Raw genomic sequence first — 72,089 nt, 5'->3', positions numbered from 1 at the left:
TCAGTAAGATGATTGAAGACATGGATAATGCCCTCCTGAACATTGCCCTGACAGGGGAGTCAGGTGCAGGAAAGTCCACTTTCATCAATGCCTTCCGGGGGGTTGGGCATGAAGATGAGGATGCTGCTAGCACTGGGGTCGTGGAGACAACCACAAATATTACTTTTTATGAACACCCAGAGCTACCTAATGTAAAGCTATGGGACCTGCCAGGCATTGGGACCCTTCATTTCAAACCAGAGAGTTATCTAGAACAAGTGAACTTTAGTCGCTATGATTTCTTCGTCATCATTTCCTCATCAAGATTTCGAGTCAATGATGCGAAGCTTGCCCAGAAGATTAGAGAGATGGGGAAGAAGTTTTACTTTGTGAGAACCAAAGTGGACATTGATTTGAATAATGAAAGGAGATCCAAGCCCAGGACCTTCAAGGAGGAGAATGTTCTGCAGATGATACGAAACAACTGCCTACAACATCTGCAGAAAATAGGGATTGAGGACCCAAAAGTCTTTTTGATTTCCAGCTTTGAATTAGAATCCTATGATTTCCCTAAATTGCAGGATGAATTGGCAAAAGAGCTTCCAGAGCACAAACGCCATGTCTTTTTTCTGTCCCTTCCCAATATTACTGAGGACATAATTGACCAAAAGAAAGCTAGTATTCAGAAAAGGATCTGGCTGGAGGCCTTGAAGACTGGCACAAAGGCCTCTCTCCCTTTTGTGGGTATCATTAAAGATGATGATATTGCTCAATTAAAGAAGCATTTGATCAACTATCAAAGAAAATTTGGAGTAGATGATGCATCTCTTCTTAAGATCTCCCAGGCATCCAATAAGCCTATGGAAGAGGTGAAGGCCCTTATCAAGTCTCCACATCTGTTGACAGTTACGAGGGATGAAAGCATCAGTGAGAGACTTTTAAAGTATGCGGAGGTATACTTCTCAGTGAATGGAGGTCTAGTTGCCTCTGGCTTCTACTTCAGAAAGAGTTACTATACACACTTGCACTTCCTTGAGACAGTGGCCAATGATGCTAAAATTCTCCTCAGCAAACTATGGGAAACCTCTGTTTGAAGAATACTGGACAAACATGGGCTTTCCAGCAACATAGAGGAGCTGGTGGGCCTGGAACAATGACCTTTGTTAGGGCTGGCCAGGCCCATTCCCCTCCATACCTATTAATGCTAGTTTGATTAGAATTTTAATGGGGGAAAATCATAAAAACTCTGACTATGAGTTAAGTTGTTAACTACCCTCTTCATGTTTCACTTCCCTTATATAAGTTTGTTGATTCTTCATACATAGTAAGCACTTAATAAATGGTTGTTATAAGAAATGATGAGGGACCCAATTGACAAATGGTCAAAGGATATGAACAGGCAGTTTTCAGATGAAGAAATTAGAGCTATCTATAGTCATATGAAAAAATGTTCTAAAGCACTGTTGATTAGAGAATTGCAAATCAAAACGACTCTGAGGTACCACACCACGCTTATCAGATTGGCTAACATGACAAAACAGGAAAATGATCAATGTTGGAGAAGATGTGGGAAATTTGGGACAATCATGCACTGTGTACTGTCGGTGGAGTTGTGAACTGATCCTGCTATTCTGAAGAGCATTTTGGAAGTATGCCCAACGGGCCATAAAACTGTGCATACCCTTTGACTCAGAAGAATTGGAAATTGAGGGGATGCCCATCATTTGGGGAATGACTGAACAAGTTGTGGTTTCTGAATGTAATTGAATACTATTGTTCCATAATAAATGGTGAGCAGGCAGATTTCAGAAAAACCTGGAAACACTTGCATAAAATACAGTAGCTTTATTTTTCTTGCATGAACACTTGCATGAACTGATGCTGAGTGAAGTGAGCAGAACCAAGAGAACATTGTATACAGTACAGCAACATTATGCAATGACCAACTTTGTTAGACTTAACTCTTCTCAGCAATGCAAGGATCTAAGACAATTCCAAAAGGCTCATGATGGAAAATGCTAGTCAAATCCAGAGAAAGAACTGCGGAGTCTGAATGCAGATATGCAGATTGAAGCATGCTAGTTGTTCTCTTTTTTTTTTTTTCATTTTTTTCCTTTTTTGTGGTTTTTCCCTTTTGTTCTGATCCTTCCTTCACATTACTAACGTGTAAACATGTTCGATATAATTATATATGTATAGCCTATATCAGATTGCATGCCATCTTGGGGAGGGAGTAGCGGAGGGAGAGGGGAAAATTTAGAACTTGAAATCTTATAAAAGTGGATGTTGAAAACTAAAAATAAATAAAAGAATGAATAAATAAATAAAACTTTAAAAACAGAAATAATGAGGGAGGTAGTTTCAGAAAAGCCTGGGAAAGATTATATAAACTGATACAGAGTGAAGTGAGCAGAACCGGGAGAACACTATGCACAGTAACAGCAACATTGTAATGATGGCCAACTGTGAAAGATAGTTACTTTGACCAAGACAATGATCCAAGACAATTCTAGAAATGATGAAAACTTCTATCCACCTCTAGAGAGAACAGGTGAACTCTGAGTGGAAATTGAAGTAGAATTTTTACAGTAGCTTTATTTTTATTGCTTTTTTGTCAACAGGGCTAATGTGGAAATACATTGTGCATGATTTGACATGCATAGTTGATCTCATATTGTTTGCCTTCTTAATGGGTGAAGGAAGGGCTAGAGGGAGGGAGGGAATTTGCAACTCAAAGAGAATTTTAAATGCTAAAAATAAATAAAAATGCTTGTTGCTTTGCCTTGTTGTCTTGATATCGTCCTTACTTATATACCTCCAAAGGTATATAATTTCTTTTAATAGTAACTTTTATTGATAACTATTGTTTTGATATGATCCACATTTCACAATGTAGCCCTTCCCACTTCTCCTCCCAGAGAGCCATACTTTGTAATGGAGAATCAAAGAGAGGGAAGGGAAACAAAGTTCAGTAAAACTAAGTTGTATACTTTTTAAATGTGTGGTGTCATGTGTAGTGTTCTGTACCCATAAACCTCTGCATATATAAAGGAAGGAGAGGACAATAGCATATGACCACTTGACTAATTTCAACAATATAAAATTGATAGAGAGTGGTCAGGTGGGAAAGTGTATCAGAGCCACAGATGTGGAGATATTACTTCTACTACTACTACTACTACTACTACTACTACTACTACCACTACTACTACTACTACTACTACTACTACTACTACTACTACTACTACTACCACTACTACCACCACTACTACTACTACTACTACTACTACTACTACTACTACTACTACCACTACTACTACTACTACCACTACTACTACTGCTACCACCACCACCACCACCACTACTATAATCCCTACCACCACCACCACCACTATAATCCCTACCACCACCACCACCACTACTACTATTACTACTTGCATAGAATTTTAAAGTTTGTAACACCCCTGGGATAGAGTGTTTGACTTGAAGTCAGGAAGACCTGAGTTCAAATCCTGCTTCAGGCACTAACTAGCTATGTCATCCAAGCCAAGTCATATAATTGCTTTGAGCCTCATTTTTGTTTGTAAATGAGACTAACAACTGCACTTGTCTTAAAGGATTGTTGTAAGGACCAAATGCGATAACATATGAAGCATTTTACAAACTTTAAAATTTAAGTATGGGCAGCCCAAGGAGTGATGAGTTCCCCATTCCTTCGGATCTGGAAATAGACTGGATACGAATATGCTGGGTATGGTGGAGAGGGAACGTGACCTCTGAAGTTCTTTTCAGCACTGCAATTCTATGATCCAATGATTCAGAAATGCAAAGGCACATATAATATGGAGAAGACCACTTTTCCTCTTCTCTTTACATCCATCTCTTCCTCTCCTTTCTCTCCTTTGGCTTCCCACCTTCTTGTTTTTCCCCTTCCTCTTCTTTTTCCTCTTCTCTTCCCCTTCTTTTCCTTTTCCTGTTCCCACTTCCCCTTCCTTAACCCTTCTTTTTCTCTTCCCCATCTCTTGCGTTTGAACTCCATTTCAAATCCAGTGATCAAGTTTCTCAGAACCAATTCATGGGAGGAGGAAAGAAAACGATAGGAGCTGGTACAATATGACACACATGTCTTTGTGCCACTGGTCAGCTTTTAAAATTGTTTCCTATCTCTGTATCTCTTTACTTTTCGTCCCCTCCCCCTTCTATGTCCCTAGCTATGTGGTGGACTGGATAGAGCAGGGGAGGGAAGCTGAAATGTGGCAACCTTCGGTGTAGACAGTTTTCCAAATGTGACCTGAGCAGGGTAGGATTATCACCTGTCTCACTGGGGACACTATGTTATCATGAATTTATCATAAGATTGCATTGGCTAATATCAAAAAGTTCACAAGACATTTTATATTGCAACACTTCAATGGCCTTATCACTTATGATTCTATTTTAGAGTTATCTGCTCTATATTTTATACTGCTCCTATACTGTGAACACCATGAGGTTAGAGACTCAGTTTTACCTAGCCTTTTTCTCCCTCCCATTGCCTACTACAATGCTATGCACCGATAGGAATTGGCTAAATGGTTTCCATTCATGGCTGATTTATATTGTGCTTGAAGATGGTTGAAACACCTAAGAGCCTTCTTCTTCCCCTTATATAGCCTGTTGTCTTGCTATGTGCCATCTCTGGTTTTTATATAGATGATTTTCGGAAATCGTGTGTGACTTTACGTCTGTCTCTATTAAATTTCAGTTTATTTGAATTGATCTATTATTGTAGCTTGCTGTGAACTTTCTTGATCTCAGTTTAATCAGCCAATGTTTTAGTTATGCCTTTTTTGTTTCCTGTCAGATACGAATGTAAAAAAATATGGCATCTACGCCTTCATACAAATGTGGCCTGAGAGTGGTCTCAGACTCACAGCCGGCCAGTGGCACTCTCTGTCATTTTCTGTCCCTGTCTCTGTCTCTGTCTCTCTCAAGTGGGGCTGATTTACTCACTCCAGCCTATCCTCATATTCCCAGAGTGGGAGGACTGGCCGGGGCTATGAAAATATGACTACAACTCAACCTCTCTTTCTCTCAGAATCTCAGGGATAACCTTGGTGCATCATACGAGAGGGTTAATATGGTGGAGGATAAAGGAAGATTCACTCCTATTCTTGACACTCTAGCTTATGAGACCCCACCAGTGTACTTCCCATTGACATGAAATTCACTTCCATCAAGACAAAAGCAGGAATCATTATAACATTTATTCAATAGAAGCCAAAAATAAGAATGATCAAAATATGACAATCCAGCCATAAATCTGAGTCACATTCTCCCACCAAAGCACACAAGGTTCATGGTGGAGAATGGGGATAATAATATTTTTATTAACATCTGTAGAGTATCCATTATGTGCCAGGCATCATTCTAAGCACTTTGTAATTATCTCACTTGATCGTCACAACAACCCTGGGAGTTAGGTGCTATTATTATCCATATTTTACATGTGAGGAATCTGAGGCAACCAGTGACTTGCCCAGGGTCACATATGTCTTGCCCACTTATAATCCCCACAGGAAGGGAGGCTGCGGCTGGAGAATCTCTTGAGCTCAGGAATCCTGAATTGCAGTGGGCTAAGTTGATCATGTGTCCTTACTAAGCTCAGCATTAATATGCTGAAGGAAAGGGAAAAGAAGTTTGGGTAAACACTTGTTGGGTCTGTTGTCAATAATGGTTAGGGTTAGGGTTAGGGTTAGAGTGTGCGTTTAGGGTTAGGGTTATTCAGGTATGTTATAGGATTCATGTCCATGAGGAAAAACGAGTCATTGATGCCTTGATGTTATCTTGGGACCCAAGGTCAATAGAAGTCAGATGAGAAGGTCATTGAGGCCCCTTCCAAGTGTGAAATTCTATAAATACAATGGAGATGTGTAACTAATTTCAGTAACTGAAGGGTTAAGTTTTGGTTCTCTGGTGGTGAAGACTCTTTAGTCCTGGAACCAGAGTGAAGACAGAATTATGTCCAGTGTTATTTGCAACATTGTTTTGAACTATATGTGACCTTAAAGAGTGTCTAATATGACCATGTAATTTACAGATGAGGCAACTGAGGCTCAAAGAGGCCAAGACCCTTCCCAAAGACCCAGAATCATTAATAAAACTCAGATGTGCTGACTGCTAGTCATTCAGTCAACAAACATTTATTAAGTGATTACTATGCGTCAGGCACTGGCTAAGCACTGGGTATACAAATATGAAAAAGACAGTCCCTGCCTTCAAGGAGCTTACAATTTAATGAAAGATAACAACAACAACAACAACAACAACACACGTGTGTGGGCACGCACACACACACACACACACACACACACACATAAAGCTGAAAAAGTTTGAGAGCGGGGTGGCTGGGGAAGAAAGGATTCAGCAGAAGAGCAGGATGGAGTCTGGTTCAAGGAGCGCGTAGTGTTGGGAAATGAAGAGATGGTTGTCCTGGGAGCTCTCTTTAAATGGAGGCCTTCAGTCTTCCAATCAGAAGGACAAGAGGTCCTAAGGTGCTGATGAAGTATAGGTATCAAAGCTGATGCAATCTCGTTGTTTCCTAATGAGGAGTTTTCCTATGCACACACACACACAGCTTGAGCACCTTAAAATTTGGAAAGTGTTTTATATCCATTATGTCACTTAAGCCTTGCCCTTGTATTCTTATGTGCTCTCTCACTATTTCTCTCTCCACACAGTGCATTTATATAAACACTATATATAATATATCATATAAGTATATTCAGATCCCATCTATGACACAATACAATTCAGAAAAGGATAGGAATACTGAAGAGGACATAATAAATGAAAACCTCTTGGAACAAAGCACCACCAAGAATACTATTTAAGCTAAAATGTTGGCTGTGGGGCTGAAGTGGGAAGGTAAGATTTCAAGTAGCATGTTCATCTGATTGAGTATCAGGCAAGGTAAAAGATCTGGGGAAATATACACAAAGAAAGAGAAATCAACAATTTAAGTTAATTCAAGGAACTTTGAGGAGGTAGTAATCAGAAGTGAGAGGGAAAGCTTATGAAAACAGATGAGTATCAAATTGCTATAAGCAAAATTAATCTCAAGGATAAAATAAATATTAACTTGAAAGGATATAAAAATCAAGTCAAAAGAAATAAATGGGAGAAGATGAAAATTCAACAAATATAACCACAAATGTACCTGGATTTTAAAATCCAATAAAAAGAAAGAGAACAGGAGAATGGATAAGAAAATAAGGGCCAGCAATTTGTTGTATATAAATCTGAAAAATAAAGCTACACACAGAATGAAAATGGGAGACTGGAACAAAATTTAATTTGCACCAGATGAAACTACTGTCGCCATTGAGTATATTTGCACAAAATGGTATTTAGCATCTAAATTCATAATGGTGAACAGAATAGAAAAAAAAAAGTAATCTAACAATTGCAGGAGACTAATATGTCTCACACAGCAAGAGAAATCTAACAGAAAGAGAAATTAAAAGGAAACCGTAAAACTGACATAACCATAGGGCAAATTAGATTTGAAAGACTAATGCTGATTATAGCAAACTTATGTTTGTTACATGTAAAGATTTAAGCTTTTGAGATAAGAATTTACAATTTGGTAAAATTTGTTTGAAAAAAGCAGTCTGGAAGAAACAAGGTATAGACCAGTATCTTACAACATTAGCCAAAATAAGGTTAAAATGGACATGTGGCTTTGACATAAAGAGATATGTAATAAGTAAATTAGAAGAATATGGAACATATTTCTTCTTGTTCAGTCATTTTAGTAGTGTCTGACTCTTCATGAACATATTTTGGGGTTTTCTTGCAAAGATACTGGAGTGGTTTTCCATTTCCTTCTCCAGCTCATTTTTGTAGATGAGAAAACTGAAGCAAGCAAGGTTAAATGACTTGCCCAGAGTCACACAGCTAGTGAATGTCTGAAAATGGATTTGAACTCATAAAGGTGAGTCTTCCTGATTCCAAGCCCAGTGCACTATCATGGAACATATCACCTATCTGATTTATGGATAGGAGAATTTATTAATAACAAGAGATAGAGAGCTTTGTGATTATTATAAAATGAATATTTTGATCCCATTAAATTACAAAGGTAACCAAAATTAGAAGGAAAGCAGAAAATTGGAAAAAAAATTTCATTGATAGTTTCTCAGATAAAGGCCTTATATCTCCAGTAGGGGGAGAAATTTGTCAAATTTATAAGAATATGAGTCATTCCCCAATTGGTCAATGGTCAAAGGATACAAACAGGCAGTTTTGGAAGAAGAAATCAAAACTATATGTAGTCATTTGAAAAATATGCTCTAAATCATTATTGATTAAAGAAATGCAAATTAAAACAACTCTGAGATACCGTCTCAAACCTATCAGATTGGCTAAAATGAATGAAGGGAAAAATGACAAGTGCTGGAGGGGATCTGGAAAAATTGCAATACTAATACACTGTTGGTGTATTGCTCTCCACTTTGGAGAGCAATCTGGCATTATGCCCAAAGAGTTATAAAACGGTGCCTACCTTTGACCCAACAATACCACTATTAGGTCTGTTTCCCAAGGTGACTGGGGGGAAAATGAAAAGGACCTATATGTTCTAAAATATTTATTTCAGCTTTCTTTGTGGTGGCAAAGAGCTGGAAGTTGAGGAGAGACCCATCAGTCTGGAAATGGCTGAATAAGCTGTGGTATATAATCATAATGAAATACTACTGTGCTGTAAGAAATGATAAACAGATTGATTTTGGAAAAATGTGGAATGACTTGCATGAAACAATGAAGAATGAAAGAAGCAGAACCAAGAGAATGGTAACAGCAATACTGTTTCCAGAGTAACTGTGAATGACTCAACTATTTTGAGTCAACTAAATATTAAAATCAACTACAATAGACCTATGAAGGAAGATGCTATCCACTCCCAGAGAAAAAAAGTGGTATATATTGTATAGTTTCACATATATATCTATGTCAAATATTGGCCTTGTGTAGTACAGGGTCGAAAGAGAAACAGTGGAAGACAGCGCAGAACTCAACATGTAACAAAAAATAAATTAAATTTTTAAAAAGAAGAAAGATGAATGCCATTTTTTGAATGGAAGACTAAAGTAAATAGATATTCTAAGCATTTCATAGCACCTTTACAAAAGTAGACAATGGACACAGAAAAATTATAAACACATGTAAAAAAGCAGAAATATAAAGTACATCCTTTTGGACCATAATGCAATGAAAATCGATACTTAATGCAGGGGACAAAAGTCAAACACTGAGACTAATAATGATATCCTGGATAAATGGATCAAAGCACAAATCACAGAAACAACAATTTTGTTAGAGAGAACAATAATAATGATACAACATACCATAAGTTTTCGGATGCACATAAAGCAGTGGCTAAAACACATCAACAACTTTATAAAGAGAGAATTAATAAACAGAGCATGTAATTATACTTAAAAAAATAAAGCATTAAGAAACCCAAACTAAACACAAAAGAAGTCATAAAGAAAAAAGGGATAAATGGGAAAAAAATACCATGAAAATGATAAAACAAAGCTGAGGGCTGATTCGTTCAGAAAACCAATAAAATCAATAAACCTTTAGCCAAGCTGATTTTTTTAAAAATCAAATGATCAAAATTAAAGGTAACATTGAATTTCCAAAAGGAAATGAAGTTATTAGAATCAACTATTTACTCTTCTCTTTCTTCTCTCTACATTTATATACTAACAAAAGACTTTTTTTTTTTAAATGGCATAGAGACTTTATAGAGTTTCTCAACTGTAGCTCAGTTGAGAGTTTGGGTTTTTTTTTTTTTATCTTCATTTACTGGTTGGCGGAGGGATCTTGCAAAGCTCCACAGCCCAGTGGACAACTAGACAGTTCCGACTCCCACAGCGCTCCGTGGCTTCTCTGGGAGGCGCCCCTGCCCCCACCAGCCCGCCCTCCCCAAAAGGCTTTTCTCAACTTGGGCTCCTCCTGACCCCGGGCCCTTCTCCTCTCCGGGCTCCTTCCTGCTGCTGCGGGAGGGCCTCTGCCCAGTGGCCCGGCTCCTCGGCCCTCTCTGGCCTCGGCCTGGCAGGGCCAGGTGACCTGGGCAGGAGGGCATCATCCCAGGCCCTGGACCCCGTGGCCCGGCCTGTGCACGTGTGCTTCTCGTGGTTGGGGCCTGGCTCCTCCTTCCAGATTTCAGGTCTGAGCCCCAGGAAGGGGGAGGGGGAGGAGGAAGAAGGAAGGAAGGAGGTGGAGATGAAGGCATGGGGCAGCAGACATTGAAAAGGCCTGGAGATGAGTGGAGGATCTTACGGGAGAAACAGCATGGAGGTCAACGTGACAGGCTCCTAGAGCATGTGGAGGGCATTGAGGAGTGAGAAGACTGGAAAGTCAGGAGGGGCTGAAGGGCTTTAAACGGAAACAGGATTCTAATGTGGGGGGAAATACCCTAAGATGGTACAGCATTTGTTATAATGGGGTTATAGTTCCCAGGGTGTGTGTATAAAAAGACAAATTGGGTGACACATCCACAACAAAGAGGATATCATTGCTTTTTTTATTTTTTGTAATTTTGTAATTTTTAAAAATTTTAAACTTAAATACAAAATGAGAAAAGAAAAATGTTGTCATGTACACAGCAGAACATAGGATTTAATGTAAAACAATAAATTTCCATTTCAAGAAAACCTATGTAATAAATACTACACATTGAGGAGAGGGTTCTGGGAAGATGGCAGATTCGGTCAGAAAATTCCAAGCTCCCCAGATCTCCCCAACAAACAAAATAAAATAGCGCCTCAGGGCAAACGTAGAACTGTAAAAATAAACAAGAGTTAAATTTTAAAAAGAAAAGAAAAGAAAATAAACGAGTTGGGGCAAAACAATGGTCCTCCTGGGACAATCCTAGAAGAACAGAAGAAAAATCCCAGGAATTGAGGTTAGGTCCTGGGGAAGAGTAAATACCTCCAGGCTAGTTCCACTGAAACAACAAGTGGCAGGTCCTGGGGCTAGCCGGATTGGGAGGTAGCCTTGGCTCCAGCCATAGGAACTTTCACTTCCTGAAGGATGGTGGGAGTTGGGAGTTGGAGCCAGAGAAAATTGAGGGAAGCCCTGCTGATAAGGAAAGCTAGACTCAGCTGTGCCGCTGAGGCAACGCCCTGGGCAGGAAAGAACCAGCACTGACCTGTTGAGTTGCAGAAGCAGGGGACGCCACTGGTTGTGGACACTTACAGGAGGGCAGAGTTCTTGATTTTGCTTCCAAGCTAGATGGGAGAACTGAAGGAGGACCTGAGCACCATCCCCCCTAATCCAGGACTAGAGGGGATTACAAAAAATAATAATAATAATAAGTGGCTACAAATTAAAAAAAAAAAAAAAAAAAGAGCAGCCAAAGGAGAAAGAATCCAACCATATAAAGTTACTATGGGAAAAGAAAAGACCAGGGTTCATCTTCATTGGAGGATACTGAAGTGAGAAAAAAAAAGCTCTCCTACCCCAAAGAGTAATGTCAAATGGTCACCTGCCCAAAAAGAATTAATAGAAAAACTTAAAAAAGACTTGAAAAATCAAATGAGAGCAATTGAGGGGGAAAAAAATTTTAAATAAGAACAATCCAAAAAAATAAAAAAACAAGAAAATTATGAAAAGAAAGTCAACCAATTAGAAAAGGAGATCCAGAATCTTAAGGAAGAAAATGACTCCTTGAAAGTTAGAATTGGGCAAGGGGAAGCCAACAAAGTTATAAGAGACCAAGAAATAACAAAACAAAATATAAAGAATGAAAACATAGAAGAAAATTGAAAGATCTCATATGAAAAATAACTGATCTGGAGAACAGATTAGGAAGAGAAAACATAAGAATAATCAGACAACCTGAAAGCTACGATCAAAAAAAGAATCTTGATACAACAATACAAGAAATAATTAAAGAAAATTGTCCTGAAGCATTAGATCGAGAGGGTAAAGTAGAAATAGAAAAAATTCATTGATCACCACCTGAAAGAGATTCCATGACAAAAACCCATAGGAACAGCACAGTCAAATTCCAAAACCCTCAGCTCAAGGACAAAATATTATGAATAACAAGGAAAAAAAACAATTTAAATAGGGCAGTGCCACAATTAGAATCACACAAGACCTAGAAGCTGCAACACTAAAAGACCACAGGTCTTAGAACACTACATATTGAAGAGTAAAAGAACTGGGGTTGCAGCCAAAAATATCATACCCAGCAAAGTTAAACATAATCCTGAATGAAAAAAAATGGACATTTAATGAATTGTCGGAATTTCAGGATATTGTTTAAAAAAAAAACACCCTGAACTTAGAAGATTTGACATATAAGATCCAAGAGAAATATAAGGTACATATCAAAGACAAGACTCAATAAAGATAGACTGTTTTATATGAGGAAATGCAAAATGTATGTCTAAGATTATAAATATATAGTAGTAAGTATATAGTAGTAAGATTATATATATAGTAGTATTTTAGTATTAGTAGTATTAGTGTTGGTAGTATTATTTTAGTATTATTAGTATTAATATTAGTATTACTATATTAATATTATTAGTACTCAATTATTAGTAATTGGGTAGTTTGTAAGAAAGATTGGGGTAGACCTGAGTATGATATGTATTTTAAAAGTAAGACCATTTAGGAACAGGTAAAAAGAGTAATTATTTTATATAAATGAGGTACAGGAGGAAGAACTGACACAGCAGAATTATATGAGGGCTGGTAGTTCTGGAATCCCACTTTCATGGGGAATGGGTTTAAGAAGGAATAATACATATACATACACACATACACACATACATACACATACACATACACACGTATATGTATGTATAAAAGTCTTCTGAATTCTGAAAGAAATAGAAGGCTAAGGAGATAAGGAGGGGAAAGAGGATAAGGGAGGGATTTTTAGAGTGGAGAGTGAGGGAAGAGGATGGGGGGGAGGTAATAGAAATATGTTTAGAATAATGGGAATGGAAGGATAAGGGAAGGATCCTTGGAGGCGGGGTAGGTTAAGTAATAGGAAGGCAAGATAGTGGGTAGAAGTAAAGTAGAGAGTCAGGAGGGAAAGGAAATAAGAGATACACACAAACATGAAATAAAAATCAGTAGAATTTATTAGGGAAAAAAACAGCAAGGGTAGTAATCACCATCTCAGAAAAAGGTAAAGCTAAAATAGATTTAATCATGAGAGAAAAATAGGGAAACTACACTATATGTCATCTATATTAACAAATATTGTTTTAGGCCATTTAAAATAACTAGACAGTATAAGGATGGAATATCATAGTGGTATAGGAAATGATGAGTTGGTGGACTTAGAAAAATATGGAAAGACTTGGACCTATGAAGGAAGAGGTTATTCACCCTCAGAGACACAGAGGACAAATAAGTATAGTATGATCTCACATAGATGCATATGAATGTATATGTCTATATCTGAGTATGATTATAGATATCTAAGAATATATGTGTAAGTATATGTATGTTTATATGCATGTATATATCTTTGTATATGCATATGTATGTATGTTTGTATGTGTGTATGTATGTAGAGGTGTGTGTATGTGCATTTGTGTGTGTATTTGCACTTAATTGTACCTCATTGGGGTAAAGGGGAAGGAACTGGGGAAAAAAAACAAAGTAAAAAGTGCACAGCACAGAACAAAAGAAAACTTAGAAGGAAGCAAAGAAAACATGGATAACTCAACACAATGAGTAGTATTTATTATATATGTTTTTGTGAAATGGAAATTTATTACTATATATTTTGAATCCTCTTACATTCTGCTGTACATATGGCAATGCTTTCTTTTTCTTTTCTTATTTTCTATTTAAATTTTAATATTTAAGTTTACAATTTTTTCTTTTCTTATTGTGTATTGAAGTTTTTTATTTAAGGTTAAAATAAATTAATTTTAAAAAGGAAAATATAAATTATACCCATTGTTTTCCAAGCTGCCCAACTTTTCTTTGCTTCCTGGTTGGTTTTTGTTTGTTCTCTGCTGTGCACTTTTTATTTTACTTTTTCCCCCTCCCTTTCCCCTCACCCTAAAGAAGGCGACAATTAAGTGTGGAGATATATATATGTGTGTGTGTGTGTGTGTGTGTATACACATATACACATACATACACACATATATATACATAGATATCTATAGACATACACATATATACACATATACACTCATACATATATGTAAAACCATACTATGCTTATTTCCTCCTATCATCCATTTCTCTGAAGGTGGATAGCATCTTCCTTCATAAATCCAAGTCCTTCCATGTTTTTTAAATCAACAAGCTCATCATTTCCTACACCACAGCAATATTCCAACCCAATTACATCCTATTTGAGATTGTCTGTGAAAGCATTTTTCCCAGTTTTCTGCATTCCTTCTATTCTTGGCTACATACATAGGTTTTATTTATACAAGAAAATTTTAATTTAAAATAATCAAAATTGTGGGAAAATTGGAACACTAATGCATTGCTGGTGGAGTTGTGAAACGATCCAACCATTTTGGAGAGCAATTTGAAACTATGCCCAAAGGGCTATAAAAATGTGCATACCCTTTGGCCCAGCAATAGCACTTCTAGTGCTGTATCCCAAAGAGATCATACAAATGGGAAAAGAACTCACATGCACACAAATATTTATAGCAGTTCTTTTTGTGGTGGCGAAGAATTGGAAATTGAGGGGATGCCTATCAATTGGGGAACGGTTGAACAAGTTGTGGTATATGAATGTGATGGAATACTGTTGTGCTATAAGAAATGACGAGCAGGCAGACTTCAGAAAAACCTGGAAAGACTTGTATGGACTGATGCTAAGCGAAGTGAGCAGACCCAAGAAAACGTTGTACACAGTAACAGCCACACTGTGCAATAACTAATGTTGATAGACTTAGCCCTTCTCAGCAATGCAAGGATCTAAGACATCTCCAAAGGTCTCATGATGGAAAATGCTATCCACATCCAAAGAAAGAACTATGGAGTTTGAATGCAGATCGAAACATACTGTTTGTTAATTTTTTTTCCCTCTGTTTTGTTTTGTTTCCTCTTTCTGATGGTTCCTCCTATTGATTCTAATTCTTTCTTACAACATCACTAATGTGAAAATATGTTTAATAGGAATGTATATATATAGCCTATATCATATTGCGAGCCATCTTGGGGAGGGAAGGGGGGAGGGAGAGGGAGAAAAATTTAAAACTCAAAAGCTTATGGAAGTGATTGTTGATAAATCAAAAGAAAATAATTAAAAATAATTAAAAATAAAACAATCAAAATTATCCATTTTACATTTCAACAATGCCCTCACTTTATAATATATTTAAGGTCTGATACTCCTGAATGTACTTCCTTTACATCTTTTTCCCCTGGTTTTTTTGAAATTCCTAACTTTTTGTTCTTCCAAATGAACTTTTGATTATTTTTCCTAACCCAGTAAAATAATTTTTTTAGTAATTTCATTGGGATGCCATTGAATAAATAGATTAGTTAGGTAAAATTGTCATTTTAAAAGTTATATTGGCTTTACCTGCCCATGAACAATAAATATTACTTCAATTATTTAGATCTGAATTTATTTGTATAAAAAGTGTTTTATGTTTATGTTCATATAAACATATTATGTTCTTGTGTCTGTTTTGGCAGGTATACACTCAGATATTTTATACTGGCTAGGTATTTTAAATGGTCTAAAACAACATTGAATAATATTGCTGACACATAGTGTAGCGTCTTTCTTTTTCACTTTTGATTAAATCTATTTTAACTTTAATTTTGTCTGAGATTATGATTACTATCCCTGCTTTTTCACATACTAAATTCTACTCCTGCCCTTTATTTTATCTTTGTGTGTATCTCTCATTTTTAGAATGTTTCCTGAAAGCAACATATTGTTGAATTCAAATTTTTAATCTACTATCCATTTCCATTTTAGGGGTTAATTCATCCCATTCACAATCTAAGCTACAATTACTTGTGTATTTTCCTCCTTCCTATTTTTCCTCATTACCTTCTCATCCTATCTATCCTATCCCTCATCACTCCTCTGCTTTATTTCTACCTGCTACCTTGCCCTCCTATTCCTGAACCTACCCACCCCTCTAAAAGTCCCTCCCTTATCCTCTCCCCCTACCCTATACCCTTGCCCTCTTATTTCTTTCTGAATTTAGAAGACTTTTATACTACATACATACATGTGTGTGTGTGTGTGTGTGTGTGTGTGTGTGTGTGTGTGTGTGTATATTGCTTCCTCTTTAACTCATTCCTGTTGACAATAAGGTTCTAGCACTAGTGGCCCTCCTCCCTACTAGCTTCTGCGTCAGTTCTTCCTTTTATGCCTCGTTTGTATGAGATAATTACTCCTCTCTATCTCTCTGCACACAGTTTTACTTTTTTTTAGAATCGCCCTATCATGCTCAGCTCAGCCCAAGCCCTTCTTTCCAACTACCCAAATAATGATGACAATCCTGAAAGGACTGCTAATATTTTCACATATATGCAGTAACCAATTTGACCTTATTGAGTTCCTTATAATTGGTCTTTAATGTTTACCTTATTTTTCTTCTGGATCTTACATGTTGAATTTCCCCTCAAGTTCTGGGTTTTTTGTCACAAAAACCTGAAAGTCTTTCAGTTTGTTAAATGTCCATTTTTTTCTTTCACAATTATACTCAACTTTTCCTGGGTAAGTTATCCTTGGTCATAATCTCAGCTCTTTTGCTCTACAGAATGCAGTATTCCACGACTCACAGTCTTTTGCCATAGTAGCTGTTAGGTCTTGTGTAATCCTTATTGTAGCTCCATGATATTTAAATTGTTTTTTTCTTGATGTTTCCAATATTTTCTCCTTAACTTGGAAGCTTTGAAACTTGGCTATGATATTTCTGCAGGTTTTCTTCCTGGGATCTCTTTCAGGTGGTGATTGGTGGATTTTTTTTTTCTATTTCTGCTTTGTCTTTTTGTTCTAGACCTTCAGGGCAATTTTCCTTGATAATTTCTTCTAATTCTGGATCAAGATTCTTTTTTTTTTAATCATAATTTTCAGGTAGTCCAACTATTCTTATTTTTCTGATGAGATGTTTTACTTTCTTTTTTATTTTTTCATTCTTTTGATTTTGTTTTGATTCCTTTGTGTCTTAGAACTTCATTAGCTTCCCCTGCCCAATTCTAGTTTTCATGGAATTATTTTCTTCCTTAAGTTTTTGATTCTCTATTTCAAGTTGGTTGACTTTTCATAATTTTCTTGATTTTCTTGGATTGCTCTTATTTTTTTCCTAATTTTTCCTTGATCCCTCTTATTTGATTTTTAAATTCCTCTTTAAGTTCTTCCCAGAACTCTTTTTGTGCTTGGGATCATTTAATATTTCTCATTGTAAAAGGAGTGGCTTTTGCAGCTCCATTATCTTCCTCTGAATATGAACCCAGATCTTCTCTTTCCTCATAGTAACTACCTATGGTTGGGGTCCTTATCCTTTGCTTACACACTTTTATTTATTTTTGTTTTATTTTGTTTTTAGCAGCTATTAATGTAATCAAATCGTAGTCCTGAAGTATGGGAAATGATGTCCCAAGTCTCAGTTTCTTTTTAATGTTATTTTTTGAATTCTGTCTGAGGGCCCAACCTTGGGCTCTCTTCTCTACTCCTAAGCAATGGCTAGGGCCCCCAGCCACACTGTCCTGCTAATGATCTTGTTCCCTTTGGACCCTCTAGTGACTGCAAACTACACCTGTCCTCTCTGTCCTGGCACTGAAACCAGGGATTCAGATCTCCTGCATGTGCCCACAGCCAACAGGGTCCCTGCCCCTCACTACTGCACCCGCCGGGTGTGTGTTCACTCCTTCTCCCAACAGCCACAGCCTGGGATGCGTCTGGTCAGCACAGCTGTGCTTGGAATCCCTTGACTGTGGAAGGTGCTTCAGTCTTCTACTCAGCCATCAGACCCTTCCCACCGTCTACAAAATGAAAGTTTCTAAGGCTGAGGCTGCCTCACAACCTAACTGCTCCCAGGGCTTGTTGTTGGTTGATTCTGCGGTGTTGGCCTGGAGGTGTTTGCACTTCACTCGGACCCAACCTCTGCCCAGGGAGGTTGGGTCTTTCCTAGGGTCTTCTCAAATTGTCTTAGGAGGACAACTGCTTTACCCCAAGTTTATTTCTGCTCCTCTGAGGTGATGGATGTTCAGTCATTTTTTGTGGAGGAAATTTGGAGAGCTGAAATTTGTAGTTTTATGACCTACTCTGCCAACTTCCCAGAATCTTCTCCCAGGTTATCATGGCTTGATAATTTCCAAGAAGGGATGAAAACTACTTTTGCCCCATATGGTGCTGCAAAGACCATACAAATAACTCCCCCCATAAAGCTTTTGAAAAATCCATCAACGAAGGGGCATCTAGGTGGTGCAGTATATAGAGCAACAGCCCTGAAGTCAGGAGGACCTGAGTTCAAATCTGGCCTCAGACCAAACACTTGACACCTACTAGCTGTGTGACCTTAGGCAAGTCACTTAACCCCAATTGCCTTACCAAAAAAAAAAATCCATCAATGAGCCCATCACAGAATTCCATAACATCTCCTTGGCAGTCCTGGCTCCATGACAAATTGTCCTTGAAAACCTCATGGCCTTAGATACTCTGCTGGCCTCTGTGGGGGTGATATATAACCCACTCTGCTCTGAATGTTTCATCTATATCTTCACAAAGTGAAGAAATTGAGGAACATGCTCATTCTACACAGAAAGACCTAGAGGAGTTGGAGAAGTCCAAATTCCAACCTATGGATTGAATTCACTCTTTTGAGACTTCCTCCTGGTCCCCAAATCTCAGTAGCTGGGCAAATCTTTGTCAGAGTTTAGTAACTCCTTTCTTTTGTAGGTTTGTGTGCTATTCTATTCTATTCTATTCTATTCTATTCTATACTATTCTCTCTTAGAACATACTTGACCAAGATGCCTTAAAACTAGAGTATTGGTTCAAAGAATAAGAGATGAAAAAATAAACAAATATGAACACACAAACCACAGAGATGAAACAATTGCAACTTATACAGGTACTGAGAAGTGAGAAGGAAAGAAAACAAATTCTCAAAAAGGGAATGACAGAGTTAATAGCTGCTGTCCTGCTCTTGACTTCACAAATGAAATTAAAGGGGACACCCAGAGCACATCTTAAATTTATTAAGCCTCTGAAGATCTACAAGAACTTCTCAGTCAAGAAGCTCTTATCTAGCTGGCTTTACTGATGTGTAGCTATTTTTAACCTGTATTTTTCATTATGCACATCTATAACTTTTTCTATTAAAAGAAAACTCTTATTCTCCTAATCAAAGAGAAATTTAGTCTGCTGGCTCTCTCTGTGTATGAAATAGACTTGTTCCTAATACATAGCTCCTGGTGTCTCCCAACTGTTGTTTTTCAGTGCAGTTACAAGAAATTTCTCTGACAAAATGGAATAAAGCTTTCTCCTCCATTGGATTCTTTTCCTTCCATTGATAGGTAGATGGTTCAGTGGATAAAGCACTGGACCTGCAGTGAGGAAGCCCCGAGTTCAAATCCAGATTCAGACACTTCCTAGTTTTCTCCCTGCAGAGAAGAGGTAGTGCAGCCCCCTCAGTAAGGCATAAGACCAGAGAAGTCTTTTAATATTTATCTGCTGCAGTGTTCTCATCTGTAAACTGGGGATAGTATTAACACCAACCTCTCAGGTTTATTGTGAGCACAAAATGAGTTAATATTTGTAAAACACTTTGCAAACCTTAAAAGTGCTAGATAAATGTTAGTTATTATCGTGTCCTAACTATTTCTTGCCACTCAAAATTTGCTAACATTGTCCTCCATGGCTGGATTGTCTTTTGCTCCATCTCTCTGCCTATTTCAATTCTTATCCAACCTTTAAACTCAATCCAAATACCACCTCCTCTGGGAAGCCTTCCCCCATCTCCCTAGTAACTGATGACCCTTTCTCTTCAGACCTCAAATAGCATTTTGTTTTACACTTCTCTGATATGCTTAACATTTGCTGTTCTGTATACACTATTCTGTGCATAGAGAGAGAGGCAATTTGACTACTCAGGGTGCCTGTGGGGTGATGGGGAGGGGAGACCTAAGGCAACCGAGCTCCACCCAGGCCCTTTACAGTCTTACCCTCATGTGATATGCATGGAGAATAATTGCCATCATTAAAATGGAAAGGAGTTGAAAGGAGCTTTCTCATTCCAAGTCAGAAAGTAGACTGAACACACAGAGAGGCTGCCTGAGGCAGAAACAATGAAGTTAAAAGACCAGCAATCTAAGCCTGAGGGTGTCTGCTGGCTCCTAGGTTGCAGTGGTCTGAATAATAGCCTATGGGGCTAGGGTTCTAAGAAATAACTCTCCAAACAGGAACAGATAGCACAGCCCCTCCAACAGGGCAGCAGAGGGCCTGAAGAGGCCTCCTAAAACTAAGCAACTCAGTCCCCCAGCTCAGTGAATAAAGCAGCCTTCCCAGAGATGCCACCAGAGGATATCAGGGGCATTTCACAGAAGCAGCACATGTCCTTGCCATGTCTGCTCCATCCATGAATGCTCCCCTTGTGTCTTCTCTGCCCATGCATATGCCTTATAATTATATGCTCCTCCATTCATGCTTCTGTATATGCCCTCTTTCCCACAGGTCATCTGGTTACCTATGGACCAGTGTCCCCTGGTTTGTCTGGGGAGACTCTTTGGTCATTTATTTTGCTGTGCTGTTGAATTACATGTCCTTTGCTTTGAACTAGTATTTCCTCTCATTGGCTGATAAAAGAAACACATCAATAAAGGATCATGAACTTTGATTTTCAGTGAATGCTGACCCACACTCATGATATGCCTCCAATCTGGGGGTAACAGTCATGGAAATTCCCAAGTGAAGGAGAGTCCCAGGTGCTGTATGTATATGTAGACTAGATTGTAAGGTCCAGGAAGGCAGACGCCTCTGTCAGCGCCTAGTGCTGTGTGGTATATAGACAAGGGACACTTAATAAATCTTTAGTGAATTTAAGTTCAACATTCCAGAATTATACCGTAAGGAAAGATCAAAAATGCTGACAAGGAAGTAAGTGTGGAAAGGCTTCAAAGAGGTGATTTTCAGGGTTCCCTTAGAGCTCAAACATTCTATGAGCCTCTGACCCTTGGGAAAGGAAAGCCTCATTGCTTGAGGTACTAAAGAGGAACTAGTCCAGAGACTCAAGAAACTAACCTTGGAGACTAAAGCCTGCTCTGGCCTCTAGGGATTGACCAGGTTAATAGGAAATAACCTGGTTTATAATTTGAACTCTTCAAGCTGATGTCCCTCATCTCACACAGGAGTAACCGTGGAGCAGAGGCAAGAAGGTAGAGCAGCCAGCAGAGGAGGACCTGAAAAGCCCAAGTCTTCTTCTCATTGCAGGCACCTGGGCAGCAGCTCACTGCCAGAGGTGATTCCACCTCTGTTCTCAAGGCTAAAGTGGGAGCTTTTTGGCTTTTGCTCATGAAATTCATTTTCTTCCCATCAAGAAACCACAACCTCTCCTTTGTGCTTTACATCCAGTTTCATTCATCTGTTGTTGTTTTTTTTTTTAAAGAAAAAAATACCAAAGGAAGAGGTAAGTCATATTTCTTTGATTGACATGGAACATCTCAATTTTTTCCTCTGCCCACCATGAAGACTGCTTCGGAGGGAGCAGAGAAAAGAAGGAGAAGACCTGCTTTGGGGCTGCTACAGTAGTGCAGGCAGGCACTTGGTAATGAGGGCCCATGGGAGCCATGGGAACAGCAGGGAGAATGGAAAGGACAGATTTGGGAGATGTTTCAGAGGGGAATGGACAGGATTTGTTTCCCAACAAGGCTGGGAGAGAATAGAAGATTACACAAATAAAGCTACTGGCTGCTATTCCCATTGATCTACTCCTTGAGCCAATAATTCCATTAAACTTGAAGCTTCAGCTTCGTGTTTGTAGGTGAACATGCTCTTTTGTGTGTAGGCCTACTCTGATCTACTTCTCTACCCAAGCCTGCAGGCCAGCCCCAACTGCCCAGACCTCAGCAGGAGCCTGGAGGTAATTTACTCTTTCTAGATGACAATTAGAGGTACAGGAATATTTCTGAAAAGAGAACATACCCTTTAACAAGGGCACCCCAAAGAACCAAAGAAATATTCTAATTGGAAAGAACCTTAGATATATTCTGGTCCAAATACACTTTATTTTACATATGAATAAACTCAGACCCAAAGCTTAAAGATGATTTGTGCCAGGCCACCTAATCTCTAAGTGGAAGACTAGAATCCAAGTCTTCTGTCTCAAGGTCAAGTGCTCCTCCCACTCCACCTTCTGCCTGAATTCACCCCAAAACATCTCATCTATAGCACATTCTTTTTTTTTTTTTGGTTAGGCAGTGGGGTTAAGTGACTTGCCCAGGGTCACACAGCTAGTAAGTGTTATATGTCTGAGGGCAGATTTGAACTCAGGTCCTCCTGAATCCAGGGCCGGTGCTCTAGCCATTGCGCCACCTAGCTGCCCCCTACAGCACATTCTTCTGACTAGGATTCAAATGACCTGAGTTTGAGTCTGAGCCTGGCCCATTCCTACTTGTGAGATCTTGGGCAAAGCACTTGATCTCAGCCCGTTTCCTCATTTGGAAAAGGAAGGGGTTGAGTGAGATGACTTCCAGGGTCCCTTCTGATTCTAAGTCAGATCCTATAACCTAAGATGAATCTGTCCATTCCTTTATGGGCAGAGGGATAATCTTTAGGTACAGGCCTGAAAAGCCCATCTTCAAAGTATCACCTCCTCCTCAAGCGTTTAGAAGGTACTTTAGAAAAAGCCGGGTGGTGTAGTGGTGTAGTGCAGCACCTGGCCTGAGTCAGGAAGACCTGACTTCAATCTGGCCTCAGACATTTACCAGCTGTGTGGCCCTGATCTCTCGATGTTGTTGGGAGAATCGAATGAAATAATAATTTAAAGTACTTCCCCAGCGGCTGACCTATATAGCATGTGCTCTATAGATGTTAGCTATTATTATTAATAAGAGAATAGTGGTGCCACAAACAAATGTAAAAAAAATGGGGGGAGGAGACAGAGAGAGAGAGAGAGAAACAGAAAGAGAGAGAAAGGGAGGGAGGGAGGGAAAGAGAGAGAGGGAGAGAGAGAGGGATCTCGCTAGCATGGTTTGGAACATGTATTTGAAGTGTGGCTATGACATCCAGGTAGGGGTGCCTTGGAAAAATCTAGAAGTGGAGGCATGGACATAAGCAACTTTTCCAAGAAATGTAGCAGTGAAGGAAGGAAGAGAAATGAGATGGTAGCTACATGGGCTAGAATCATCAAGGGAAGCTTTTTTTTAGAATTACGTCTGGAGCTTAGATGGGAGGTCAAGGCTGCACATAAAGGTTTCAGAGTCACTTACACAAACATAATTGAACCCATAGGATTGAATGATATTTTCAAGAGAGAGAGGGAGTAGAGAGAGAAGAGAAATGGGCCAAGAAGATACTCTTCAGGAATACCCTTCTTCAAAGGTCTATAAAGGACAGAGGACTAAGAAGAACTAAGAGAACGTGACAGCCATAATGATAATAATAACAATAGCTAACATTTAAACAAAACCTTCTATGTGCAAGGCATTGTGCTAAGCACTTTATGTTTATTATCTCATTTCTTCCTCACACCCACCCTGCAAGAAAAGTACTATTATTATAACTGTAAAATACAGTTGAAGAAACAGAGGTAAACAAAGGATAAGTAACATGCCCAGGGTCTCAGAGCTAGTAAGTGTCTGAGACTGGATTTCAACTGAGATCTTCCTAACTCCAGGCCTGGCACACTCACTGTCCACTGTAACACTTGGCTGCCTTAGCTATAAAGCCAAAGAAACACATCCAATAGTACCCAATAGGAAAGAGGAAGTTAAAAGAAGGAGAGAATTCAAAGAGGATAAAGACTTAAAAAAAAAAAGAGGCCAAATCATCTGAAAAGAAGAGTCATTGATGATCCTTAAGGTGATGGTCTGAACAGAGAGATGGGGATGGAAGCCCAATACTAGGGACTGAGGAGAGGATGGAAATGGGAAAAAGCAAAGGCATTTTGGGGAGACTTTTACAAGAAGTTCAGCGATGAGAAAAGTTAAAGCATAACAGCTTGATAAGATTAAGCAAACTAGTTTTTTGTTTGTTAGGTTTTAAGTTTTAGAATTGAGAAGACCTGAGCGTATCTACACACAGAGGGGAAGGAAAGATTGATGGTGCATGAAAAAGAGAATTGTCGCTGTAGTAAGGTCCTGAAGGAGGGGGTAAATAATGGTGCAAAGACCCAGGGAGAAGACTTAGACTTTGTTAGGAAAAGGGATGTCTTTCACTTTGAGAGAAGAAGGAAGTAGAAGAAAATGGGTAGGGATGCTGAGAAGTGTTGAGAGGGAGAGTACAGTCGACTGAAGGGTGAGTTGATGTCTAATGTCCTCAATCTTCATAGTGAAGAAGGAGACAGAATTGCAAGATTGAGAGAAGGGACCTCACTGGCCATCTTGTACTGTCCACACACAAAAAGAAGCCCCACTATCACACAACCTACAAGTGGCAAAATCACCATTTGTGGGAATGAGGGTCAGAGGGAAAGAAGAAGTTGGAGTTGATGCTGTGGGGAATAACTCGTGAAGTGAATGAGGGAGAATAGAAGTACTATCAAGACTCAAGGCTGGTAACCCAAGCTTTCAATGGCTGAAATCATCAGGGTGGCATGGTTTTCTCTATTGACCCTCAGAAATCCTGGGTTTTGCTTCTCTTTTCCAGATTGTCTTTCCCTCCAGTACATTTGCATTCCTAATCTATTGTTTCCTCTTTCACTTCTTTGGAGAGACTTACCACTGTAGATTCAGGACTCCAGATATAGGATTCAGAGATACTTGCAAAGACATAGTTGAAGTCAGAGGTTTGAATGAGATTTTCAAGGGAGAGAGAGTAGAGAGAGAAGAGAAGTGGGTCAAAGCCAGGCCTTTGAGGGACACCTTCCTTCAGAGGTCTGGAAAGGACACAGAAGGAGTGGTTAGAAAGGGAGGAGAACTAAGAGCATGGGATATCTCTGAAGACAAGGCTTGGAGAAGCAGCATGGAGAATTGGAAAAGGCTCTGATCTTGGGGTCAGAGGATCTGTGCTCAGATCTGCTGCTTGCTAGCTGTGTAACCTTGGGCAAATTACTTAACCTCTCTGAGTACCAAATTCCTTTTCCACAAAACAAAGGAATTAGACTACTAGATCTCTAGCTGTCTTCAGGTTCTAAATGTAGGGTTCTAGGAGCCACTCTAAAATGAAATGTCCTGAACCATTCTCCATATATGGTGTGATCAGGACTATTACTTCCCTTTCTCTGAGAAGCAGATGAAGCTGGCCCATACCTCATTACCAACTCTTAAATTGAAATCAGAGTGGACAAAATGCTCTCCCATGGTACTTCCCTTTAGGGGATCTGTTGTCAACAGGATTTGGGCTGAATGGGTCATTAGTTGGACCCAGTGTGGCCATTCCTATGTTCTTATTTTCTCTTGAAGTACAGAGAGGTCACAGGCTTAAACAGCTTGAGAACCACCTTTATAATCAAAGCACAGCTTCTGTCTGCCTCATGAGCTAACCTGCCCTCCCAAGCATCTTGTCTTGCTTTTTGCCTCTCATTTCAGATCCAGGTGGGATGAAAACAAATTTCTTTCCAGAAATGGATGATCCCTGGACAGTGGACAAAGGTCAGACCTCTCTAATAGTTCTCATAGATCTATCTAAAGTTTGGGTTCATCTCAAATGATGTGGATGAGATGATGAAGTGAGCTGGGCTGTATTATCTTAGCATTTGCATTTTATTTGCCATGAGACAGTTTCCTTCCTACAGGATGTCACCTAATTGCATCCTTTAAAGAAACATTAGTATAATACTCATGACATTCCATTATTCACTCCAACAAAGGGAGATCATGGGCACAGGATGTCACAGCCACCTGGATCAGTGCAAGGACACAGGATTATGTGTTTATATCCCCAGTCAAGGAGTTCTGAGGGATACTTGACCTTGTGGTTCTAAAGGATACATGGCATCATTTTCCTTCAGGGTCAATTTATGAGCCACACAAGAAAATCAGTTTCATTCTCTTATAACCCAACTTAATCACCTACAGGTTATGAAGGATCTTTGGTCATTCTCCCAAACTAAATCCACCCTCAAAGAATGAAGATTTGTCACCATCAAAGATGTTTCAAAGCAATCCTGGAGGCTCAGGAGGCAATTCCCAAAGAGGAGTTCCCTAGAAGTTTTAAATAAGGGTAGCATCATTGGAAAAAGGAAGAAAACATGATTTTATTAAGTGCCTATTGTGTGCCAGCCACTGGGCTAAGTAAGGGCTTTACAAATTTTATCTCATTGGATTCTCACAACAAACATACCAGGTAAGTGCAATTATTATTCCACTTCATAGTGAACAACCTGAGTTAGAGGTTAAATGACTTGCCCAGGGTCACATAGCTAGAAAGTTTCTTAATCAAAATTTGAATTCAGGTATTCTTGATGTCAGGTCCAACACTCTATCCATTGCACCAACTAGGTGTCTCAAAATATAAAGAATATATAAAGTATAAGCCTAAAGATTCTCAAGGTGACTACGTTGAAAGGATGAACTTCATCTGGCATGCTTGTTAAAAAACCCAGCCTCATTGCCGTTTGACCTAACATGTAGACAGTGCCAAATCTGGGCAAAAGTTGCCAAGGAGGCAAAGTTTGTAATTCACTTCCTTGATTTTCTCTTTGTTTCCGTCTGCTGATTTCTGCTCTGATGACTCTACCACCTTACATCATCTTTCCTTGGTCTTGTGCCTCCCCTTCCCCATCCCCTGGAGTGTTTGCCACAATGCCCCCTGTGAAAATGAGTTTTGAAGAGAATGGAGATCTTTAGCTTGAGAAGAGATTTATGGGGGACATGATAATGTCATGGCAAATGTGTGTGGGCTCTTGTTCCACACGCTGCCACGATGCCAACCAGATATTCATGTCCCCTTGGGGGCTATCCAGGGGGCCGGCCCGACAGGATGTCACCTGGCTAAGGCAGCTAGGTAGCTAAGTGGGTATTGTTGGCCTGGACCTCAAATTTGACCCCAGACACTTACTAGTGCTGTGACCTTGGGGTCAATAAAAGGAGTCAAGAAAGAAAGCAGTATGAGTGGACAGTCTTTCTTTTTTTCTTTTTTTGTATTTGTAATCCCAGTGCTTATCACAATATATAACACATAGTAGGCACTTAATAAATGTTTATTAAATTACTGAAAGAATGTCACACCAGCAGAGCTTTTGTATAAAACAGCAGTCAGTCCATCATTGAGCTCAGTGCAAAGGGGTCAGTGAATATCAGAGAAGCAATCGAGCCAGAGAAAACTCCAGATTCATGAGTTGAGAATTCCAGTCAAGCCAACGTTCCTCCCTTGGGTGGCTGTCCTTTGGTATTCATATGAGCATGTGCTTGTCCATCTTTGCCCTTCCTTTGCTCTCTTTGTTCCAGGTTAAGTACTTCCCGTTGATTCCTGTAGCCTATAGTGTAATAAGGGGGGGGTGAGATAGAGGAAGGGGTTAACTCTCTCCTCCCCCAAACAATATCATTTTCTATTTTCATTCCAGCTATGAAGGACATTAAAGAGAGGGGAAACCAAACAGTTGTCACTGAATTCATCTTCCTGGGGTTTTCCAACCACCCAGAACTGCAGGGATTGTTCTTCCTGATATTTTTGGTTGTATATCTGGTAACCCTTCTGGGGAACCTTCTCATATTAACAGCCATCAGAATCAACCCTGTTCTTCATACTCCTATGTATTATTTCCTCAGCAACTTGTCCTTCCTGGACATCTGCTACACCTCCACCACTGTCCCCATCATTCTGGTCAGTTTCTTCCAGGAGAAGAAGACCATTACCTATGAAGGCTGCCTGTCTCAACTCTTCTTCCTTGTTACTTTTGCAGGCTCTGAGTGTGTCCTGTTGGCTGCTATGGCTTATGACAGATTTATAGCCGTTTGCCATCCATTACGCTACCCAGTTCTCATGAGCAAGAGGGTCTGTGCCTACTTAGCAGCTGGGTCCTGGATGTGTGGGTTAGTGAATTCTCTGACACACACAGGGCTCACAGCAACCCTCATTTTGTGTGGTCCTAACCAGATCAGCCATTTTCTCTGTGATATCCCTCTACTCCTGAAGCTCTCTTGCTCAGATACTTCAATCAATGAGGTCGCACTCTATGTATCCAGTGCCACCATTGGTCTGAGCCCCTGCCTCTTCACTGCTGTGTCCTATATGCTCATTATCTCTGCCATTTTGAAAATCCAGTCTGCTCAAGGGAGACAAAAAGCCTTTTCCACCTGTGCCTCCCACCTTACTGTGGTGGTTATCTACTATGGAACCATAAACTTCAACTATGACCAGCCCAGCTCAGGTTACTCCCTAGATGTGGTCATCCTGGTTTCTGTCCTCTTCTGTATTGTTACCCCCATGTTAAATCCTATCATCTACAGCCTGAGAAACAAGGAAGTCAAAGTTGCCTTGAGGAAACTATATGAAGGGTATATTTTACCTAGTGATTCCAGTGTTCAAATAAGTTCTTAACCTGGAGTCCATGAACTTGAACTAAAAAAATATTAACTCGAATTTTAAATATAATTGGTTTCCTCTATAATTCTATTTATTTTATGCACTTAACAACTTTATTCTCCACTACCATACAGTCCTTTGTATTCTCTCTAGTATCTATTTTTATCTTCAGTCTTTACCTATCTACTGGTTGCATCCTTACCTGCCTACAAACATGCCCCATTTCTCTTCACCTGCCAAAAATTCCTCTATAACCCCATGGCTAACAGCTCATATCTCTCCTCCTTTGTGGCTAAACTATTTGAGAAGGCCATCTGACATCAATGCCTCCATTTCCTTTCCTTTCAGTCTCTCTAAATTCTCTAAAATCTGCCTTCTAACTTCATCATTCAACTTAAAATGTTCTCTCCAAAGTTATCCATGATCCCCTAATTTCTGAATCTAATGGCCTTTTCTCAGTCCTCATCTGCAACCTTTGCCACTGTTAATCACCCTCTTCTCCTCAATACTTTCTTCTTTCTAGTTATTCCTGACACTATCCTCTCCTAGTACTCTTCCTATCTAGGGGGTCATTCCTTCTCAGTCTCCTTTGCTAGATCATTATTTAGGGCATGCCCACTAACCTTGAATGCTCCACAGGGTTCTGTCCTGGCCTGTCTACTCCTTCTTCTCTTTTCTTTTTCATTTGGTGATTTCATCAGCTTCCATGGATTCAATGATCATCTCTCTGCTGATGATGCTTAAATCTATTTATCTGGTGCTAAACGTCTCTGCTGACCTCCAGTGTCATATCTCCAAGTACCTGCTGGACATCTTGAACTGGATGTCCCATAGACGTCAAACTCTACATGTCCACAACTGACCTCAGCTTTCCCCCTAAATCCTCCCTTTTCCGTAATTTCTCTCTATTATTGAGGTAACCCCCATCCTCCTAGTCCCCAGGATCACAATCTAGGTGCTATTCATGACTCCTCACTCTTGCTCCCTATATCTAATCTATTGACAAATCTGGAAATGTTCCCATCATAACATCTTTTGCATACATTCCTTGTCTCCTCTGACCATATTACTGCCACCATACTGATATCAGACCCACACCATCTTATGTCTGGACTACTCCAAAGTTTGTTGATTGCTCTCTCTCTACTCCAGGCCATCCTTCACTCAGATGTCACAGTGATCTTCCTAAAGCACAGGTCTGACCATTGTACCCCCCTACTCAACCAGCTTTAGTGGCTCCCTATCATCTCAAGGATCAAATACAAAATGTTGTGTTATTCAAAGCCCTTCATAACCTGCTCCTGCTCACCTTTAGTCTTTTGTTTTGCTGTATTTATTTTTAATGTCAGAATAAAACAAGAATTTCCATTAAATATTGTGGTAAAACAGATGATTGCACATGAAACTGAAAATCTATTATGTACAATTTGCTATTCCTTTAAATAAACTTATCAGTTCATTTTTTCCTCCCTCCCCTACCCTGTGCCCTAGAGATAGATACCTTTAGTCTTCTTACTTCTTATATTCCACCATGTACTTGGTGATTCAGTGATACTGGTCTTCTCATTGTTCCTTGAAAAAGACACTCTATCCCCAACTTTTTCACTGGCATTTTCACTGGTCATAGATCCCCCATGCCTGTAATACTTTCCCACCTCATGTCCACTTCCTGCTTCCCTGGATCCCTTCATGGACCACTTAAAGTCCTACCTTCTGCAAGAAACCTTTCCAATCTCCCTTCATTCTAGTTCCTTCCCTCTATCTTTTATCATTTCCAATTTATCCTATTTATAGCTTGTTTTGCATGGTTGTTTTCATGTTGTGTCCCTCATTAGACTTGAAGGTCCTTGAGAGCAAAGACTATCTTTCTTTGTATCCCAGGTAAAACTTTCTTTATATTCTCAACACCCAGCAGAGGACACATTCTAAGTGCTTAATAAAATGTTTATTGACTGACTAAGAAGGGGGTGGATAGATTTCATCAGACTGCCAGAGGGGTCCATGCAAAATGGTTAAGAACCCCTAGTCTAGGTTCCTATATAAATGATTCCTATGGTGGGAATAACTGAGAAGAGTTGAAGGGTTAGAAACCTAGAGGGTAACTCAATAGTATGTGACTGTGAGATTCAATCAGAAGCTTTCTTGAGAGCGAGGACTGGGATTTGTTTTGGTTTTGGCCTTTCTTCAGCCCTTAGCATAGTGCCTGCCACACAGTAAGTTATTAATGAAGAACCAACTTTAATCTTGATGTGTTGGGGGCAAAGGGGATATTCTTAATAATTAGAATTTTTGAAAAGTGGAATGGGTTAAATAACTATAATACACAATAACAAATCTTAAATTAATTTTTTAAAAATACTGAGATTGAGGGTGAAAAGTCCTTACTAACCGGGGGCTTGTAGATGCCTAACACACTGTCCTGTGGTATTTACATTTGGGGGATCTATGTCTCTAAAGCACTGCACATTTCATACTGTTATAGCTCTATAATATCAGGTCTTCTACTGAGCACCATTTCTATATTTATCTTTCATCTGGGAAATTAACATAAGTTGTTAATATGCTTGCGAGCTTTTGTCTTCTTACATGACACTTTCAGATGATTCTTATCCCAGCATAATTCCAACAAAATATCATTTAAAATACACCATACAATTGTCTTCCTACCACTTGGCAGGCACTACATCATCTATAGAGCTAAAGACTCTCCATGAGCCATATGCTGCCCTATGGCGCCAATGAGGGATCAAGACTGGCAGCAAGGTAACAGGTCTAAACAGGAAAAGCCAGGAACAGGCCCCAGGTGATCTGATTGGATAAGTTGTATAAGGTAGAAAAGGTGGAATGGAAGGAAGAAAAGAAGGAAGGAATGGGTGAATGAAAAGGTATTTAGCAAGGATTTACTATGTGTCACACATTTTGCTTAGTCCTGGGGACAAATATAAAAAGACACACAGTTCCTGCCCTCAAGGAGCTTACATTCTTACAAGAGAAGACAACATTCATAGGCAAGTGGAAGCCAGGGAAAGAGAGGTGGAAAGAGATTGGGGTGGGAAATGAGTATGCATGTGGCAGGCAGATGATAAGATGGCCTGGACTAGACAGCTGGATAGCTACATGATTAGTGCATACCCATTGTGTCAAAACAAGAAGAGAGAAAAAAAAGTTTTATTATGATTTTTTGAACTAAGGGCCAAGAATGAAATTTCTCTGAATGAGAAGAACCACCCTCAACCACTATTATCAAACAATGAATGGTTTTGAAAATTAGATTTTGCTGCAGACTTGATGTTTCTTAACGAATCCATGGGCAGCTACGTGGTCCAGTGGATAGAGCACTGGGCCTGTAGTCAGAACCACCTGAGTTCAAATCCAGCCTCAGATACTGTGTGACCCTGGGCAAGCCACTTAACCCTAATTGCCTCAGTTTTCTTGACAGTCAAATGAGCTAGAGAAGGAAATGGCAAACCACTCCAGTTCCTTTGCCAAGAAAACCCCAAATAGGATCATGTAGAATCAGTCACAACTAAAAACGACTGAATAACAATGAATTCAGCATAAAACTACAAGGAAAAACAGCACTTATTTGTGAAATTTATACCACAGTAAAGTCATGTTGGTGACAACTAACATTGTTTGAATCACAAGTAATGTCAAGCTGCTTTATACATTTCCATTGCTGTCAAAAGTTAAAACAAGTAAGATTAAACTTTAAAGTGTGCGCACACATTTTTTTTTTCCTGGAGAAACCAGTTGTTAATATTTACTGGCACATTCCATTATACATTGTTTGAACTCAGGGGGAGTGTAATAGAAGGCCCAGGCAATGAAATCATCACCAGACTTAGCCTTGGTAATATAGGCTAATAACAATAATAATGATGATGATAATTAATATATATATATGTATATGTATATGTGTATGTGTGTATGTACACTTCCAGGTTGGCAAAGTATTTTTTATCCATTATCTCACTTAAGCCTTGACCTTGTATTCTCTCTCTCTCTCTCTCTCTCTCCCTCCCTCCCCACAGTGTATTTTTCATATACACATATACATAGATATGTACATATATACATATATGCATATATACACACATATATAATATTATATATAACACATGTATTACAGATGTATATTATGTCCCATATATGACACAATACAATTCAGAAAAGGATAGGAATATTGGGGACATAATAAATGAAAACTTCTTGGAACAAAGCACCACAAAAGAATATTTTATTTTATTTTTTTTTATTTTTAACATGTGTTTTTGAAACTTTGGGTTACAAATTTTCTCCCTTCCTCCCTCCCCACCCACCCTCATTGAAAAGGCAAGCATCTTGATACAGGTTATAGATGTGTAGCCATGCAAAACACTTCCATAGTAGTCCTGTTGTGAAAAACTAAGTATATTTCCCTTCATCCTATCCTACCCCCCATTTATTCTAGTCTCTCTTTTGACCCTATCCCTCTTCAGAAGTGTTTGAAAAGAATATTATTTCAGCTAAAATGTTGGCTGTGATGCTGGAGTGGGGAGGCAAGATTTCAAATGACTCATTTATCTGGTTGAAGAAAGGGCAAGGTCAGAGATCTGGGGAGGTATAGACAAAGAAAGAGAAATCAACAATTTAAGTTAATTCAAGGAACTTTGAAGAGGTGGTAATCAGGAATGAGAGGGAAAGCATGTGGAAATAAACAAACATCAAATTACTAAGCAAAATTAATCTCAGGGACAAAATATTAACTTGAAAGAGACAAAAATCAAGACCAAAGAAATAGAAGATGTAAATTCAACAATTATAACCATAAATATACTTGGATTTTAAAATACAATAAAAAGAAAGAGAATAAAAGAATGGATAAGAAAACAAGGCCCAGCAATTTGTTACATATAAATCACACTTCTAAAAAATAAAGCTGCACACAGAATGAAAATGGGAGACCAGCACAAAATCTGCTAAGCATCAGATGAAACTACTGTCACCATTGAGTGTATTTGCACAAAATGGTATATAGCATCTAATTCATAAAGATGAGCGGGACAGAAAACAGACCCCCCAAAAAATAATCTAACAATTGTAGACTTTAATGTGTTTCACAGAACAGGATAAAGCTAATAGAAAGAGAAATTAGGAAAACATAAAACTGATATGACCATAGGACAAATTAGATTTCAAAGACTAATGCTGATTATAAAAACCTTGTGTTTGATAAATGTAAAGATTTAAGTTTGGGGGATAAGAATTCACTATTTGATAACATTTGTTGGGAAAACTGGAAGCAGTCTGGCAGTAACTAGGTATAGCCCAATATCTTACACCATTTACCAAGATAAGGTCAAAATGGATATATGACCTACACATAAAGGGATATATCCTAGGTACATGACAACAACATGTAACATACTACCCATCAGATTTATGGATAAGAGGATAATTTATGAATAAACAAGAGATAGAGAGTCTTGTGAGATATGAAATGGATAACTTTGATTATATTAAATTAAAAAAGGTTTGTACAAATAAAACCAGTGTACCCAAGATTAGAAGGAAAACAAAATTGAGGGGGGATTTATGCAAAGTTTCTCAGATAAAGACCTCACATCTCAAATATATGGAGAAATCTGTGAAATTTATATGAATATGAGTCATTCCCCAACTGGTAAATGGCCAAAGGATATAAACAGGCAGTTTTTGGAGGAAAAAAATCAAAGCTATATTTAGTCATATTAAAAAATGCTCTAAATCATAATTGATTAGGAAATGCAAATTAAAACTATTTTGAGGTACCATCTCATACCTATCAGACTGGCTAAAATGATAGAAGGGGAAAATAACAAATGTTGGAGGGGATCTGGAAAAATCGGGACACCAATACACTGCTGATAGAACTGTGGACTGATCCAAACATTTTGGAGAGCAATCTGGAATTATGTCCAAAGAGCTATAATACTGTCTACAGTCTTTGACCAAACATACCACTACTAGGTTTTTCTCTCAAGGTGATTGGGGGAAAAGGAAAAGGAGCTATATTTTCTAAAATATTTATGGCAGCTCTTTGTGTAGTGGCAAAGAACTGGAAATTGAGGGGACGCCCCTCAATTGTATCATGGCTGAATGAGTTGTGGCATATGATTGTGATGGAATATTACTGTGCTGTAAGAAGTGACAAGCAGGTTAGTTTTAGAAAAACATGGAAAGACTTGCATGAAATAATTGGCAGTGAAATGAGCAGAACCAAGAGAAGGTTGTATACAGTAACAGCAAGATTGTTTAAAGAGTAACTGTGAATGATTCAACTATTCTGAGTAACATGAATATTAAAATCAACTGCAATGAACTTACGAAGGAAGGTGCTATCCACCCCTAGAGGAAGAACTGATACATGGAAATATGTATTGTACGGTTTCACATACATATGTGTGTCAAATGTTGATCTTATGTAGTGTGGGATTGAAAAGGAGGGCGATAGAACTCAAAATACAAGAAAAGTAAATTTTTTTTAAAGAAAAGAAAGATGAATTCCATATTTTGAATAGGAACACTAGAGGAAATGCATATTCTGAGCATTTCTTGGTACCTTTACAAAAGTAGACAATGGGGACAAAAATTATAAACAATTATGAAAAAAGCTGAAATAGGAAGCACACTCTTTTAGACCATAATGAAATAAAAGTAATAATTAATACAGGGAATAAAAGCCAAATTCTGAGACTTGGTAATGATATCCTGAATGAATGGATCCAAGCACAAATCATAGAAACAATTAACAACTGTGTTGAAGAGAAGAATAATGATACAACATCCCTAAAATTTTAGGGTGCACCAAGACCCAGGCACTGGCCTCGTGCTCCAGGACGCCCGTGTGTCTTTGGGGACATTGGCCTCATGGAGCTCGAGATGAGCCTCCCCTCCTTTGCCCTGGTACCTTGGGCGCCTGCACAGGGCAGGGAGCGGGAGGAGGAGGAGGAGAGTGACAACCAGGAGGAGTCGCGTGGCAGGGAGGGGCCCTGGGGGAGGGCAGGTGGAGGTGGAGAAGGTAAGTCAAGGCCAAGAATTAAGTGGAAATGCAGGGTTTGGTACCAAGAAAAAAGATTAAGAAAAAGGGAAGGAAGAAAGAAATAGAGGGAAGAAGGGAAGGCAGGAGGAAAGGAAAAAGGGAGAGAAGGAAGGAAGGAGATGAAATAAAGAGAAAGAAAGGTTTTTTTGTTGTTGTTTAACAATCCATTCTTTTTTTATTAATTTATTTTGATTTATCAATAATCACTTCCATACGCTTTTGAGTTTAAAATTTTTCTCCCCCTTCCTCCCCACCACCCTCCCCAAGACGGCGCACAATCTGATATAGGCTATGAATTTACATTCATATGAAACATATTTTCACATTAGTGATGTTCTAAGTAGAAATTAAAACCAATACGAGGAACCAACAGAAAGAGGAAACAAAACTCAACAGAAGAGAAAAAAAATAACAATTCAGCTTCCATAGTTCTTTCCTTGGGTGTGGATAGCATTTTCCAACATAAGGCCTCTGGAGATGTCTTAGATCCTTGTATTGCCAGGAAGGGTTAAGTTTATCAATATTAGTCATCACACAACGTGGCTGTTATTGTGTACAGCATTCTCTTGGTTCTGCTCACTTTACTCAGCATCAGACCATACAAGTCTTTCCAGGTTTTTCTGAAGTCAGCCTGTTCATCATTTCTTATAGCACGATAATATTCCATCACATTCATATACCACAACTTGCTCAGCCATTCCCCTACTGATGGGCATCCTCTCAATTTCCAATTCTTTGCCACCACAAAAAGAGCTGCTATGAATATTTTTGTACATGTAGGTCCTTTTCCCATTTGTGTGATCCCTTTGGGATATAGCCCTAGAAGTGCTATTGTTGGGTCAAAGGGTATGCACATTTTTATAGCCCTTTGGGCATAGGTCCAAATTGCTCTCCAAAATGGTTGCATCATTTCACAACTCCACCAACAATGCATTAGTGTTCCAATTTTACCACATTCTCTCCAACATTTATCATTTTCCTGTTTTGTCATGTTGGCCATTCTGATAGGTGTGATGTGGTACCTCAGAGTTGTTTTGATTTGCATTTCTCTAATCAATAGTGATTTAGAGCATTTTTTCATATGACTATAGATGGCTTTAATTTCTTCATCTGAGAACTGTCTGTTCATATCCTTTGACCATTTATCAATTGGGGAATGGCTTGTATTCTTATAAATTTGACTTAATTCTCTATATATTTTAGAAATGAGGCCCTTATCAGAGAGACTGGTCGTAAAAATTCTTTCCCAATTTTCTACTTTCCTTCTAATCTTAGTTTCATTGGCTTTGTTTGTGCAAAAACTTTTCAATTTAATGTAATCAAAATTATCTATTTTGCTTTTTGTAATGTTCTCTATCTCCTGTTTGGTCATGAATTCTTCTGTTCTCCATAGATCTGACAAGTAAACTATTCCTTACTCTCTCAGTTTGCTTATAGTATCAGCCTTTATATCTAAATCATGTACCCATTTTGACTTTATTTTGGTATATGGTATGAGATTTTGGTCTATGCCTAGTTTCTGCCATACTCTTTTCCAGTTTTCCCAGCAGTTTTTTTTCAAAGAGTGAGTTCTTATCCCAGAAGCTGGAGTCTTTGGGTTTATCAAATAGTATATTACCATAGTCATTGACTACTGTGTCTTGCTTACTTAACCTATTCCACTGATCCACCACTCTATTCCTTAGCCAGTACCAAGCAGTTTTGATGATTGCTGCTTTATAATGCAATTTAAGATCTGGAATGGCTAGGCCACCTTCCCCTGCATTTCTTTTCATTAGTTCTCTTGATATTCTGGACCTTTTGTTCTTCCAAATGAATCTTGTTATTATTTTTTCTAACTCTATAAAATAATTTTTTGGTAGTTTGATTGGCATGGCACTGAATAAGTAAGTTAGCTTAGATAGAATTGTCATTTTTATTATATTAGCTTGGCCTACCCATGAGCAACTGATGTTTTTCCAATTTTTTAGATCTGATTTTATTTGTGTGAAAAGTGTTTTGTAATTGTGTTCATAGAGTTCCTGGGTTTGTTTCGGGAGGTACACTCCTAAATATTTTATAATGTCTACAGTAAGTTTAAATGGAATTTCTCTTTCTAGCTCTTGCTTTTGGGCTTTGTTGTTAATATATAGAAATGCCAATGATTTATGTGGGTTTATTTTATAGCCTGCAACTTTGCTAAAGTTGTTTATTATTTCAAGTAGTTTTTTCCTTGATTCTCTGGGATTCTCTAAGTATAACATCATGTCATCTGCAAAAAGTGATAGCTTTGTTTCTTCTTTGCCTATTCTAATGCCTTCAATGTCTTTTTCTTCTCTTATTGCTAAAGCTACTGTTTCCAGTAGGATGTTGAATAACAGTGATGATAATGGACATCCTTGTTTCACCCCCAATCTTATTGGAAATGCTTCTAGCTTGTCCCCATTACATATTATGTTTGATGAAGGTTTTAGATAGATGCTATTTATTATTTTAAGGAAGACTCTATTTATACCTATGCTCTCTGGTGTTTTTAATAGGAATAGGTGTTGAATTTTGTCAAAAGCTTTTTCTGCATCTATTGAGATGATCATGTGGTTTCTGTTAGTTTTGGTGTTGATATGATGGATTATGCTGATAGTTTTCCTTATATTGAACCAGCCCTGCACTCCTGGTATAAATCCTACCTAGTCATAATGTATTACTCATGTGATAAGTTGCTGTAATCTATTTGCTAATGTTTTGTTTAAAATTTTTGCATCTATATTCATTAGAGAAATTGGTCTATAATTTTCTTTCTCTGTTTTGACTCTTCCTGGTTTAGGCATCAGCACCATATTTGTATCATAAAAAGAATTTGGTAAGATTCCTTCTTTACCTATTTTCCCAAATAGTTTATATAGTATTGGAATCAATTGTTCTTTAAATGTTTGATAGAATTCACATGTAAAACCATCTGGCCCTGGAGATTTTTTCCTAGGGAGTTCATCAATGACTTGTTCAATTTCTTTTTCTGAAATGGGGTTATTTAAGTATTTTATTTCCTCTTCTGTTAATCTGGGCAATTTATATTTTTGTAAATATATATTCATTTCACTAAGATTGTCAAATTTGTTGGCATACAATTGGGCAAAATAATTCCTAATTGTTGTTTTAATTTCCTCTTCTTTGGTGGTAGTTTCACCCTCTTCATTCTTGATACCAGTAATTTGGTCTTCTTCTTTCTTTTTTTAAATTTGATTAACCAAAGGTTTATCTATTTTATTGGCTTTTTCATAAAACCAGCTCTTAGTTTTATTTATTAGTTCTATAGTTTTCTTAATTTCAATTTTATTAATTTTCCTTTGGTTTTCAATATTTCTAATTTGGTGTTTAATTGAGGATTTTTAATTTGTTCTTTTTCTAGTTTTTTTAGTTGTATGCCCAATTCATTGATCTCCTCTTTTTCTATTTTATTTATATAAGCATTTAGAGATATAAAACTTTCCCTAAGAACTGCTTTTGCTGCATCCCATAGGTTTTGGTATGTTGTCTCATTATTGTCATTCTCTTGAATGAAATTATTGATTGTTTCTATGATTTGTTCTTTGACCCAATCATTTTTTAGGATTAGATTATTTAGTTTACAATTATTTTTTAGTCTATCTTTCCATGGCCCTTTATTACATATAATTTTTATTGCACCATGATCCAAAAAGGATGCATTTACTATTTCTGCCTTTCTGCATTGGATTGTGAGGTTTTTATGCCCTAGTACATGGTCATTTTTTGTGTATGTGCCATGTACCAACAAGAAAAAAGTATATTCCTTTCTATCTCCATTAAGTTTTCTCCACAGGTCTATCATACCTAACTTTTCTAATGTTCTATTCACCTCCTTAATTTCTTTCTTGTTTATTTTGTGGTTAGATTTATCTAGTTCAGAGAAGGGGAGGTTGAGGTCCCCCACGAGTATAGTTTTACTGTCTATTTCTTCCTGTAACTCCCTGAACTTCTCCTCTAAGAATCTGGATGCTATACCATTTGGTGCATATATGTTTAGTAATGATATTACTTCGTTGTCTGTGGTGCCTTTTAGCAGGATGTAGTTTCCTTCCTTATCTCTTTTGATAAGATCTATTTTTGCTTTTGCTTTGTCTGAGATCAGGATTGCTACCCCTGCTTTTTTTAATTCAGCTGAAGCATAATATATTTTGCTCCAGCCTTTTACCTTTACCCTGTATGTGTCACTCTTTTTCAAATGTGTTTCCTGTAAACAACATATTGTAGGATTATGGTTTTTAATCCAATCTGTTATCTGCTTCCGTTTTATGGGAGAGTTCATCCCATTCACATTTACAGTTATGATTACTATCTGTGTCTTTTTCTCCATCCCTCCCCCCCCACCGTTTATGCTTTTCTTTCTCCTTTCTCCTTTCCCCCCCTCACTAGTGTTTTGTTTTTGACCAGTGCCTCTTAGGGTCCCACCTCCTTTCTATTATCCCTTTCCCTTTTCTTCCCCTTTACCTTTACTGCTTCTTCCCTCCCTTCTATCCCCCCTCCCTTTTCTTTCCCCTTTCCCCTCCTACTACCTATAGTGCAAGTTAGATTTCTATACCTAACTGATTATGTTATTCCCTTCTTGAACCAAATATGAGAGTAAGGTTCAAACAATGCTCATCCTCCTACCTTCTTTACCTCTGCTCTAATAGGTTTTTGTGTCTTTTCCTGTAATGTAATTTACCCTTGTCTGCCTCCTCCTTTCTCAGTACATTTTCTTAGCTCAGACTAATCCACTTACTTGGATCCATGTAACCTGCTTGATTAAATTTTTTTTTATCATTACATCAAAATCAACTTATATCCATCCCCTTTATGTATACTCCTTTAACATGGTATAATAACAATATAATTCTCAAGAATTGCAAGTGTCATCTTCCCTTGTAGAGATGTAAACATTTTGCCTTTATTAATAACATATTGTATCTTTCTGTCCCATTTACCTTTTTATGTCTCTCTTGAATCTTGTACTTGAAGATCAAATTTTTTGTTGAGCTCTGGTCTTTTTATCAGGAACATGTGGAAGTCCCCTATTTCATTGAATATCCATCTCCTTCCCTGAAAAATCACGCTCATTTTCGCTGGGTAGTTAATCCTTGGCTGCATTCCAAGCTCCTTTGCCTTATGGAATATCATGTTCCATGCCCTATGCTCTTTTAATGTAGAGGCTGCAAGGTCCTGTGTAATCCTGACTGTGGTTCCATGACATTTAAGTTGTTTCTTTCTGACTGCTTGCAGTAATTTCTCTTTAATCTGATAATTTTGGAATTTAGCTATTATATTCCTTGGCGTTTTCAATTTGGGATCTCTTTCAGGCAGGGAGTGGAGGATTCTTTCTGTAGTTATTTTACCTTCAGGTTCTAGGACTTCAGGGCAGTTTTCCTTTATGATTTCCTGAAGGATATTGTCCAGGCTCTTTTTTTCATCATGACTTTCAGGTAGGCCTGTAATTTTTAAATTGTCTCTCCTGGATTGATTTTCCAGGTCAGCTGTTTTACCCATGAGGTATTTTACGTTTTCATCTATTTTTCCATTTTTTTGTTTCTGTTTGACTGATTCTTGCTCTCTCATAGAGTCATTAGTTTCCATTTGTTCAATTCTAAGTTTTAACATATTGCTTTTTTCTGTTGGATTTTGTACTCTCTTCTCCAATTGGTTGATTGTATTTTTAAGGGATTTATTTTCTTCAGTGTACTTTTTTTTCCAATTGGCCAATTGTACTTTTAAAAGACTCCTCTACCTCTCTCATTTGACTTTTAAAATCCTTCTTGAGTTCTTCTAAGAAGGCTTTTTGGGCTTCAGACCAGCTCGTATTCCCTTTTGACGTTGCAGATGTGGGTTTGATGACAGTGTTGTCCTCTTCAGAATTTCTGTCTTGATCTTCACTCTTCTCATAATATGAATCTATCGTACATTTCTTTTTACTCATGGTGTTTCTTTATTCCCTGGCCTTTAAAGGGATTAAGCTCTCATGCTGGGGAGCAGAGGGCACTGATCCAACCTTCTTGTGTTGGGAACCTAGGTCTTGGTCACTGGCTTTGTGTGCTGGGGTCTCTTATGTTGGCAATTGGAGGCTGTAGGTTTCTGGCAGCTTATCTGGTGTTGGGCTGGAATCAGCAAGTCTGGGACTTTCAGGTAAATCTAGGTTGCCTGCCTTTCCTTTCCCTTAGCTTTGTTTAGTTCCTTTTAGATAAGTGCTGCCAGGTGTTTAGATAAGTGCTGCCAGGCCCCCAGGGCCTGGGGCCCCTTGCAGTGCTGCCTCCCTTATTTCTGTTGAGGCACTGGGAGACTTCTTTGCTGTAGAATGCCCAGGCACCTGGTGGTTTTCTGAGCTGGTTTCCATCAGTTAACCCACCCTCACTGAGGCACTTGGAGGTACAGCTGTTGGTGTTTGCCTGCTCGACCACCTGGGCTTTGGGATCTCCTCCTGGTTGGCAGTTGGAGGCTGTAGGGTTCTGACAGTTTACCTGGTGTTGGGCTGGAATCACCAAGGCTGGAACTTTTTGGCACCTCTAGGTTGCTTTCTTCAGCTCCTTTTAGAGGAATGCTGCTGGGTGCTTATCCGCCTGGGACCCTTTGTAGTGCTGCTTCCCTTATTTTTGCTGAGGCACTGGGAGACCCATTTGCTGGGCTACTGCACTGCTGCTCCCTGTCTTTCTTCTAGTTCAGCTGTTCCAGGGTTTTTTCTGGGATGATATTTTCTGGTTTTCAGAGGTTGATAGGGGAGGGTGAGAGCGACTACCTTTTTACTCCACCATCTTGGCTCCCAGAAGCGGAAATCAACAATCCATTCTTAGAAAGTGAAATTGAACAAACCTTCAAGCATTTAAATGCTTATTGTATGTCAGGAAACATGGAGCTACTAAAAAGAAAAAAAAATCCAAGTGGATTTATAAGTAAATTCTATCAAAGTTTTAAAGTCAATTGATATCTAAACTAACACATTATTTTCATGAATGGAGAAAGAATGGTGTGGGAAGCATGGCCAGGAGAATCCCTGAATGATGAGTTCCTCCTTCAACTCAAGAGGATTACAAGTCCCACCCCCTCCCCCACAGTGAAGTTTAGTCAAGCCCACTGCTACATTGCCGATAGAAGACTGGAATCTGATCAAGTCAACCAGGCTCTTACTATTTGCCAGGTTCTGTTGTAAGCTTTACAGTCTCTTGCCCTCAAGGGACTTACATTCTAACATAACACATAGAGGGAAGCTGAATGGCTGAAGAGAGATGAAATTAAGCATGTGTGGAGCATGGCAAAGAATGCCTTGGAAAGTCAGTAGTGCAGGTTGGAGAGGAATGAAGGTGTGCCTGGCCTAGGAGACCTTAAAAAATGAAGTTCTGGAAATAACTATCCAGTCAAAGGGAGAAACTGCAGGGGTAGCTGATTCCTCCACCTCCTGTAGTCCAGGGGGGAAGTGAGCTCCTAGGGTGAAGAGATTTCTGGGGGATTGTAGAGAAAGTCCTGAAGAGTTAGGAGTATAGCCCGGAGAGGAAGCTACTGACTAAAACCCATAGTCCAAGGCTGAGAATTCAAGAATGAGACAGACATTCCAGGGAGAAAAGGGGACTTGATGATGCAACATTTTCCTTACAGGCATAAGAGGATCATCCATATAGTTCCTATGTGATAGAGCCAAGCCACTCCCAAAGCATAGGTCTAATGGGAAGAGGATTGATAGTTCAACTGTACCCCTCAAATAACTTTGCTTTCTAGGGTTTCTTTCTTTCTCCATTCTTAAAATAATTTTTAAGTTTAGCTACCAATTGATTTTAAAACTTTGATAGAGTTCACCTATAAATCCATCTGGATTTTTTTTTAAAGTATTTCTATATTTCCTGGCCCATGGTAAGTGTTTAAATGCTTGAAAGTTTGTTCATGTTTGTTCATTTTCACTTTCTAAGCCACTGGGTGGTACTGTGAATCTTAGGAGGACTATATTGCTGGGGTAGTAAATCCAAGTTAATTTCACATCTGGAGGCAAATAATGGGCTATTTGAGTGCTTTATATGTTGGTGGTGGTAATATATTTTGGTTTTGGTTTGTTTGTTTGTTTTTTTTTTATATAGGCTCCAGTAACTCCTTTGCATCTTCTGCATTTAATGTGGCATGAAATAAAGACTTGACTACTTGATATGTATTTAGTACCTTGATGGTTTGTATGGGAGCAAAAAATCAGCAAAACTGATGCATATTGAAAAAAGTCTGAAAATATATGTGGTGCCCCACACCCATGCACCTCCGACCTTGGCCAAGGAATGGGGTGGGCACCTCTTCTCATAGCTCTTCTCTGGGGCCACGCTCCTTCTTTGTCATTTTGCCACACTCATTTTTAATGGTTTCATGGTTACTCATTACATTTCATTGTTGTAGTCATTGTGTATTGTTTTCCTATCTCTAAAGCAATACACAACGACTACAACAATGAAATGTAAATTTCACTTCACCCTGTAACAGATTACGTAAATCCTTCTGCTTCTCTGTATTCATCATATTTGTCATTTCTTACAGGAATTTGTCATTTGTCAATTTGTCATTTCTTACATTCCTACCTCCTTACAGGAGATTTTCTTCAAGCAACTTGAGGTAAAAATCAGTGAGCCAAAAATAAGGATGAAGAAACTGTAGAAGCTTTCCTGATAAATGTGTGTATAGAACAAGAATACCCCCTTTTCCCACTGTTATTTGACATAAACATCAGTACGGACTAGACTTGTGAGTGAGCACAAGATCAAGAATGTGATCCCTTCTGTGTGCAGCTGAAGTGGAATTGAGGAATAGGTCATGTTTCTGGCTTTTCTTGTACAGACTTATTTATTACCTCATTACCAGTCTCAACCCATGGTTGGCACTATAAGGCAGCATATGGCTCATGGAGAGTTCTTAGTTCTACAGAGATGTAGGAGTTGAGAAGACTGAGGAACTGGGAAATTAGAATATTTGAAGAAACTTGAACACATATGTTGAAGTCCCACAGCATAAAGTTAAAAGATGGGGTGAAAAGGGAGACTATGACCCAGGCGGTGAGCTCATTAAAAAAGGAAGGAGAATGTTCTGAGAATCAGTATATAACAACCCCAAGAATCTGGAAAGAGTGATACATTTCAATAGAATGACCTTTAAGTGAGGAGAGGTTGCTGAGTGATGATAGTAGATGGAGGGTCTGGCAAGAGTATTTTGATTTCTCCACCATGACTAGTGAGTTAGGAGTATTAGAGAAAATGAAACCAGTACTGGAAAAGAAGGCCAGGGATACAGTGTCATCCAAGAGGCATCAGATCTTAATGATTACCAAAATATGGAAGAAACAAGAGAGGAAGAGGTCTAAAATGAAGGGAATTTTGTTAATTATAGAATGAGAGCTTCAGAGAGCAAAGTGGAATGGATGAGCAGACTTGGAGTGGGACACTGGGTAGGTAGGCAGATGGGAATGAGAGAATGGACTCCTGGGGTTGGTAAGTGGGAAAACTTGTTCTCTGAAAGTCAAAGGTTTAGGAATGGGGAGAGTAAGAGTGAGTGGGAATGTGTTAACCATTGAGGGCCAAGTCCAGTAAGAATATCACTGGATGAGAGGAGCTTTGTTGATGAAGATAGGTGATTAGAAGCTATCTGCATGTCCCTGGCCTTGGAGGTCTTAGCACAGCCTTTCACTGCCCAGACTGATGTCAGGTGATGCCACTGTGTCTCAGGAATATCTAAAAAATAATTAGAGAATTTTCTGAGATTTTGAAGTTAGTGCAGTTGTGAGTGATAATGAGGTTTAAGTTGTGGCCATGAGGGAGGAAAGATGCTGGCAGGTAGATTTAAGGGACATATTAATGTGAAGTTGCAGAAAACGGGAAGTAGTGAATACTGAATTCCCAAAATAACAGAATTCAGTTGGAAAGGACCTCAGGCACTTTCTAGTACAATCTGTACTGAATAAGTATCTTTTTTTTTTAAACGACATATCCAAAAAGTGGCGATCCAGCCTTTGCTCTGACATCTAGTGATGGGGAAACTACTACCTCCTGAGGAAATCCCATCCCACTTTGGGGTAGCTCTACTATTCTTAGGAAAATTTTCCTAAGTCTACTTCTTTACAATTTCTACCCTTTGGTTTTATTTCTTTCTTTTGAAAGCAAACAGAACATGTCTTATACTTCTTCCACATGACAATCCAGCTACTCCCAAAGACATACAAGCTTTTTCAGTCCTTGTCCCCAATCCCCCGTCACCAGACTGCACTAAAACTAGGTCATGGTGACAGTAGAAATCAGGATCTGTTCATGACCATCCCAACTCTATAAAACTGAAGGTGGAGACATGGTTACTCACAGCTGGTTAATAGTGCTAAAGAAACTTGAGGTGTTTCTCCTGCTTGTAGAGGCACGGATGGACAAACTATCACTGCCACCACAGGTCTGCGTACCTGTGCTTTGAATTCATTTTCTATTTATACCTCTGTCCCTGTAAATGTGGAAAAAAAAAGTCTACTGGCTCTCCCCACAGGGACTTAGCCATTGCCTTATGTCAAAGTCCCTTCAAAGTAAAATGAATAAAATAAAGTAATGGGTGGATGCTCATCTATTATTTCTTCCTCAATCTCTGAAATTAAACACTGAAATCTGAGACTTCAATAAACTATAGTAGCTAACTGTTACCTCCAGGATCAAATATAAAATCCTCTCTCCACTTGGCATTGAAAGCCTTACATAGCCTGGAGCCTTCCTACTTTTCCAGGCTCTTTAACACTCCATGCACCGTGACACTGCAGTTTCTCCTACATATCACTCTATCAATAATAACAATAAAACTAACATTTGTATAATACTTACAATGTGCCAGGCACTGAGCTAATCACTTTACAATGATCCCATTTGATCCTCCCAATAACCCTGGGAGGTAGATGCTATTATTATCCCCATTTCACAGATGAGGAAAGAGGCTGGCATTTATTAAGTGACTTGCCCAGGGTCACATGGCTAGTAGGTATCTGAGGCCGAATTTCAACTTAGGTCTTCCTGACTCCAGGACCCTTAACTGTGACATTTAGTTCTACTTATTCTATCTACTGTGACACCTAGGTGTTCCACTTATCAACCAACTCTGGGCATTTTCACTGATGTCCCCCAAGCCTGAAATTCTCTTCCTTCTTTTTTCTACCTCCTGGTTTCTCTGGCTTCCTTAGAGTCTCAGATAAATTCCCCCCTTCTTCAAGAAGCATTTTGTAGTCCTTAGTCTTAGTGACTTCTCTCTGAGATTATCTCTAAATTATCCTGTATATACCTTGTTTATTGGTAGTTGTTTGCATGTTGTCTCCCCATTAGCTAGTAAGCTCCTTGAGAGCAGAGACTATTTTTGCCATCCTTTATATTTCTAGCACTTAGCAAAGTGCCTGGTACACAGTAGGCACTTAATAAATGGTTATTGATAAGTGTTTTGATCAGGAAAAATACAGCAAGATTGTGTCCCTGAAATCCTGAATACTACAACTCATCCAAAAAGTACTTTAACTTTAATTCCTGCCATATCATACTGTTGACTCCTATTGAATATAATGGGACAGCTATGTGGTGAAGTGTGTAGAGTGCCAGGCCTGGAGTCAGGAAGACCTGAGTTCAAATCTGGCCTCAGACACTTACTACCTATGTGACCCTGGGCAAGTCACTTAACCTCTATTTGCTTCAGTCTCCCAATCTGTAAAATGAGCTGGAGAAAGAAATGGCAAACCAGTCCAAGAAAACTCCAAGTGGGGTCATGAAAATGACTGAACAACAACATTGAGAATTTAATAATTAAACTTCCAGATCTTCTACAGACTACCTACTATTTGACCAACTTATCTTACTGGAAACTTTTAGAAGTAATCACCCCTAAAGTCCCAACTGGAAAGTTAGTGAGGGCCCAGCAAATTTGCCTTCCTAAGTGCTAAGGTTTTGGTGTCTGATAGAAACAGTGTGTGCCCTGGTGGGGTATGGAGACAGGATTGGAAGAAAGGGATAAAAGGTGCGTGTGTCCTAAGGGGGAAAACGTTAATCTCCATTGTACAGGTTGGATTGTTTCTCAGGAGCCTACACCTTAATAAACCCAAGTTAATTAGTTGTATTTCATTTATCAAATTTATGCACCAAACCGATACCTTTGAGATATGTCTGTAAATAGCTCAGGTTTCAGAGCTTCTCCTTAAAGATATAAACTTCTTTTCTCAGTTGATAAATCCAGAAGAGTCTATAAAGATGGTCTTAATAGTAATTATGGTACATGTGTTATAAAATGGGACACCTTACTGAGGACAGTTATTGTGCTATCTCTCAGTGTTCTAGGGCCATGGTCTGCACTTCATTCGTAGCACTAAGGTATTACTATGGAGTATCCATTCTTGCTCACTAGCAACAATGGAGGGCGAGATGGCAATGCCTTGGAAAACTCCATGCATTCATTGGGGTAAGTATTTCGATCATTAATTTGCCACTTCAATTCAAGAAAATCCTACCTAAGTACTAGCTAGATTCATCTATAAACTACACGCTAGCAAATGTACCCCTCCTCTTCCTCCTCCTCTTACTACTACTTCTATTCATTTTTTACCTAAGAATTATCTGACTTCAGAAGTATACTGACACTCAGTTTCCTCATCTACAAAATGGGGATAACAATAGCACCTACCTCACAGGGTTGTTGTGAAGATGACATGAGAAAACACATGTAAAGTATTTTGCAAATGTTTTTAGTGCTATAAAAAATATGAGTTGTTCTTTTTAATTGACTTGACCCAAGATGAACCGAAAGATCTCTGTGGTTCCTTTCAACTCTGAGACTTCGACTTTGTATAAGCTTTACATTAGCATGCATTTGCTGCGTATAGGATCACAAAGGGCCGTAAGAACATGTTGCATGAGGATCAATGGAAACAGTTCACTGGGGATGTTCAGTCTGGAAAAAAGAAGGTTTGGGGAAGGCATGGAGGGACAAGATGGCTGTCTTCAAGTATTCCAAGGTCTGTCACTGAGAAAAGAAACTAGATTGATTATTCTTCTTGGCCTGGAGGGCAGAACAGGGAGTGGGTAGACCAGTTCAGAAAAGCCAGTTGAGACTCAGTGTTGGGAAAACCTTCCTACCAATTGGAGCTAGCAGTAAGTGGAGTGAGGTACCTCCAAAGATGGTGGTTTTCTCTCCCTGTGAGTCTTTAAAAGCAAAGACTAAATGACCACTGGTTTGGATATGTTTTTACAGCTTCAATTCAGTGGCCTCTGAGATCTCTGCAAACTCTCCGATTCTGGGTAGGCACTCAGGGCTGGCAGTTCTTTTAGATAAAGAGAAAGCCGGTTACCACCAAGCTGTTGTGACCAGAATTCCCCTTGAACATACCATGTGTTACAGGGTGTCATGGCCTCAGAGTAAGGAAGACCTGGATTCAGGTCTCACATCTGACTCATTGTCAATGTGTGACTCTTTGCAAGTCACTTAATCTATTGGTGCCCCAGGCAGCTCACTAAGACTGTAAATTACAGAATAAATGCTGATTTGTTTTCATAAAGGCAGTTTCTTCACTAGCAATTCCATTTTCTAATAAAATCACTGAATAGGTCTAAAAAAATGTGAAAGTACTGGTGCTAGGAGCTGAAAATACAAAGAAAAAGTAATACACAAATCCTGTCCTGAAGAAGCTTATAGACCTAAGGGAACTTATAGAGGCAGTTAGGTGATGTGATAGATAGATTTGAAGTCAGAAAGACCAGAGTTTAAATCCTGCCCACTTCTTAGCTGTGGAACCCTCAATGAGTTTAACAACCAGCTTGACACACTCTTTAATTTAATCTGCATCATTAACATTTTTCTCCATCTGAACATCTACATGTTCAGTCATTTTTCAGTTGTGTCCTACTCTTCATGACCCCATGGGTTTTCTTGGCAAAGATACTGGAGTAGGTTGTCATAGCCTTCTCCAGCTCATTTTACAGATGAGAAAACTGAAGCAAACTGGGTTAAGTGACTTGCCCAGGGTCACACAGCTAGTAAGTGTGTCTGAGGCTGGATTTGAATCTTCCTGACTCCATACCCAGCACTCTATCCCCTACACCATAACAAGGAATCAAGCCCCGATTCGCAGATTTCTGCTTTCTGCAGTGTGAATGCTCACCCTGAATATTCTCAAAGTGCTATATGAATGCTATTAGCTAAAGGTGGAGGCTGACATAATGGCTCATATTCACATAGTGGTTTTATGGAGAAATTGGCTCTCAGTCATTCAGAAGACTGTGAAGTTTCAATTTCTTGTGATTAACGGTATTCCATGTGTGTATGTCCTGTGAATGCGTGTCCTCTAATGCCTCACTGTTGTGGTAGAGAGGATCTGGCACTAGATGGACGTTAACAAGTATTCATGGACTCAATCCTGCATATGCTACTGAGGAAAAACAAAGGCTCCTGATCTAGAGAGGCAATGACTATTTACCTTCTAGTTCAGTATGGTATAGTGTGTCAGAACACTCATTGGCCCAGTAATCATTAGATGTAGGTTCGTGTCCCGATTTTGATGCTTACTATCTATGTGGCAAGTCAAAATTTTTCCAAGCCTTCTTTCTTTTCTCATTTAATAAAATTAAGGGGTTTGCTAAGATGATCTTGAAGGACCCTTCTAGCTCCAAGTTGCTCTGGACTGAGAATCTAACAAAGATCAGAATTTCAAGATAGTTTTATCATCATAGACTTAGAGTTAGAAGTTTAGAGAATTTGCAATGCAAATTATTCTTGTCTTTCTAAAGACCTTTAGGCTGTTAACTCCCCACAGTTTACATTTACTTTTAAAATTATTTCTGTGCTAACTTTACTTCTGAAGTTCAACAGAATTTGAAATGCCTTAACTCATTCACCAACTAATCCACATCCCTTTGTTTACCAATGAGGAATCAATCAAATAATTAATTAGTATTTACTAAGCACCTACTTTGAGAAAGAAGATGGAGGGAGGGGAGAAAGAAAAAGTTTTAAGATGAAAGATTCTTTGTTATCTATCTATATAGCAAGCATTCAAGAGAGCACAGTGGAAGGTGTGGGTAGTTTTAGAGTGGGAAATTGGAGGGATTAGGTTAAGGAGGATGAGAATAAGGGAGGAGCAAGAGGGACCTAAGGAAGGGGGTCTGAACAATGGCAACCAGGACTTCATAATCCCTGGGATGAGGTAGGATGACAGAGTCACATGATTAGAGAAGTCCAAGGATTTCCAACTAGTCAGAATAGTGAACCCCCTGCATATTGATAGGGATTGGAGGGAGAGGAAGGGAAAGTATAGGTAGGTTGACTATTTTATTCTCCCTCTTCATCTTCTATTCTCTTCTTTTGATCTATGGTATAAAAGATATGAATGTTAGACCATGTTTGGCTATTGTTGTATAGAGAAGAGTGACACCCCTCATTGAGAAAAGATATATACAGAAAAGTCACACATAAGATGAATTACTAGACATGCCTTGGAATTTGACCTTTACATATGGTCAGGCCCTGAAATGCTGCTTGGAGACTATGTTCTCAGTACATGACTACATACATGCATTCTACATTCATGTCTCAGTCAGGCCTATAGTTCTACCTTGTTACTAAGTTTGCATTGAAAATTCTGTGTCAAGACAAAGAAACAAACAAAACAAAAACTCTCCTCATTTGCGTAATCATACTAAATTAACTTTATCACAGTAACCTTATATCTGGGAATTTCTTTCAATTATTTGCCCGTATTTTTAGTTGGCAGAGTTCTTAAAACACAACAATAATAACAACATCTTAGCAAGAGTCATAGTGGATGTTCAGAAGTTAGGAAGACTTGGGTTCAAATCTTGCCTCCGGAACTTACTAGCTGTGTGACCTGGGACAAATCATGTGACCTCTCTGAACCTCATACAGCTCCCTAAGACTATATACTAAGATATAGAAAGGATTCTGTCTGCCTCACTAAAGGATAAAGGCATAGATCAATGATGAGATAAAATGAAAGCGCAATTTAAAAAATTTAGTCTGCCCAAACAAAAGGAATCAATAAAACATGAAGAAAAACCTGGTTCAAATTTGATTCTTTGCATAATGTTATTGAAATCATAAAGGAAGAGATTTTTCTCATCAATGCTCCAAGGGTTTAGTAGTCACTCCAATTACATTGATTTATTCCCATTTTGTTGTTGCCTTTGAGAAAAGAAACCCCTTAAGGTTAGTCAACAGAATGTTTTCTGCTTTGCAATGCAAATTATTCTTGTCTTTCTAAAGACCTTTAGGCTGTTGACTCCCCACAGTTTACATTTACTTTTAAAATTATTTCTGTGCTAACTTTACTTCTGAAGTTCAACAGAATTTGAAATGCCTTAAATTTCTCAAAGCCCCAAGATCTGGAATTTTAAATGAAAACTGAACAAGAGGTATAGCTAACCATGTGTTTCATTCAGCAACTCATTCAACAAAGCATCAGCTAAATATTTATGATCTCAAACCAACTGGGAAAACATAGGTTTGAATTCAGGTCAACAATATTGTTGATTAACTTTAAGTGTTTGGGGTTTTGATTTTTTTTTTAAAGTAAACCCAAGCAAATCTTCCGAGAAAAAAAATCTTATTAAATTGAATTTCAACCAGGTGGACTTTGTACCTCAGTAGGTACAACTCAAGAAGACGCATCTTTTATTTCTTTTTCCATCTATCCCTACCTGATTGCAGAAGAAAATGAACATTCCTCCAAAACAGAGATTATGAGAGTACATATAGGTCTATAGGTACAATGAATTCTAAGTTTCTAGTTTTGGTTTTGTTTGTTTGTTTGTTTGTTTGTTTTAAGAAAAAGTCTTGAGAGCCAGTATGGACTTGGCACCATGAAAGGCCTGGGATGCTTTGCTACTTACTGCCTAGTGGCCCTGGGCAAGTCACTTCATCTTTGCTTCCCATTTTTTGGCTCAAAGTATGTAAGTTATGAACATATCAGACGCTGCCCAGAAATACTTAAATAGAGTTGAACAAAATTCTTTACCAAGAGAAGCTGTCTTCAAGGATTTGCAAGGCCATCACTTGAAAAAATGATTAAAATTATTTTGTTTGGCCCCAGAAGGCAGAACTATGAATTATGAAAAAAGAAGGAGGAATTTGCAAACAGGCAAATTTAGACTTGATGTGAGGAAAAACTTACCAACAATTAGATACAACCAAAAGGAAAATTTCCATTCTCTGGAGGGTAGGTGGTTTCTCCTCACTGGATTTCTTCAAGCAGAGGCTTGATGAGAATATTTCAGATGAAGGATCATAGATTTAAAGCCAGAAGAGATTCCAGAGGCCATCCAATTCAACCTTCTCTCTTTCATTTTATAGGTAAGTACACCGACATCTAAGTAGTTCAAGTGAGATTTGAACTCGGGTCTTTTGACTCTAGACACTGCAGGTCTTTCTACTATAGTGGAAAATATAGGTATTCTTTTTGTCTGTACATCAAACTACTGGCTACTGTGATCCCTTCTGATTCTATGATTCTGTAACAGACCCAGAAGGCGCATAATTAGTGTGTAAAGTGCTTTATAAACCATCAACCATTATAAAAATGTCAACTGTTACTCTAATTATAGCTGTTATTATTGTTGTTTGTCCTTCGTTCTTGAAGAGGACCATGACATTAGGAAGATGATGCCATGACCTGCAAGTGAATTGGATTACAGTGAAGGAGGGCTGTGCAAGGTCACCAGCCTCACTTTCTCCTCCAGAGCCATCTGGGTCCAGTGGCAAGATATAGATCAGGACAATTGGAGATGGCCCCCTGTTATTGATTATATAGCACTCACAACAACCCTGTAAGTTAAGTAGTATGACAACAGCCTCTATTTTGATCCCTTATGTTAGTAAGGTTATGCCCATTTTGCAAATGAAGAAATTGAGTTATGGAGGGCTTTGCCCAAAGTACCACAGCTAGTATACATGTGAATGGAGTTATCTTCAAACAATGCCTAGGAAACTAGCATATACATTGATGCGCTTAAGCAATGCTGCTCCTCCTCTTTAAATAATGATGACAGTGAAATTGGTACTGGTGTCATACTTCAATGTCTACAAAATCACATGTGCCTCAATGACCTGAAAATATCCATCCAAACTCATGGAAGTGTGGTAATAAGCAATAGGAAAGTAGACCAGTCAATTACGTCAACCACATTGTTGTTCAGTTGTGTCTGACTCTTTGTGACCCTATTTGGGGTCTTCTTGGCAAAGATACTAGAGTGGTTTGCCATTTCCTTCTCCAGATCATTTCACAGATAATGAAACTGAGGCAAACATGGTTAAGTGATTTGCTTAGCATAACACAGCTAGTAAGTGTCTGAGGCCTGATTTGAACTCTGGTCTTCCTGACTCTAGGCCCAGTGCTCTATCCACAGTGCCACTTAGCTGCCCTTTTTTGGGGGTGGTGTTTATTTTCTGTTTGTGCATGCCTCTGTATGTATGAAAAAATGGGCCTAGAACACATTCCCTGAGTAGTAATTCAGGCTCAAACTCCAAGGAAGGAAATACCATAATTCAAAGGCATTTCAAACAACACAACCTCTGACAAGTCCCTAGCTTGTCGTTTCCTTAGGGAGGGATTTTATTCAATAATCAATAGACAATAGACATTTATTAAATATCAACTGTGTACCAGGCACTGTACAAAGCACTGGACATATAAATAAGAAAAAGAAAGGCAATCTCTGTCCTCACAGAGTTTACAATCCAAAGAGGTGAAGATAACAAAAGAAAAGTGAAAAGGGGTGAAGGGGTGTGTGTGGGGAGGGGTGCCAGAGGGTACCTGGCATGGGGGAATGATGTCCATGTAATAGAACGCAAGCAGAGCAGCTACTGGGAAATGAAGGTTAATTGGATAATTCAGAGCCCTATATAAAGGGAGACTTTGGAAAGAGTTGATTGCTGCCCTCCACCCTTCCAATCAGAGGGGAGGGACAACAGAAGATGCTGGGAAGGTGTTGAGTTTCAAAATCCCCGAATCAGTCTCCAAGATGAGATTTCAGGTGATGAGCTTATCCGGGGGGAAGGCATGTTGTCCCTGGATTCAAATCTAAGCAGAGAATCCATTAATTTCAATCCAATTTAGCAAGTTCAACATCATGGAGTTTTGGGGCACATAATCAATGTAGGCAGGCTCCTTAAGGGCGGAGAATACAAAAGAGCTTTCAGTTTCCAGTGTTTGTGCTGAGCTCTATTTATTATATTGTACTGCCTTTCAGGTTTGGGAGAAATTGCCAATTGCATTTTAAAACTCTAAATAATAGTAATAACAGCATTTTAAAGTTTGCAAAGCACTTTGCAAAGAACTCTACCTGTTCTAGAGTGGAAAAAATATTTTCTGAGTGAGGCAGCAAAGTCCCTAAGATAATTCGTTTCATTGTTGTAATATACTGCATGGAGAAAGCCTGTTAATTAGGTATCTGTTCCAGGTTATTTAATTCACCAAACATCAACTATGACTTTGACTATTATTTCTCTATGAAATCAGACGAGAGCATTGGAGCACATTTTTAAAAGTCAAACAAATACAGAAAACATGTCAAATCGGCTGCAATAATCCAGCTGGAATACTGTGGATTGTGTTGGTCACTTTCTTGATGGAGGTGCGGGATGGGAAGTAGGGTGATGGAGTGTAAAAAACAACAGTCGCAATGGTTAATGGACTGAAAGAACTAACTTAGAGGGTCAAGCTTACAAGTAAAAATCATAGCGGGCCAAGAGACACCTGACAATTCCTTCTAAATGTGAGATGTATTACCCAAACAAGGTTATCTCGACATAGTTAGATCAAATGGGAAATGATTAGGTTAAATTTTCTCACAGGAAGATGTGTTGGATACTGGAATCTCTTCTGAAAAGCAGATGAATGAATGACTTCTATAGGGGTTTCAAAACAGATTAAGCAAAGACTCAGAAATCTCACAGAAGAATCCAAAGGTTAGAATGACTGGCTTAAGAGGAATGGGATATGTTAAGGTTTATGATTGTATTAATTATTCCACCCAGGAGGTAGATAATGTTTGATGGGAGATAAGCATTAATCTATGAACAGTTTACCTTGATGGGGTAGTGTTCCTATGAAACGAATTCAAAGGTGATTGATTATTCTAAAATGACTTCTAACTTAGAAATTCTGAGAAACTATCCCATTAAGGAAAATAAAATTGATCAGAGGACCAAACTGCAAAAATTTCTTGAGAAACTGGTCTAAAAACAACATTGACCACAGCAGAGGAGCCTGGGAATATTGGGAAAGAAGGGAGTATGTGTGTCTGTGAAGGGTTATTACTAGGGCAGGGTGACATGGCTATGTCCCAGGGCGCCAGTTTTAAAGGGTGCTGACAGCACAATCTGCAGCAGTTTAGAAACAGCAAGACTTAGTAGCTAGCTAGTAAGAATAATGATTTAAAATAGGAAGGTAACAAATGGTAGGCTAGAATGAATTACTTTTTTACTCTGCCCTCCTTCCTTTCCCTACACAGTCCCAGAACCTTGGTTTCCCCCATGGAAGGAAGACGTCCCATGCATCCTACTTCACTAATAGAGAGATCTGTGCTACTCATGTGCATCTGTGATTTTTGCCCCAGATACAAAAACTCCCAGGTATGGTTCTGTGTGTGAGAAAGGAATGGGAGAATTGGGGTCATTTTCATGTAAAGGTCAGTAACCTTTCAAAAAAGGGGAGACAAGCCTTCACTTCTTGAAAGAATTGGGTGGAGTGCTGGTGGCCACTCAAACCCACAGGGAAATTGCCCACCTGAGCTGGTCAACTTAGTCAACGAAGTTTAGAAAGTCCTGGCAAGCTGCCTTGGTAACTCCAGATGTGTGTAACAGAATACTGATGTGCATGCCCCCTATCACTGCTCCTACTTAATTATATTCTCCCCTTATGTTTTCAGTACATACTTCCCTCTCATCTTTCTTCGATATGAGCCAGAAAAATCAAACAATTACTGAATTCCTCTTCCTGGGGTTTTCCAACCATCCAGAACTACAGGGATTGTTCTTCCTAATATTTTTGGTTGTATATCTGGTAACTCTTCTGGGGAACCTCCTCATATTAACAGCCATCAGAATCAACCCTGTTCTTCATACTCCTATGTATTATTTCCTCAGCAACTTGTCCTTCCTGGACATCTGCTACACCTCCACCACTGTCCCCATCTTGCTGGTGAACTTTTTCAGAGAGAAGAAGACCATTACTTATGAAGGCTGCCTGTCCCAGATCTTCTTCCTTGTTACTTGTGCTGGTACTGAGGGTGTCCTGTTGGCCACTATGGCTTATGACAGGTTTATAGCCATTTGCCATCCATTACGCTATCCAGTCCTCATGAGCAAGAGGGTCTGCGCCTACTTAGCAGCTGGGTCCTGGTTGTGTGGATTAGTGAATTCTCTGACACACACAGGGCTCACGGCAACTCTCACTCTGTGTAGTTCCAATGAGATCAGTCATTTTCTCTGTGACATCCCCCTACTCCTGAAGCTCTCCTGCTCAGACACTTCAGTCAATGAGGTCGCACTCTATGTGGCCAGTGCCACCATTGGTGTGAGCCCCTGCCTCTTCACTGCTGTGTCCTATATGCTCATTATCTCTGCCATTCTGAAAATCCAGTCTGCTCTAGGGCGGGGCAAAGCCTTTTCCACCTGTGCCTCTCACTTCACTGTGGTGGTCATCTTCTTTGGAACTGCTATCTTTAACTACAACCAATCCGGCTCAGTCTACTCCCTAGATGTGGACATCCTGGTCTCAGTCCTCTTCTGTATTGTTACCCCCATGTTAAATCCTATCGTCTACTGCCTGAGAAACAAGGAAGTCAAGGGGACTATAAGGAAACTGGCTAGAGAATGTAGATCATCAGGATTGCATAGAACAAAATGACCAACATAGAATTGCCACTCATTCCACTTTGACAACGACTAGGAAGTACCCCAGACTAATCTGTGTCAGTCTCCATTCCCTCAGTCGGGACAACTAGGTGGCACAGTGGATAGAGCACCAGCCCTAGAGTCAAGAGGACCTGAGTTCAAATCCAGCCTCAGACACTCAACACTTAACTAGCTATGTGTCACTTAACCCCATTGCCTTCCCAAAAAACAAAAACAAAAAAAGAATAATTGCCTTGGGGGCAGCTAGGTGGTTCAGTAGATAGAGCTCTGGCCTTGGAGTCAGGAGGACCTTGGACTCAGACACATGACACTTACCAGCTGTGTGACCCTGGGCAAGTCATTTAACCCTGATTGCCTCAACAAACAAACAAACAAACAAACAAAAAAACAAACCAGTACTCAATTTCCTCAGCTATACTAGGGAGCATACTATAGACCAAATTAGTGACTGTTATATCAGCTGAAATTACATCAGATTACATATATATATGTGTGTGGGTGTGGGTGTGGGTGTATATAATCTCTAATGTAAATTCAAGGACATATCACCTTTCAATAATAGTAATGATGTTCCTACTAGTACATACTCATGTATACATATATAATGTGACATTTTGCTGCCTGATAAAATAGTTAAATAGCATACACGTACCTACATTGCACATATATACATATTTCCATTGCATCACTTTTGCCTGCTTATATTCCTGAACTTCATAAGGGACCTCTCTATGTCACATCTTGTCTACCTCACAAAGTTACAGGTCAGAGGTCAATGGTCACTTGCAACATCATAGAAGAAAGGGCACAGCCTATATGTTTGCTATGGATAAAAATTTTTTTTTGTTTGGTCATTTTTCAGTTGTGTCTGACTCTTCATGCCCCCATTTGGGGTTTTCTTGTCAGAGATACTGGAGTAGTTTGTCATTTCCCTCTCTAGCTCATTTTACAGATGAGGAAACTGAGGCAAACAGGGTTAAGTGACTTGCCCAGGGTCACACAGCTAGTAAGTGTCTGAGGCTAGATTTGAACTCAGGAAGATGAGTCTGCCTGGTTCCACGTATAGCACTCTGTGCACAATGGCGCCACTTACCTACTCAATAATTTATAAGTGCCCAAAAGCAATCCCCCTTTCATCCCTTCAGTCAACTGTAATGTTCAAAGATCCTGAGGCATAGATTTGGAAGCAGAGATCAGCCTTGTCTCCTAACCACTGGAAAACCCAAAGCAGAAAAGCAGTGAGTCAAAGAGAAGATTCTAAAAGGTTGGCCACCTAAGGTATTAGGCACAAAGCCTGAACTGTCATGTGAGTTGTCTTTCCCAATGACTGCCTCTGCTTTGTATTGACATAGGACCACACAGACTCAGAGAAAGCTTGCACCCAAGGGAATAAAAAAGGAAAGGGGGGGGTGGAACAAAGATATACCTTATCTTAATTAAGAATTGGCTGCTGTGAGCACGGATCCTTGTGTCACTGAATTAAAGAGATCCAAGGACATGGAAGTACGTATGTTACTGAAGCCGATAATGTGCTGAACTTTTTGTCAGGAAGAGCTGAATTCGAATCCTGCTTCAGACACTAGCTGTGTGACCTGAGACAAATCACTTAACTTGTGTCACTCTCAATTTCCTCAACCGTAAAATGGAGTAGTATTATCACATCATAGGGTTGTTGTGAAAAATGTTTTCACCTGTGCCCGCACTTTGCTGTGGCTATCCCATTTACCTCATGGAACCCGGCATTCCAAATCCAATGGAATTAGCCGCACATGCTTATTGTCCTCATTGCAACCAGAAGGTCTGACCTCTCAAGATGATTAGAAGGAAGAGAAAAAATCAGCTTTGAACATCCTGGCATATAGGGCACCTCTGTCCTATCCCACTTACATGCCTGTTGTGAGCTACGTGTTCACTGAGACCAGCTGGAACGAGGGAGATACAACCACTGTCTCTGGAGCCAGGATCATCAGAAACCACTTTGGTTGTGTGTGTGTGTGTGTGTGTGTGTGTGTGTGTGTGTGTGTGTCCTAATTATCATTGCCCCAAATCAAAAAGGAAAATGATAAAACATGTGGGCAGAGGTTATAACTTTATTGATACTCCTTTGTGCATTATTTGCATTATCATCACATTCCAAATGACCTCTCCCTCCTCTAAAACACAATCCTCCAATAAAGAAATCCTCAATCCTAACAAAGAAATACAACTAAGAAAAATAAATCAACCCTTTGATCTTGTCTAACATAACCTACATTCCCCCACTCCTCTGCAGAGAGGAGGGAAGCCTGCTTCGCTATTGGACCAGTAAAGTCATGATTCAATATCAACCTTTACATTGTCATCATTGTGAATTATTTTCCTGATTCTTCTTCTTCTTCTTTTTTTTAACTCTGTATCAGTTCATATAATTCTCACTCATTTTTCCATGAATCTTTGATATTTGCCATATCTTATGAAAGTATGTTGTTTTTCATTGAGGTACCAAATTCAAGGAAAGGACTGATCACTCTCACTCACTCCAGGGTCCAACCATGTCTCCTGCCCTGTTCCTCTACTTAATAAATTCCAGTGGCTCCCTCTCACCTCCAGGATCAAATACAAAATCCTCTGTTTGGCACACAAAGCCCTTCATAACCTATCCCCCCACCTCTAGTCTTCTCACACCTCAGTGACATGGGTATCCTTGAATACCTTAGTGGGCATTTTTCTCATACCTCGGTGGCATGGGTATCTTTCTCCCTGATCGCCTCAGCTGCTAGTGCACTCCCCACAAAATAAATATATATTCTGTATATTCCTACAGATGTACACATCATGTCCCTAATGGAATTTAAGTTACTTGAGATAGGGGCTGTTTTACTTTTCTCTACAAATACACACTCGCAGTCCAGGGCCTGGCACATAAAAAGAGCTTAATAAGTGCTTATTGGTTGATTGATTTATCCTTCCTTCAGTGACTGGGGAAATGCAGAAAGAGAAGTGATGATGCTAGGACATTGTAAGGAATGGAGGGGGAGAAATGAAAAAGCTGTCAAGTGGTGATACCACTTTCCTCAGTGAAACTGAGTCAAGGTCATTTGCTTTAAGGGAGGGGAGTGGGATTTGGGAGTGGAGTTGGTGAAGGGGAAGGGCAAAGAAAAATTTGGAGCAATTATGTGGAAAACGAGCTAAGGAGTCAATAAAGAAATGACTTTTGGACAGAAGTGAATTTTTCCAACAAAACAGATACAAGATCTGAATCCGCAGATTCCATGGCGTCAAGTTTTCTTCAAAACTGAGTAAAAGATTTTATTCTTTGATCCTAATTTTAAAATTTAAAATTGTCCTAGTCTCAGAAGCCTTCGGACTAATCTGAGAGATAAATATTATCCATTTTTCTTTAATTACAACCCCCAAAATGTCCTGCACCGTGATCTTTCTAGTCGTTCTTATGAAAAGCCTAACTAGCTTCCAGTCCACCCCTAGGATCCTCTTTCCTAACTGCTCTCTGAAAGACTCTCCCCTGAAGTGATTAGGGTAATGACCAGCCTGGTTGGTCATTCTGGAAGAGGATCAAAATGACACCACTATGCCAGAGTCAAGTTTCATTGGGTCCCACTGTGGCTGATCAGACCACTACAAGCTCAGAATGCTCTACCATAGGTCAGGTACAAATAGTCCATGTGAAGATTTAGGGTGGATTCTCTAAATTTGCACATCTGGCATTTCTTTTGAGCTATTTCAATTCTGCTTTGCTCATCGAACACATCCCCTTCTCTGATAAGGGTACACCATGCTACTCGGTCCTGTGCCAGTGTCTCTCACATCACACAATCAATTCCAAAGTTCTTTTTTTTTTTTTAGTTGATTATTTTTTATTAACACATATACATTTACTTGTCTTTTGGCTTATTGAAGCAGTAGGTGAGAAAACACTTGCCACAATAATGTCTGTCAAAATGGCTAGCCGTAAAGACCCGAGCACCACATTCATCAGAAGGGCACTCTCATCAAAGGTGGCTAATCTTGCCACTTTCATCAACATTACAGTACTTCAGAACTGCAAGCTTAACCTTCTTTCTCTTATGCTTGTTCTTTTCGGGAGTGGTGTAAGACTTCTTTTTCTCTTCTTGGCACCACCATGAAGCCTCAGAACAAGATGAAGGGTAGACTCCTTCTGAATGTTGTAGTCAGACAAAGTTTGTCCATCTTCCAGTTGCTTGCCTGCAAAAATCAATGTTTGTTGATCAGGGGGAAATACCTTCCTTATCTTGTATCTTAGCCTTGACATTTTTAATAGTATCGGACGGTTCAGCCTCTAGGGTGATGGTCTTCCCCGTCAAAGTCTTCACAAAAATCTGCATCGTGGCACTGGGTCCACTCGTTGATGGCAGATCCGAAAGAGAGACCCCAATTCCAAAGTTCTTAAGAGAGACCTTGAGAGTGTCCTTGTATCACTTTTGACCACCATTTGAACGCTTGCCCTGTGTGAGTTCTCCACAAAAATAGTCTTTTTGGCAAGTGCACATTTGGCATTTGAACAACATCAAGAGTTTGTTCCTTGCAGCAGAATTTGAATGCTTGGCAGTTTAGTTGGAGAAAGGACCTCAGTGTCTGGTATCTTATTGTCTCAGAAGGACTCTTGCCTGAAGTGATTAGGGTAATGATCAGACTAGGAAACACTCACCTTTGACCACCTGGAAAGGAAAATCCTTAAAGGGAATGACCAAAGAAGGATTGAATATTCTCCAAGGGTGTGCTGAAAGTTGTCATTTAACCTTTCTGTCTCAGCTTCTTCAACAATAAAATGGGGATAATAATAGCACCCACTTTCCCATGATTGTTGTGAAGATAAAGTGAGATAACTATTTGTAAAATGCTTAACTCACTGCCTCCCAAGTAGGCCCTGAATAAATGATTTTTTCCCTTCTTTCAAACATCAAGTTCTTTGATATTCAGAGGAGCCCTAGCTAGCCAGCACTTTTTAGGTTTCAATCTATTTTTTTGAACCATATATCCCAGCCACTGAAATCTATGTCCTTGTGAGAGATCTCCCTCCTCTCCAGCTTCAGGATGAAAAGTCTGTGTGGTTCCCTATTAAATTCTCAGTTGGGAATCCTACCCTCGCAAGCTCATTTCAAGAGAACTGTGCCCCAGAAACCCCATAAAGCTATGTTGGTCTGATCCCTTACTCTGTTTTGGAGGACCCAACATGTTTTATGTCTGTTATACAAATGAATATAAGCAAATACAAAAGCTAAGCCTGAGGCAAGGCCAAGGTCTATCTCCTTCCTAACCACATTCTCAGACTTTCGTATGTATATGTACCTGCAAAGCCTTCTATGGCTTGGAGCCCACTCTACTAATCTTGAACATACACAATAAATATTTTCCAACTTGTAGTCACCTCAGCCCACTCTCCTCCTATATCTAGGGATTGTATGTTGATTGATTGATCAACTAGGGAGGGGAGTGTGGAACCCCTTTCTTACATCATGGTTTCTCAGAGTCCAATGAGGATATGAGACAAGTGTAAGGTTAATTTGAAGATCATATTGTCATTTTCTTCCCAAATTCCTGTCACTTCTCCTTCACTCCTTCTTTGTTCACTAAAATTGTTATTAAGTCTACAGCTATAGTTCTCATTGTTCCTACCCTTCTTTGGCAGGCCCTCATCACCTCATGCCCAGACTATCGCGATGGCCTTCTGCTTGGTCTCCAAGTCTCACATCTCTCCCTATTCCAGCACATTCTCCACTCAACTGTCAAAGTGATCTTCCTAAATTGCCCATCTGACCGTGTCACCTTCCTATTCAATCAACTTGTCACTCCCAATCACTTTTAGGATCAAATATAAAATTCATTCAAAGCCTTTCACAGCCTGGCCCCCTCCTACTTTTCCGGTCTTCTTTTGTTTTTCTTTTTATGTTATTTATTTTATTTACTTTTTTGTTACATTTTTACTTCTGAGCTGTCTCCCTCTCAACTTTCAACTAGAGAAAGCCAATATTTGACACAGGTATGTATGTGGAACCATACAATACACACTTCCACATATCAGTTCTTTCTCTGGAGATGGATAGCATCTTCCTTCATAAATCCATTATAGTTGATTTGAATATTCATATAACTCAGAATAGCTTAGTCATTCACAGTTACTATTGGAACAATATTGTTATTACCGTATATAACATCCTCTTGGTTTGGCTCGTTTCACTCTTCATTATTTCATGCAAGTCTTTCCATGTTTTTCTAAAATCAACTTGCTTATCATTTCTTACATCACAGTAGGATTTCATCATGATCATCCCCCGACTGATGGATATCCTATCAATTTCCATTTCTTTGCCGCCGCAAAGAAAGCTCATAAAAATATTTTAGAACATATGGGTCCTTTTCCTTTTCCCCCCAATCACTTTGGGAAACAGACCAATAGTGATATTGCTTGATCAATTAATAACTCTTTTAATAATACAGAATTTTATAAATCTTTGGGCATAGTTACAGACTGCTCTCCAAAATGGTTGGATCAGTTCACAGTTCCACCAACAGTGTATTAGCATCCCAATTTTTCTACATCCCTCCCAGCATTTGTCATTTTCCCTTTCTATCATTTTAGCCAATCTGATGGGTGTGGGATAGTACCTGAAAGTTGTTTGAATTTGTATTTCTCTAATCAGTACTGATTTAGATCATTTTTTCATATGACTATATACAGCTTTGATTTCTTCTTCCAAAACTGCCTGTTCATATCCCTTGAGCATTTATCAATTGGGGAATGACTCAAATTTGCCCAAGCTATCTATTTGAGATATGAGGCCTTTGAGAAACTTTCTGTAAAATTCCTCCCCACCAATTTTTGCTTTCCTTCTAATCTTAGCTACATTAGTTTTATTTGTATAAAATCTTTTAAATTTAATGTAATCAAAATTATCCACTTTATATTCTATTTCTTGTTAACTCACAAATCCTTCTATGTATAAATCTGATAGGTGATACATTCCACGTTCTTCTATTTTACTTGTGATATCTCTCTTTATGTTTAGATCATGCATTCATTTTGACCTTATCTTGGTAAATGGTGCAAGATATTGGGCTATACCTAGTTTCGGCCACGTTGTTTTCCAGTTTTCCCAATAATTTTTTTTACCAGATAGTAAGTTCTTATCCCAAAAGCTTAAATCTTTACATTTTTAAGACACAAAATTACTATAATCATTTACTACTATGTATTGTATGTCTACTCTATTCCAGTGATCCACCTATTTCTTAGCCAGTACCAGATAAGTTTTTATACTTAGTTTAAGATCTGGTGCTGCTAGATCTCATTTCTTTACATTTTTTTTGTTAATTCCATTGATATTCTTGACCTTTTGTTCTCCCAAATGGATTTTGTTATTATTTTTTTCTGGCTCAATAAAATAATTTTGGGGTAGTTTAATTGGGATGACAGTACCAATGCAGGCCCTTTCCAGTCTTTTTTTCGCTTCACTCTCTCTCCCCTCCTCATGCCTATACTTTGTGATCCATTACTCTGGCTTCCCTGCTGCTGCTCAGGTAAGACATGCCATCTTTTGGCTCTGGCCATTTTCACTAACTGTTCCCCATGCCTAGAACAGTCTCTCTCCTCATGTCCATCTCCTGGTTTCCTTCAAGTTCCATCCAAAACCTAATCTTCTGTGACAAGTATTTCCCCCTTAATTCTAATGCCTTCCTTGTATTGATTAACTCCAATTATCACGTATATAGTTTTGGTTTTTTTTTAATGTTGCTTGCTCTGTTAGATTGTGAGCTCCATGTAGGCAGGAACTATCTTTTGCCTTCTCTTTTACCTCCAGCACTTAGCAAAGTGCCTGGCACATAGTAGGTGCTTAATAAATGCTTATTGACTGGTCAATAACTGAGCAAGGAAGTCAAATCATAGGATCAGAGATTTAGAGCTGGAAGGGACCTCAGAGGTTCAACCACCTCGTATTACCGATGAAGAAAAGCAGGCCTTAGAGGTTAAGTGACTTTCTCAAGGTCATACAGTTAGTAAGCATTAGAGGTGGGATATGAACACAATTCCTCAGACTCCTAAGCCAGGACTCTTTCCACTGTATGGTGCTTCCTCAATGTAGGCACTGGGGACCTAGTGCTTAACTGATCTCATGGAACTTTTCACTGCTCAACCAAGTAATTGGCAACACATAGAAATAGCTCATTCATTCTTCTTTGAAGATATTAGTCTTAACTTTAGAGACCTGGAAATCCAGTAAATAAACTAGTCTCTTAGGCACTAAGAATAATTTTGGACTTATAAACAGACACTTGCCAGGCGAGATCTCTTTCCTCTGTCCACCTGCCAAGACCACATAGAGATAAAGTCTTTAACCTTCCCTTTCTGTCTAACACCCTGAACTAGTTGTGGGTGAGTTTTAGCCAAGAGAGTCCTCCTGTCTGAAACATGACACTAAGATTTAATCTAACATAATAGATTATATTTATTTGTAATTTACAATTTGCACAGTGCTTTCCTTAAAACATCTCTATGAAGTAGATAGTATTAGTATCACCTAAGCTCAGCTTGTAAGCAGGAGGGTTGGGATTCATATCCCACTTTTCAGACTCCAAGTCCAATGCATTTTTCTAGTACATGCCCTCTTTGCATCTGATTACCATCCATGTGATCTTGATAAGGAAGGAGGAAGTCCAAGGAGATTGGCACCAGTCTGTGCTATCCCGCTCAACAGCTGGTTTCTCAACCCCATCTTAACCCTAGACCAGAACTTTCCTCATGAATCTGATATGATAGAATTTATGTGTGTATGTATAAAAAAAGTATGTGTATATGTATACATCTTCATATATCACAGGTATGTAGATACGTAGAGATATCCATCTATATATCCATATCTATCTATATACACAGGAAGTTCTTATGTACCGATAGGCATTCCTGGAAACTGGCAGACACAATAATGTACCCCTTCCCCAACACACATGTGTTGTGCCCTCTACTCTACCCAATGGCAGGTCTACCAGCTAAGATGAACCTCTTCCTTACACATCCATCCTCTGTTCTACTTATCCTTATTGGGATGAGTCTGCCTGAAACCTGAAAGGCATCTGCCCAATCTGTGTCCATCCTGACTAACTGTGGTTAGACAACAAGACTACATTCCAGGCAACCCTACACTCTTAGAGGTGATGGGGCCACATGGAGCACAAACCCAAAGAGATAATATGGAAAATAACTAGTACTTCTGTGACTTCCTCAGAGTCAATGGAAGCCATCAATGTTATCCCACTAATACACAAGCTAGAGTCCTAGAAAGTCACTCTAGCCCCAATTGATAAATGGTCAAAGGATATGAACAGACAATTCTCAGATGAAGATTAAATTAAATTAGAAATTAGAAATTAAGATTAAATTAAATTAGAAATCAAAGCCATCAATAGTCATATGAAAAAAATGCTCTGAATCACTTGATTAGAGAAATGCAAATCAAAACAACTCTGAGGTATCACATCACACCTATCAGATTGGCCAACGTGACAAAACAGGAAAATGATAAATGTTGGAGAAGATGTGGGAAAATTGGAACATTAATGCACTGTTGGTGGAGTTGTGAAATGATCCAACCATTTTGGAGAGCAATTTGGTACTATGCCCAAAGGGCTATAAAAATGTGCATACCCTTTGACCCAGTAATAGCACTTCTAGGGCTATATCCCAAAGAGATCATACAAACGGGAAAAGGACCCACGTGTACAAAAATATTCATTGCAGCTCTTTTTGTGGTGGCAAAGAATTGGAAATTGAGAGGATGCCCATCAATTGGGGAATGGCTGAGCAAGTGATGGAATACTATTGTGCTATAAGAAATGATGAACAGGCTGACTTCAGAAAAACCTGGAAAGACTTGTATGGTCTGATGCTGAGCGAAGTGAGCAGCCACATTGTGTGATGACTAATATTGATAAACTTAACCCTTCCTGGCAATACAAGGATCTAAGACATCTCCAGAGGCCTTGTGATGGAAAATGCTATCCACACCCAAAGAAAGAACCATGGAAGCCAAATTGTTATTTTTTTTCTCTTCTGTTGAGTTTTGTTTCCTCTTTCTGATGGTTCCTCCTATGGGTTTTAATTTCTACTTACAACATCACTAATGTGAAAATCTGTTTCATATGAATGTAAATGTATAGCCTATATCAGATTGTGCACCGTCTTGGGGAGGGTGGTGGGGTGGAAGGGGGAGAAAAATTTTAAACTCAAAAGCATGTGGAAGTGATTATTGATAAATCAAAATAAACTAATTTTAAAAAGTCATTTCAGGGGGAAGAAGTGCATAGCTAAACTCATAAAGTCTCTATACAACTGAATGAGCAATATGTGGAGTTAGTTCATCACTACCATGAGAGAACCTAGCTCATGTGGAGACTTTGTGTGAAACACTTATAATTGGCTCAGTGCTATTCCCCATGAAGGGCTAGTGAGAACTGACTGATTCTGCCCCCTACCCCCATCCACTATGACTTTAACTGGGCTCAGAATCCCCTTTTGGTTAATTTGTTAAGCTTGTTCATGCCTTTAATCACCAGCAGGGGAACTGATAATTCCTTACTTCTCTCCCTTTTGTTCCTTTCCTTCCTTTCTTGTCCCTTTTTGTATCTTTCTCCATCTTTTCCTTTCTTTTCCTTCCTTCTTTCTTTCCTTCCTTCCTTCTTTCTGTCTCTCTTTGTATTATCCAAATATGTTTGATTATCGGTATTTTTTTTAACTGTCTGACTTCATCAGCAACTTTCTTAGATTGTAATCTCCTCTGAGTTTGAGGATGAGCCTTGTTAACTCCCATTATATATAAGCTTTGCAGCAGGGCCAAGCACAAACAGTCATTCACTTAATAACTGTTTGCTAATGACCAATGTTGAAGGACCCTTCAGTCTAGACTATCTAATCCATCTATAAAGGTCAAGGCCTTTGTTCAGGGACCTTGTCTCATTCTACATTTTGTATGGTAGGTAATCCTTGACTAGAAGGGATTAGTTTAAATGCCAAGGAAAAACAACACTGTACCACTACACCAACTGCCACCTGATGTTTTGCTTAGATTGAGTAAGAAAAGAAATTATTTGTAACACTCAACTGTAACATAAATCATACTTCACTTGTCCACTCCAAACATACCTTTTTATCAAAGCTTTGGTTTACATCTTCTGTTCCTCTTTTCAATAACACTGTGAATCACTATTTTCTCCCCTCTTCCCATCCACACGTACTTAGCCTTCCCCTTTACCCTTATTCTTTACTTGCTCAGTGGGAGAATGTCTGGATGTTGGGGATACTGGATACTTTGGTTAGACCATGTCAGTAATGAAGCTAAATTTCATGTGTGTGTGACAGCTTACAACGTACCAGTGAAAGCTCAACCACCTTCACAAGGACCAAAGAACTTTATATATGTATTCCACATCTGTGAATCATGACTGAAACCCTAACTCAGCAATGAATGCTTTTATTTGTTTCTACCAGAGGACCAACAAGGGAAGAAAAATAGATCGCTGTATGTCTGACAATAGTACTGAAAACATAAAGCATATGCTTTGTGATCATTATACATAGAGGATATCAGAGCCAGAAGAGACCTTAAGGGTCGTCTAGACCAACTTCCTGATTTTAAAGATAAGGAGAATGCAGTATCTTCTTGGCAGCTTATTCCACATTTGAAAAACTCAGATTTTTTTTCTTTTCTTTTTTTTTTAAAGGTAATTGGGGTTAAGTGACTTGCCCAGGGTCACACAGCTAGTAAGTGTCAAGTGTTTGGTCTGAGGTCAGATTTGAACTCAGGTCTTCCTGATTTCAGGGTCGGTGCTCTATCCACTACGCCACGTAGCTGCCCCCAAAAGCTCAGATTTTTAAGAAGTATTTTTTCCTTGCATCAATTCTACATCTACTTTTCTATAACTTCTACCTGTTTATCCTTGTTTCACTCTCTAGGGCCAAGCAGAATAAGTCCCACTGCATTTCTTCATGAAAGCCTTCCAAATACTTAAAGTGATCATGCTCACTCCCCCAAGTCCTCTTTCCTACAAAATAAACATTCCCACTCTCTTAAACACCTGCTCAAATGGAGCATCATTTGGGGGCTGCCCTCAATCCTGTTTATTTCTGTTGGGTGTGGTCCACCCTATCAAGGTAACTCCTAGTACTATAATTTAGATATGGTCTTACTAGGACATGGTACACCAAGATCATCAGCTCCCTTGTTCTGAAGAATGGGCTTCTGTTATTACAGTCTAAGATTGAACTAGTTTGAGGGTGGGGTGAAGGGAGAGACTCTTGCCACACTATTAAGTCATATTGAGTTTGTAGTGCACTAAATTCCCAAATCTTTTTTCACGTTTTAATTTTTCTAACCATATCTTTCCAATGCAATACTTGAGAAGGTGATTTAAAAATTAAGTATCATAATAACAGCTAATATTTATAGAGTGCTTTTGGGGTTTGAAAAGTTCTTTGCATATACTATCTCATTTGATCCTCACAGCTCTATGATAGAGGAGATATTATTAGCCCCATTTGATAAACGAGGAGACTGAGCATCAAAGGGGTTAAATGACTTTCTCAGGATTATATGATAGTAAGTGTCCAAAGCAGAATTTAAATTTATGCTATACACTGTTCCTAGAGTGTTTTACATATTGATGCTTGGAAATATAAAGACTCATTCATATTGTATTTTATCACATTATACTTAGCCTATAATTCTATCCTGTCAAGATTTTGGGGAAATCCAAATTCTGTCATCTAACACATTGATTAATTCTCCAAGATTCATGTCATCTCAATTTGACAGTCTGGGATCTGTCCTTGGTCCTGCACTGTTCAAGTCAAGTCAAGTCAAAAAGCATTTATTAACCACCCGCTGCAGGCCAAGAATTGCACTAGGCATAAGTGATGCTAAGACAAAAGTGAGACCGTCCCTGCCCTCAAGGACCTTATATCAGTGACTAGGGTGGAGGAAGGGATAACATGCTAATCAGTTCTGGTGGTGATGCTGAGCTTTGGACTATGACATGGTGTATTGGAAAGAGCCCCAGGCTTGGAGTCAGAGGGATTGGGTTCAAATTTTGGTTTTGCTCTTTGCTAACTGTATGTCTTTTGGCAACCCACTTAGCTTCTCTGGGTCTTAATTTTCTCATTTATTAAAGGTAGAGCTTGGATTAGACGACTGCTAAGTTCCATTAGCTCCAAATTATGTGCTTACTTACGGATAACTAACAAATTGGAAAATAGGATGTAAAAAGATCTCAGTAGGCTAGAATGATGGACTGAGTCCAAAAATATAAAATTTAATAGGGATAAATTAAGACTTCTACATTCAGATTTTTTAAAAATTAGTTGCATATGTGCAGGAGACAACATGGCACAATGGGAAGAATACTAGGTTTGAGGCAGAGGGCATGAGTTCTAATCCTGTCCCTATTATTTACCAATGTTTACACATGAGATCTCAGGCAAGTCATTTAAGCTCTCTGAGTCTCAGTTTCCTCATCTATAAAATGAGGGAATTAGATTATATAACCTGTAAGTTCCCTTTCAATTCTTTATGATCCTTTGATACTATTATAGGAAAACAGAGACATGGCTAGACAATAGTTTACATAAAACTATCTAAGAGTTAGTGAACTGCAAGTTCAATATGTCAATAATGTGATGTGGAGGGGGAGCATTTATATAGCACTTACCATGCTCCAGGTGTTCTACTAAGTGCTTTACAAATATTTTCTCATTTGGTCCTCACCACAACCCTGGGAGATAGATGTTATTATTATCCCTACTTTACAGACAAGGAAACTGAGGCAGACAGAGGTTAAGTTACTTGCCCAAGGTCATACAACTAGTAAGTATCTGAGACTAGATTTGAACTGAGGTCTTTCTGACTCCAGAACCAGAACTCTATCCACTGTACCACTTAGCTATCCTGAAATGTCTCTAATATGGCAGTCAAAATGCTAATTTGATCTGAGATGATATTAAGAGACCACAATTTGCAGAATAAAATAGGGAATAATCTCACTGTATAGTGTTCTGTTCAGTATAGATTTGTATTCACTTGTGGGAATCACATTTTTGGAAGACTATTTGGAAGAACTAGTATCAATCAGAGGAAGGAATCCAGGCAAATGAAGGAACTGAAGACCATGATCCATGAGAACTAAGTGAAGGAACTCAGGATATCTAGCCTAGAGAAGATAACATTCAGGCTGGGAATCATAGCTGTTTCCACATAATTGAAGAGCTGTTATATGGAGAAGATGTTATTCCTGACCTGGTTAACACCAGAGGGGAGGACCAGGTGAAATGGGTAGAAATGGCAGAGATAGATTTAAGCCTGATTCAAGGCTATTCACAAGTGACATTGGTTGTCTCAAAAGGGATAGAGGTTTCTATCACTGGACATATGCAAGAGGAAGCTAGCTGATCCTTCATCAAAGTTGTTGTAATTAAAGATTATTGTTTGAATATGAACT

At 38.9% G+C, this 72,089-nt stretch overlaps 3 protein-coding genes across 3 annotated transcripts in view; all 3 read left to right on the top strand.

Moving 5' to 3' along the window:
• Positions 1–1,324, top strand: part of LOC114043393 (T-cell-specific guanine nucleotide triphosphate-binding protein 1-like) — an 8,584-nt gene extending 7,260 nt beyond the window's left edge. The window contains exon 3 of the mRNA XM_027862495.1: positions 1–1,324. This exon is cut by the window's left edge and continues 197 nt beyond it. Within this exon, the coding sequence (XP_027718296.1) occupies positions 1–1,073 (1,073 nt within the window). The 3' untranslated portion in view covers positions 1,074–1,324.
• A 26,337-nt stretch (positions 1,325–27,661) lies between these two features.
• Positions 27,662–28,636, top strand: LOC114042859 (olfactory receptor 5V1-like). The gene has a single exon (XM_027861608.1). It carries the CDS (start codon positions 27,662–27,664, stop codon positions 28,634–28,636), a length of 975 nt encoding a protein of 324 aa, XP_027717409.1.
• A 6,888-nt stretch (positions 28,637–35,524) lies between these two features.
• On the top strand, positions 35,525–57,582 carry LOC114042771 (olfactory receptor 5V1-like). Its single transcript, XM_027861474.1, has 2 exons — positions 35,525–35,663; positions 56,603–57,582. The coding sequence occupies exons 1-2, from the start codon at positions 35,525–35,527 to the stop codon at positions 57,580–57,582; spliced, it is 1,119 nt and encodes a 372-aa protein (XP_027717275.1).
• The last annotated feature ends 14,507 nt before the right edge of the window (positions 57,583–72,089 follow it).

The sequence above is a fragment of the Vombatus ursinus genome, unplaced genomic scaffold (genome assembly GCF_900497805.2).
Source record: "Vombatus ursinus unplaced genomic scaffold, bare-nosed wombat genome assembly UNPS02014768.1, whole genome shotgun sequence".
Lineage (NCBI taxonomy): Eukaryota > Metazoa > Chordata > Mammalia > Diprotodontia > Vombatidae > Vombatus > Vombatus ursinus.
Note: the sequence above shows the minus strand (reverse complement) of the source record. Positions and strands in the feature narration are given on the sequence as shown.

Excerpts from the sequence above, each read along its gene's own strand:
- LOC114042859 (XM_027861608.1), top strand. The coding sequence starts at position 27,662 with ATGAAGGACATTAAAGAGAGGGGAAACCAAACAGTTGTCACTGAATTC.
- LOC114042771 (XM_027861474.1), top strand. The coding sequence starts at position 35,525 with ATGAGCCTCCCCTCCTTTGCCCTGGTACCTTGGGCGCCTGCACAGGGC. Across the intron at positions 35,664-56,602 it reads GGCAGGTGGAGGTGGAGAAG|TACATACTTCCCTCTCATCT; the intron begins GTAAGTCAAGGC and ends TTATGTTTTCAG.